The sequence below is a fragment of the Urtica dioica genome, chromosome 3 (assembly GCF_054948205.1).
Source record: "Urtica dioica subsp. dioica isolate 48M chromosome 3, U.dioica_male_clone48M_v1_H2, whole genome shotgun sequence".
Lineage (NCBI taxonomy): Eukaryota > Viridiplantae > Streptophyta > Magnoliopsida > Rosales > Urticaceae > Urtica > Urtica dioica.
In genome coordinates, this window is record NC_142758.1 from 46,371,561 (window position 1) to 46,443,309 (window position 71,749).

Genomic DNA, 71,749 nt, shown 5'->3' on the forward strand with positions numbered 1-71,749 from the left:
TGACTGATATACGCCTGAAAAGCTATATCTAAAGTCATATATGTGGAACACATAGGTGAAGTGTTGGAATCGATCTAGGGTTTAAGAAAATAATTAACGCTTCGGTAAGCGGCGGAATTTTAAAAATTTTCTTTTACAAGTAAAAACGGTTTTTACTAACCTAGACAAAGTGCAAGTACATGTAATTAAAAACTAATATGAGCTAAGAAGTTTACTAACCTTTCTTGAAGCTTGAACTTTGAAGAAGCTTGTGGAAAGTTTGCAACGCTCGTCTCCCCTCGCAGCACGTCTCTCTTTCTTTCCTCGGCACCTCGAGCAACCACGAAAGTTTCTATCACTAAATCACTCGAAAAGAAGGAATCAGTGAGTGGGCACTTTTAAACACTACGACTTAAGAACGAGTCTCGAAGTCGCAGAGCTAAACACTAGGTCGAGTGAGGACCTAGGTGCCAAGACAAGAAAAAATCGAAAATAAACTAGAGAGAGAGAGAGGATTTTCGGCCAAAGTTCTAGAGAGAGAGTCTCTCAAATCTCTTAAACTTGGATGAATGAAATGTGAGGAAATGAGGCTCCTATTTATAGGAGAGGTCTCACCTTCAACAAGGTAGTTTCCTCTTCTATAGAATATCACATATTCATGAGCAATTTCCTCTTTTTTCCCTTTGAGACACTCGGCCAACTCAAGGCTTCTAGAAGCCTTGATTTGTTTCCAATTTTGTTCAAGGCCTTGCCTTGTCTCTCACTTGGCCGATTCCCACTTTCCTCTTGGAGGAAATTTGTTTCCTCTTTTTCTTTTGGCAAGTATCTAAATACATTTATGCACAAAATAAACTCTCTTATTTCTCTATTAGGGTAGGCGCCCAAGTCTCTCTAGAAGGAGCTTCTAGAAGCTTCTTCATTTGTTCATGACAACATGAGAAAGGCCCATTAAGAATTTTCAATAAAATTCTCATGAAATGAAATTAATTCACAAGGCCCAGTTAATCATATTATGGCCGAGTGACATTAAGTCATCAAATGAACTTGTCAAAATTTATTGACATCCATTTCATCCTTATGTCTCAAAAGACAAAAATACCATTTCGACAATTTTCGTTCTTGTTTTGACTTAGCTTCCAGTTTAACTATTCCTATCGATGTAATTCGTGACAGTGACCTCATGGACCCAAATGAACAAAGCTTGAGCTAAACACTTGGACTCAAAAGTTCACAAACCTTTTCCAAGTTTAGCTTAATGCCAACTGACTCCACTAAAGAGCTGACACTGAAAATCTCTCGGTTCAAATGAATTTATTTTCTACTCAAGAATTCGACCTAATTATGATGAGCGGATCCACTGAATATTATCTATGTTTACCCTTCATGAATGTCATCAGCTAGTCGGGATTTACTAAATTACCATTTTACCCTTCTAGCTGTTATTTTCTCAACTCCTTTGTCGCTTGTGAATAAGTTAGAAACAATGTATTGACGAGGAGCTAACAAGTCACATTGTTTCATCCAAAAGAGTCAGGACTCAATTTGGACACTGGCCAGTTCATTTATTCACACTCCAAGGAACAAAGCATGAGGTGACATACATTGCATTTCAGCAATCTTGTACATGAATTCCATATCTATGAGAACTTCACAAAGTTACTCATGACAGACTCACAACTTAGTACTTCACCAATAGGCCTTGTTCGGAATCACATAGTGAGTCCGAACTTTGACTTTATCAAATGAGAATACTAAGGTGTGAAATGGCATGTCTCATTTCAGGATTAAGGTAAGCATGATGCAATTCATACATAGTGACTTCGAGACATAAGAGGTTAAATGGTTTGTTCTTATATTGTCTCTAGAAGTGCACTGGTCAATTCAGTATCTTCGGAAGATACCTAGAAGAACTATAGAGTCCCCAACTCTCAATGCCTCATAACCAGACATCATAGATTCTTCTAACAATCATACTGAGGTCAATAGTCCTTTGACCCTAAGATTGCGAATATAACGTTTTAAGCAAACTACGAAGAGTTTGTTCATGCAAATCTACATTTGTCTCTTCGTAAGTTGTTAAGTTTGTTTATGGACTAAAAGACTAAGGTTTTATCATAAAGCTTCAAACAAGGAAGATTGAATGAACGTTTCAACTTTATTAATGAATGAATAGGCAATTACAAGCAAGAGTCTTCATGAGACTTTATTACATCAAATGTTCAAAATAAAGATTACAACTCTTCTTGTGGGCACCATTGACAACATGAAGGTTGATCACTATGTGGGAGCATTCTACACTTGTGGTAAGTGTACGACTTGGACAGGCCTTGGTTGTAGATGTGTCGTTTAAGGACCGTTACGACACACTAACCGAGGCCACTATGATGGTCACAGTGAGACTTGATCTAAATCCTGAAGTGATCATGGACACTGGGTTATGTTACTGAGCTCTTTGACTCATTCGCTAAAAGGCTATTCATGCTAATCACAGCTTATGTCTTGGGAGTTTTCTCAGAGCATAATTCGAGTGGGAAATGATTTACAGATACGGAATCCAGCCTTCCTGAAAGAAGGTTAATGTTCTCTCACCTAAGGGTTGATTCCAGAACCGATAGATTGCTAGCACTTTCGAAGTAAGTAACGTTCGAAAGAATCTTTCGCTGGGGAAGCAACAATGCTTAGGGCTGATATGTATCATGAGAAGTATAACGGAAAAATTGACTTCTCTTGACACGGGTTGAACCTGGAGGATCTTGATCACGAACTGACTATAGCAGTGGACACTCGTCACGATGAGTAAATATAATTCTAGTATAAAGGAGAGTTCAGTCTTGGCTTACAAGGTGGAGTATTTGACCAAGATTAGACGGATCGATGGAAAAAAGAGAAAGGACTATTTCGTCTTTTTCATCGGATTTGTTAAGCTTCTATTACTAGGTCCATAGTCCCCGATTCGGCTCTGATAAAGGCGGATAAGAACTTTCGTATAATAATGTTTATCATTATTAATCTCACTTGCTGGAATTGTGATTGACAGCATTAATTCTGGAAAACGGGTATTTGCATAATTAAATAAATATTTATGGTAGAATTATTTATTTATTGTTTGATCAAGTAAATAAAAAATTATTAATTATTTATTTATTGTTGAACCAAGTAAATAAATAATTGGGTTTTAAGCAATTGGGTCTTGCACACATGGAAAAGTCGAATTTGGTTTTTTGGCACTAGGGTTTGCGCAAATTCCCCATGGCCGTGTGCCTAAAATTCGATTTTTATAATATTGATATTTACCAATATTTTCTCCTTAGTTTTTTAAATAAAGGAGAGAGAATAATATAAGATATTGTCATACATTCTCTCATTATTTAAAGGAAAGTATTTAGGAGAATATATGAGAATATATTTAAAGGGAAATAATATATTCTCATTTATTCTCTCACTAAATAAATTATTCTCTATTTAAATAAAGAATAATATCCCATAGATATTGATCTGATTGATGAGAGAAAAAGTAGGATTCACATGTTGAGATCCAAGGGCCTAGATTTAATCCACCAGTGTGAACACAATAAAAGGAAATAAAATTTCTGGAAGATTCCATAAATATCTCTTTTTTACTACTATAAATAGGGGTTCATGAGAAGGCAAAAATAAGCAATTTTTTGAGAAAAATTTCGTGCACCCTAGCCTACCTTGGCCGTGCACTTCTGCCTCTGCCTCCCCTCGGAAATTCGTTTCCATTCTTAGTAAAATAAGAGCGAGATCTCGAAACACCCAGTTTCGTGATCTAGTGAGATAAAGACTGTGCCCACTCATCTTTCGTATTCGTCTCGGAGATTACGTTTCGGAAGACTAAGGTGTCATCCTCGAGTCCTTCATCAAGACGACGCAAGGAGTACGCGATTGGTTTAGGAGCGTTCTGTAGCTGAACCGAAAATCAATGTAAGTATTCGTTTTTCGCTCAAATCGGTTGCTTGATAAATATGCTCTCGTGAATTAAATTAATTAAACATAACTAGATCTTGTTAATTATAACCATAATTTAAGTAGCTTATGATCAGCGTAATTAATTATTTTTCCGCATTAATATGGTTATATGGCGGAATCATCTCAAACGAGTCGCATCAGAACGATTGTTCGTGTCTGATACGCGCTTGACTTTGGTTCCTGAGACACACACGCCTCTGACTCCTCCTGCTACGACTGCTCAGCCATCACTTGAGATTGCGGATCCTCCTCTTCTGCGTCAGTCCACCCGTCCTCGTAAGTCCACTAAACTTCCCGATTTTGCCTATTCTTCATACTCTACATCTTTTGTTTCCTTTCTCGTGTCTCTTCACTCTTTGTCTAAGCCTTTGTCCTATAGAGAGGCTGTTGTTGACCCCCTTTGGCAGACTGCTATGGCTGAGGAACTTACTGCTCTACATCAAACCCACACTTGGGACTTCGTACCGTTGCCGTCAGGGAAGCGGACCATCGGTTCTCGTTGGGTCTATATGATCAAGACCAAATCAGATGGGTCCGTGGAGCGGTACAAGGCCCGTCTTGTTGCTAAAGGCTATTCTCAAGAGTATGGTATGAATTACGAAGAGACTTTTGCACCAGTCGCAAAGATGACGACGATCCGCGCTCTGATTGATGTTGCTTCCGTACATCGTTGGAAGATATCTCAGATGGATGTGAAGAATGCCTTCTTGTATGGTGATCTTCATGAGGAGGTCTACATGACACCCTCTCCTGGTGTGGCGCATCAGCCCGGTCATGTGTGCAAGTTGCGCAAAGCCCTTTATGGTCTCAAACAAGCTCCCCGAGCTTGGTTTGAGAAATTCTCCACTGTGATCACCTCCCTTGGTTTCATTCCTAGTCAGCATGACTCAGCTTTGTTCGTCAAGCCTACAAGTACAGGTCGTATCCTCTTGTCCATGTATGTTGATGACATGATTATTACAGGTGATGATTATGATGGGATTGAATCGTTGAAGTCTGACTTGGCTCGGTGTTTTGCTATGAAAGATCTGGGTTCGTTATGTTACTTTCTGGGTATAGAGGTGGCTTTTTCTCCGAAGGGCTACCTTTTTTCTCAGTCAAAGTATATATCAGATCTCTTTGAGCGCGCTCGTCTCACTGACAACAGAATCGTTGATACTCCTCTTGAAACCAATGCACGCTAGTCTCCATCTGATGGGTCTCATCTGCCCAATCCCAGTCTATACCGCACGATGGTTGGAAGCTTGGTTTATCTCACGGTTACTCATCTTGTACTGTTCATATTGTCAGTGAGTTTGTCACTGCTCCTACCACATTTCATTGGGCTGTTGTTCTGCGCATTCTCAGGTATCTTCGTGGTACTCAGCTTCAGAGTCTATTATTTCCCTCCTCATCTTCATTGGAGTTGTGCGCTTACACTGATGTTGATTGGGCTGGTGATCTTACGTATCGCAAGTCCACCACTGGATTCTGTGTTTTCCTTGGAGATTCACTCATCTCTTGGAAGAGCAAGAAGCGAGATGTTATTTCTCGCTCTTCCACTGAAGCTGAGTATCGCGCTATGGCTACGACTACATGTGAGATTGATTGGTTACGCTGGTTACTTGCTGATCTAGGTGTCACTCTTCATCATCCTACGCCGTTATACTGTGATAATCAGAGTTCCATTCAGATTGCTTGTAACTCGGTCTTTCATGAGCGAACCAAACATATTGAGATTGATTGTCATTACACCCGCCATCATCTACGCTTGGTACAATCACATTGCCATATGTTCCCTCTTCACTTCAGATTGCCGATTTATTCACGAAGGCTCACTCCACTTCGCGCTTCCGCTTCTTAGTTGACAAACTCTCAATGCTTATTGCTGTAGCATCGTGAGTTTGAGGGGAGATATTAGCGTATATATATAATATATTAGTCATTATTATTATTATTGTTGTTGTATTTAGGATTATTTCTCTTTTTCTTTGTTTCCCTTTTTTTGTTGTATTAGGGTTATATATACCCAGACTATTCTATTCTGTAATTGATCAATTCAGACTTCCTATTTTTCTCTGAATCCCTAAATCTTCAATCTTCAACCGAATCCTAACAAGTGGACCAGATACCCGTTTAAATTATATTGGGTTATGATCGCAATGTTTTATCCTAAAATTGATTAACAATAATTGGTATAAATCTTAGTAGTTTTTTATTTATTTTTTTACGTGAGATTTTCAACAGTTACCAATCAATTTTGAAATGAAATCACATAATATTTTATATAGTGTAAAAATCCAACAATTTCAAATAGACATCTAATCTAATTTTTATACAAATAATTGGCTGCGTAGCCATCTTAAACACTAGCAATTTTTTTTTTAAGCAACATTTCGTTAATTTCCTGTAAATAACCATATTGCTTACGTGGCAGCTTATTAATTAAATTAGGTTTACACTTTTGCCCTTATTTAATTCGCAGATTTTTTTAATTAGGGAGTTTTTTTTTCTTTCAAATTTCGAATCAAATAATGAAACCAAATAGGGAAGTTTTCAAATTTGAAATTTCCTGCAGATTTTGAAAGTTAATAGCCCATTTATTGTTATGTATTTTGGAGTTTTTAGCGTTGACTTTAGGTAATTAGTATCTATTTTCGTGGCAATTTATATGGATAAAATCTGTAAATATATTCTTCATTTATTGATATTATTTTTTCTTCCATATATTCATAATTTCCAGAATTTTCGTGCCCAAAATATCTCCAGAATTTTTTTCAGTTTATTTACATGAATATACTGTAAATATGCTTTGTATTTACAGTGAATATACTGTAAATATGCTTTGTATTTACAATGAATATACTGTAAATATGTTTCGTATTTACACGAATATACTGTAAATATGCTTTGTATTTACAATTAATATACTGTAAATATGCTTCGTATTTACACGAATATACTGTAAATATGTTTTCTATTTCCACGAACATACTGTAACTGTAATCCAACAACAACACTGTCACTGTAATCCAACATTTATCCCAAGCCAAGCCAACCTAAACCAAAGCTTAAATAAAAATGTGAGCAACAACCAAAAAAAAAAATTGTTCTTCGCGGAGTCCATGATTCCGATCGGGACCTTTGGACGTAGATCACGGAGAGGAGGACGAAGTGAGAGGCGCCGAAGTTTTTCCCGGCGACGAGGCTGTTCTTCGTGGTAGATCTGCCTCTCAGCGTGGACGACGGGCGGGCCCGCGCGAAGTTCCAAGCCAGCGCCCATTCTTCTCGTGGAACGTCGAGAAGAGCACAAAGAACGAGACGAGGACGAAAGCGAGGTTCCAGATCACGTCCAGGACCATGATCGGCTGCGAGTACGCGCAACTCTCTCCTCCTCCGGAGATTTGTTCTTCTCCGTCGTCTTCGTCATCGTCGTCGGCGAGGATGGCGGCGGCGAGGAGGCGGAGAGAGAAGGAGGAGGGAGTTGATGGAGTGGTGTGGTGGCTTCGGATGGGAGGGTGGGTTGTGGAGAGAGTGATCGCAGCCAATTATTTCTGCATTTTTTTTGCCTTTTGGATTGTGTTTCGTTCGGTTACTTGTGGTGGTTTTAATTTGGATTAAATGAATATCCTCGAAATCCGCGCGAGTAGTTAATGCCGAAATCTGATTTATTTTTTTAATTAAATGAATATATTTCTTGGGCGGGAAACTGCTGGACATATGCGTCATTTCGTCTGCTGTAAATAAATGACACTAATTTACAGCATATTAACGAAATGTGTGCTAAAAAAAACTGCTTATTTTTTAGAAATCATTTAACTTAATTACCCATTTTTATAATTAGATTTAAATCTATATATATATATATATATATATATATATATATATATATATATATATACAAGTCATCGTCTCGAAGAACATGATGAGAATGCGAGAAATTAACAAAAATTTATAATAAAGTCATATGAGTTAATAATCGTAATATATACAATGGTGATAATGTATGTATAGTATAGGTATGACGTATGAGCAACAAAAACAAACCACCAGTAACGGCCGGCATATTTGAGTCATAAACCATATAGCGTATACACATAAAGATAGATACTCCGTCAGAATCTTTCTTACCTTTGCAAACTTTTTTTTTTTTTTGAGGAAACGTGGTCAGTGCCACGGAATAACATAAAAGCCCTCACATATGGCGGAGGAATACCGTGGTTACAAAGATAAGAGTGAAACAGAAACCGACGGTAAGGAAAACAGAAATAAACGCAAACAAACAAGGCCCTAGGGGGCCGCGCGGGATCTCAACTCACGATCATCGGCTCTAATGGCCTCTTCCGAACAAGGCGGGACTAAACCCAGCCAGGTCGAGGACGAGTGATGGTTAACCGCGTAGCGCGCTAGATTATGCGCAGCGACATTACAAAGACGAGAAATATGCATAATGCGAAAAGCCTCGAGCTCCCTCACCTCTCTGAAGATGCGGTGCAGGATAGTCCCAAGCTCTGTCGCAGGCGTCACGCCCTCAACGATCATTATCACCACTCCCAAGCAGTCAGACTGGATCTCCGCTCTCCTGCCACCGACGCTGCGAACTAGCTCTATGCCCTGGAGGACAGCATACGCTTCCGCAAGCTGGGGGGAGAACCCCCTAGCCAGGAAAAACGTCTGCGAGGCGATCACCTCTCCGGTGTGATTTCGGATAATACAACCGACACCGAAGCCTCCACGGTCGCGAGCGAGTGCCGCGTCGACGTTAATCGAGAGGGTCCCGTCACTAGGGGGGTCCATCTGGGGGTCGTAGTCACCCTCGTGCTCTTCGGAGTCTCCCCAACCGTGGTCGCTCTGTACTCATCGAGGAAGCTCACCGTCCACTGGACTAGCTGAGGCTGGCTCCAAGCTGATCTCCCGGCCAAGACATTGTTCCTGTGGTTCCAAAGTTCCCAAATAATGGTAATGAAAAGCTCATGGAAACGAACCTCAAGGGTCTCTGTCGCTCTGAGGATAGCGTCGAAAGCATCGCCGTCTCTGAAAGGCGGAAGAATGTGGCCGAAGCCCACCTCTTTCCAGACTCTCCTGCTCCACCTGCAACCCCAAAAAGTGTGGAAAACAGTCTCCCTCGCCTCCTGACAGACAGGGCAGCTGTCGTCGGAGGTGATCCTCTTCTTGGCTAAGACTGCTCTGGCCGGGATCTGACCTAAACAGACTCGCCAACAGAAGAGTTTCACCTTAGGAGGAACTCTCAGCTGCCAGAACTTCGTCCACCACTTCTCCATCCCCGTCGGGTCTGAAGAGCTGGCGACCGGAGTGCTGGCTCTCTCCATCGCGACACGGAAGCCACTCTTGACGGAGTACTCTCCGTTCTCAGTGAAATGCCAGCGACGCGCGTCAGGAATGCCCTCACCTCCATAAGGAATGCTCAGGATCGCCACAGCATCCTCCTCCCCGAACATCGCTGTGATAAGATCAACGTCCCAGCTGCCGTCGAGTCTCATAAGCTCCGCTACCCGCATATCGGGGGGAATCCAAGGGGGGTCAATCCAGGTGGTCGGTCTGTCCCTCGGAACCCAGCTGTCGCCCATGACCAACACAGACTCCCCGTCCCCGATCCTCCATCTCGAACCGGACTGAATGATCTCGCGTCCCCAAAGAAGACTGCGCCAAATGGAAGAGCTACACGAACCAGGGAGAGCCGTCATAATATCACCGTCGGGGAAGTAGCTCTGCCTATAGACTCGTCCAACCAGACTATCCGGTCTCCTGAGAAGCCTCCAGACATTCTTAGCCAGAAGGGCCTGGTTGGACTTCTCCAGATCTCTGAAGCCCATCCCGCCCTCTGACTTGTGCCGCGTGAGGTCCTCCCACTTACACCAGTGGATCTTCTTCGTCGCCGTTCCACCCCCCCACCAGAATCTGGCGATCGCCGAGTGGATGTCTCTAATCAAACGCAGCGGGATCTTGTGGCATGAGGCCACGTAACTGGGGATCGACTGAAGGACGGATTTAATGAGGACCTCTCTGCCAGACTGCGAGAGGGAGAGGCCATTCCAACTCTTAATCTTAGCCCAAACGCGGTCTCTTACAAACCCAAAAAGCTCTGCCTTCTTCCGACCAGTGAACGCGGGAAGGCCCAGGTATCGCTTATGGCAGTCCGTCTTCCTGACACCTAGGATCTGAGCCAGAACCTCACCCTCCTCATCGCTAACCTCCGTACCAAAACAAACATCGGACCTTTGAAAGTTCACCATCTGGCCCGAGGCCTCAGAGTAAGTCTGTAAAATGTCTGTAACCCTCTCACACTCGTCAGGTGTCGCTCGGCAAAAGACCAAGCTATCATCCGCGAAGAGGAGGTGGGACACATGAAGATCCCGGAACCGGACTCCAGAAATCGCTCCAGAATCCTCGCTCGCTCGAAAGAGGCTCGAGAGACCCTCAGAGCAGAAGAGGAAAAGGAAAAGAGAGAGAGGGTCCCCCTGGCGGAGGCCTCTGAAGGGAGTCACACTGCCACGGATGGAACCGTTGATGTTGAAGGCAAATCTGACTGAGGTAACGCATCTCATGATAAGGTGCACCCACCGCGTGCTGTATCCCAGCCTCAGCATCATCGACTCCAGGTAGGCCCACTCGACCCTGTCGAAAGCCTTCGCCATGTCAAGCTTGAGGGACGCACACTTTCCATTACTGAAGCGTTTCCGCTTCATCGTGTGGAGAGCCTCGAAACCAACCATGACATTATCGAAGATCAGTCGACCACCAACGAAGGCGCTCTGGGACTCAGAAATAGCCTCGTGCATAGTAGTCTTAAGACGGTTGACCAAGCACTTGGCCACTATCTTATAGATCACATTGCACAGGCTAATCGGTCTAAAATCGCTGACCCGTCTCGGGTCCTCGACTTTGGGGATAAGGGTGACCACGGTATCATTAATGGCGGCCACCTCGTCCCCGTCGTTAAGAATCTCAAGGCAGGTCTTCAAGACCGATTCGCCTACTACGTCCCAATATCTCTGGAAAAAAATCGCGGGAAAGCCGTCACTACCCGGGGCTTTGATCGCATCCATCGAGAAAAGCACCTTTTCCACCTCCCCTGGCTCAAAAGGTCGCTCCAACTCGGCGTTCATGGCCCCTGAGATCCTTGGCTGTACGCCCGCAGAAACTAACTCGATTCTCTGAGGAGAAGGCCTCGCTGAAGAGAAAATGTCACCAAAGTAATCAGAGACGATCCTTTCAATCTCAGTGTCTCCACTGTGCCAATCCCCGTGGTCGTCCTCCAGACCTCTGATAGCGTTCCTCTTCCTCCTAGCAGAAGCCTTGCGGTGGAAAAGCTTCGTGTTCTTATCCCCGCACCGCATCCAGGACACTCGGCTCCTCTGTCTCCAGTACTGCTCCTCCTTCTGAACTAAGGCGTCAAGCTGTCTCTCCTCTCGTCTGAAGGACTCCATATAGAAGTCCGGGCCCGATAGTCCCGCAAGATCAACGATCTTCTTCTGCTTCTCAATCCTGTCTCTGATCTCTCTGTTCCTCTCTCCGCCCCAGCGGGAGAGGCTCTGTCTGCACTGACAGATCGCATCAGCTAAGCTCGGACTCTGATCACCACTCTGGCCCGTCTCCCAAGCTCTACGGATCCGCTCGTCACACTCAGGCTCACCTATCCAAGACTCCTCAAAGAAGAAACGCCTCGGCCTCCTGCTCCGCCGGCGATCTCTAGAACCCGCTGGGAGCAGAAGAAGAGGTCTATGGTCCGATCTCCAGAACCTCAAGTGACGGACTGTGGCCGAAGGGAAGAGATCGCTCCACTCGTGGTTCGCAAGGCATCTATCCAAGCGTTCCTCAATACTTCCTCTGCGCCAAGTGAAGGGGTCCCCCTCGAAACCTAAGTCATGGATGTCGCAATCTGAAATCATCTCTCTGAAAGCAGCTAACTGACCGGGACCTCTGTCTCTGCCTCCTTTAATCTCGGAGTTGGAGGCGACTTCGTTCATGTCGCCCCCAACTAACCAAGGACCCGTGAAAGAGCTCCGGAGACGTCGAACAAGCTCCCAAGTATGTCTCCTCTGGGCGCTCACAGGGTCTCCGTAGATCCCCGCAAATCTCCAACTCTCGCCTAACTCGTTAACCAGATCTCCCTCGATGTGATATCTCGAAAACGTCCCGAGTAGGAATCTCACAGGCTCTTTCCAAAGTAACATCAAGCCTCCACTCCTACCAAGACAGTCCACCGTCATACAACCTTCAAAACCCAGTAACACTCTCACCCTCTCAGCCCCCTCACGCCGTAGTCTAGTCTCCGATAGAAAGATAAAATCGGGACTATGATCCCGTACGTGGACAAGAAGGGCTGACCTCGTCCCGGGGTTGTCTAACCCCTGGACGTTCCAAATAACGCCTATCATCGCGTTCGGCGGCCCTCAATCTCGAGGGGCGCCTGCAAACTGAAAGCCATTATTGGATTATCATAATAATAATGTACACGTAAAATCTACGGATGAGAGGAGAGGAGATGGAAATGACAAATATACCCCTAGGTGGCGGTGGGACCCGCGGAGAGGGCCAAAGAATATAAAAAAGGGAACAAATGGCACATGGGAGAACGTGTCTTCCCAAAAGATTGAGAGATACCCATTGTCAGCCTATTGACGGATGGTACGGTCCCATGTGACCTTATTCAATTTTAATTCAGAGATTATTTATATTATTATTATTATTAATGATACTATTAACATTGTTATTCCAAATTAGAATGAAATAAATGTAGAAAATGGGTGTCACAGATGGCTGAAGAAAAACATGTCACAATGGTCCCACATCTCGACACATCAGTAGTGTGAAACAAAAGGGCTTTCACGTACTACATGCGTAGCTTTCGGATATACCATGTGTTCTCTACAGAGCGTTTTTTTTTTTTTTTTTTATATTTCAACTTTTTTTTTCTTGTGTCTAATTCTAATAATGATGTTCTATTTTAGCTTAATAAATAAAAAGTGTAACCTATATAGGTATTTTTGTTTGAGTATTGACTATAAAAGTATGTGATTTACGTGGAATTTACCCTAGACTCGTTTGGGGATAGAACCATTATGAACCGTAACAAATGAGAGGTTAAAATGTTGATAGTTTAGCTTTGGTTTTAGATGTATAGGGTTTTAAAGTGTTCAATTTTTTGGTAGTTTTTTCAAGAGAAATGTGTAAAACAAAAAAAAAAGGTATCAGAATGGAGTAGCCAATAATGTGTTTTTAGGGTTTGAAGAAGTGTGATAATAAAACTGAGGGTTTTAAGCCTCACATTTTTTTTCTTTGTTTTGCATGAAATTTTGTCTCACTATTTCAAGGAATTGTAATAGGTCTTTCATTAAATGGATTGAAACATGACTGGTCTACCAACTTCATTTATGAAGAAGAGTATGAGGTGAAAATTTTAATGCAAACCAGTAATACGGTCAAGAAAAACACAGAGCTTGAGTAAATGTCTCCATTAATATATAAATATATATATATATGTATATATATATATATATATATATTATTCAAAAAGAAGCTAGAATACAACAATGATTATATAGTAAAGCATGACTTAGTGAGAGTTCTTTAAATAAGTGAATGGGAAATGACACATTTTGTTTTTATTGCAAGTACTACGTATGAAATTAATTGACCCTTATAACTAACGTAAAGTATAAATATTTTTTTTTTATTTTACAAAAATTGTAGCATAAATATAAGCTACATACGCAGCGTAGGGGCTATGTATATTAACTTCCGCTGTACTAATACTGCTACGCCGACAGAAGATTTTCATTTGGAAAGTGTCGGTGTATATAGTGAAGTTTGTCTTGTATGAATATTCAAAATTTCTTTTTAACTTGTACCCATATTTTTCTTAGCGTCATGAATTGTCAATGTTATCTATAATTGGACGAAATAGCCAATTTAATCAAACTAAAATAGCTATACATGATTTATGAACTTTGTATATAATTTCCATATAGGGTAAATATTATATTTACATTATCAACAAAGGAGAAATGAAGAACAAGAAGAACTTAAAAAATATATAAATACGAAAATAAAATTGAAAGAATACAGATCAAATATAATTTTGAAAAATAATGTATATATGTCATCTCCAATGTCAATATCTTTTATACGGTTAATATTTGACCATTTTACTTGAAACCAAAAATCGTAACTACTATTCTTCTTTAAACAAATGAAACATTGACTATTTTCTTATTAATTACTTTAAAATATTATTGTTCTTAATTATCTCATTCAATCCCTCTTTAACAACAATGTAGACAATATCTTTGAGCCTTTCAATCAAGCTACAAAAGTGAGACATTAGGCCTAATAATTTATCCTCTTACAATCAAAAGTTTCATAACCCCTTAGTTGTATCCCAATATTGTCATGCATATATGCAGGAAAATTTTGGGAGTTGGCCAGACCAAATAACTTTAGAAAATCCCACGTAGATATATATGTGTGTATATATATATATATATATATATATATATATATATATATAGAGAGAGAGAGAGAGAGAGAGAGAGAGAGAGAGAGAGAAATAAATAAATAAATAACAAATAATAATAATAACTATGCTAAATAAAAAGGATTGCTTGACAGTTAAACGAACGCAACTAAATTAATGGAGGAATCATGGAACTAGTGGACCCCAAACAAAACATTACTTAATTAATCTCATGCTAATATTCACACACAAACACACACACACACATATGATCTCTTTTCATCCCCTATATAAACCTCACTCATTTTTCTTTCCTCCCATCAAAAACAGAATCTACTATCATCTCTCTCTCTCTCTCTCTCAAATATTCAAAAGAAAAGGTACAACAAGAAAAGAAAGAAAGAGCAAATAATAATGACAATGCCACTCTCTCTTTCACTCCTACTAGCCCTACTCTTCATTGTAGCTCAATCCAATCGCATTTCCTCGTCTCCAGTCCAAGATCCTGAACTCGTAGTTGAAGAAGTCCACAAGTAAGTCCATCTACTCATTTCAATAATGTTGTTTTGTGACGTTTCAAATTTAAAGAAAAACAAAACATTAGACTGAATGTATACCTCCTTAACTCACAACACTAAATGCACTTTTATATCCTTTATTTCAATGTTGTTTGCTCACCCCTTTTTCAATTACCAAAATTATTGAAAAATAAAAAATGAAGTTATTCCTATCGACCTATTTATATCCTCCCATATTCATATACAGATGCTTATTAACACTAAAAATGCAGTTCGATCTATTCTTCATTTTAGATTTTAAATTGCAAAAACACCCTCAAATTATTTATTAATCATAACGCACTACTATATATCATTCTTGTAATAATTAAAAATGAAAGAGTAAAAAATCCCGTTATAAGAAGACAAAAATATCCTCAACTTTTTTCAACTCATCCTGTAGGCAAGGACGGGCGGACTAGGACCTCCAAAAAAATATATATATTTTTTAATTTAGTTTTAATTTTTCTTTCTTTTTATTTTACTCTCAAAATTTACAAATTAACACTTCAGCTCATAATTTACGTATATGGCTCCGTCCGTCATGCTTGAAATGAAAGGTGTTTACTTTAGGAGCTAGCCAGCAATTCTTTTCAAAATTATTACTAACCCGCGGCACTTAATTTTTTTTTTCACCCGCTACAAAATACAAAAAAATTAAAAAAAATTTCACGCTCAAAGGTGGAGGCAGCTTAAATCCAAGGTGGACCAATGCAATTAAATTTTTATTGGTAAATTTTAAAAAAATTAAACTTTTTTAGCCCAAAATTATATAATTTGTTTATAATTGTGCTTCTTGAATATTTTTGTACACGTTTCTCATAAACTTACAATTCTTATCCAAAATTCTTATATTTTTAGTCCAAAATTATATAATTTTTTTCATACTCACCTCTCTTGAATACTTTTCTTTTCCATCACGCCCCTTAACAAAATTTAGAAAAAAAAAAAAAAAAAAATTAATAATTTAATCAAATTTGCCGGCTAGATTACAAACTAACCGGACTACACTAATTATTATTGATTTTTATAGGAGCATAAACGCGTCCCGTCGCAACCTGGGGTTCCTGTCGTGCGGGACGGGAAACCCGATCGACGACTGCTGGCGCTGCGACAAGAACTGGGAGAAGAACCGCCAACGCCTCGCCGACTGCGCCATCGGCTTCGGAAAGCACGCCATCGGCGGCCGCGACGGCAAAATCTACGTGGTCACCGACCCCGGCGACCACCCCGTGAACCCCAAGCCGGGCACGCTCCGCTACGGCGCCATCCAGGACGATCCCCTGTGGATCATCTTCCAGCGCGACATGACCATCAAGCTCAAGGAGGAGCTCATGGTCAACTCCTTCAAGACCATCGACGGCCGCGGCGCCAGCGTCCACGTGGCGGGCGGTCCCTGCATCACCATCCAGTACTCCTCCAACGTGATCGTGCACGGGATCAACGTCCACGATTGCAAGCAGGGAGGGAACGCTTACGTGCGGGACTCCCCTGGGCACTACGGGTGGAGGACTCTATCCGACGGCGACGGTGTCTCGATCTTCGGAGGGAGCCACGTGTGGGTCGATCATTGCTCGTTCTCCAACTGTAGGGATGGGCTTGTGGACGCGATTCATGGGTCGACGGCGATTACGATTAGTAACTGTTACTTCACGCACCATAATAAGGTCATGCTTTTGGGGCATAGTGATAGCTATAAGCAGGACAAGAATATGCAGGTCACCATTGCGTTTAATCACTTCGGTGAAGGACTTGTTCAGCGAATGCCAAGGTACGACTATATGATTATTATTTAGATTAAGATTTTGTTCCCTATTTATTTTCTATAATTTGTTACGTTCTTTCTCCTATCCTATCACATCGCTTGTCTTTTTTTTCTTTTTCTTTATGGGTGTTTTCTAGCTAGATAGTTAATTAGAATTAATTGTGTATGTAACGAGTTTGTTTTTTTTATTTTTTGATAAATTATTTATATTAATCGTCAAAAAAATTAAAGTATGCGTTAAAAAAATGAAAATGTAATTTTAGTTATGTTAAATTATTTGAGAGGGTTATTTTGTACAATTTTGTTTTGTTATTTAAATAAAGAGTATTAAATGTATAACAAATTTTTTTAAAATAAAACCTGATAGTTTTCATATATAGTACTAGTTTCGAGCGATGTTGTAGGGTGGTGATTTGTGGCAATTATACTGGGCAAGTGGGCATCTTCCTATTAATAATGTATTTGATTTTTATATTGTAGCAATTATTTAAATATATTTTTGTTGCTATTTAATGTATTGCAGATGTAGGCACGGGTATTTCCATGTGGTTAACAATGATTACACGCATTGGGAAATGTATGCCATTGGTGGGAGTGCCAATCCTACAATTAACAGCCAGGGCAATAGATTTCTTGCTCCAAATTCAGGCGAAAAGAAAGAGGTAATAATAAGAATAATTAAAATAGTACAAAATAGTCGTTCTGAATCAAATTAATTAGAAAAGTAAACAAATTTTCAAATTTAAAAGCTAAGTAGTTAAAATTTAATTTTTTAAGGAATAAATAATAACACCAAATAAATTTGTCAATTTTTTTAATTTTGGTTGAAAATTGATAAGTGTACACCAAATGATAATATTAATGTCAATATCTCTATAATCTTTACTTTGATTTACACATATTTTCAATTTTAATTATTTTATTAATTTTAGACAAACTTCAACCATCTAATAATTTTACTTAAATTATTTAAGAGCTTGAATTTATTGTTCAATTTTTTTTGTCCCAAAATAAAGGTTACAAAGCATGAAGATGCACCACAAAGCCAGTGGAAGAATTGGAATTGGAGGTCTAAAGGAGACTTGTTTCTGAACGGAGCGTTTTTCACAGCTTCTGGCGCCGGAGCTTCTTCGAGCTACGCAAAGGCCTCGAGTTTGGGAGCAAGGCCGTCTTCGATCATCGCCACAATCACCGCCAATGCCGGTTCGCTCAATTGTAGAAAAGGCTCTCGTTGCTAAGTGATGAATTTTTTTTTATAACAAGAAGAAAATCACACAAAAGAAACTTTGTTATATAGTACTTAATTAAATCATAATTATATTATTATTACTATTATAGATATATGGTAAGAGGGTTTTAAGGGAAGGCCAATAAGATGACAACAACAACAAAAAATTGTATGTATATGGCGAGATTGCATAAAGGATTAACTTTTTGTAAAAGTTGATTTTATATTTAACAACCTTGGCTAAAAATAGGTTTCTTTTCTCTAGGTGACCCCATCATTTTTGTGAAGCCTTTTTCTTTCTTTTTTTTTTTTGGCTCGATGAGGGGTTGGAAGAAACTAAAGCCAAAGCGTTGGAAATGTATTTTTCTCAATATTGAAATGGATAAGAAGAAAAAAAAAATTGTCCATGAATTGAATTTAGTGCCTCAACAATGTTATGAATGTTTTGTAGACAATGCATATTGCACAAAACCTTAGTGGTGTTGGGGGTTTCACTCACATGGGTTGGTTCATTGACTAGTGTTTGGTTGAAATTGTATTGAGCTCCAAAAGTCTACAAGAGGAATAATAAATGATATTCATTCTTTTTGAAGGGACCATCCGATTATAATGCTGACGGAAATAAAGTGATCTTATAAACAGAACACTAGAACAGTCATCAAATTATTTATAAAACTAACAAGTAAAATAAGTTGACAGATACTTATTAACTTTGTGATATAATTTATTGACAGCATTTATCTATTTTCAAAACAAAATTGATAATCAAAATAAATAGGTTAAATAATAATTTACTAATAAAATTAAGAAAAAATTCTACACTATTTGATTAATAAAATAGTCAATATTCCAAGTTTTCATTAAAATAGTAAAAGTTACGTTGTCAAAAATAAATATGGCACTGTCGTTATTTAATTAGTTTTAGATTAATTTTAACTATTTTACAAATATATTAATTTCAATTGATTATTTAACTATAACACCTTAAAATCAATTTATGGACAATGTTATTCAAAAGGACTACTTGCATTAGAAAATATTATTTCAAGAAGAAAAAAAAAAGGAAAAAGAATTTAACATATGGCTGAACGATATATGAGGGCTCTTTGGATGGTGAATTGGCTCATTCACAAAAGTCTTGAGAATTAAATTAACAGTAACAACTCGATCGGCCACCATTAAAAGCTTTCTGATCCCGACAAACAGTGGCTGTATATACGACAACCAACAGTGCTCCTAATAATGCCCAACACCTCCAACGGTCATAAATACCAAATCATTCGTCGGCAGACTTAAATGGCAAATGAATTCACGGGTTTTCTAAGAGTCGATTATAGTAATGGCTTTAGGGAAAATTGCCTGGTGGCCAATTTCCATTTTCCTAATTTTTTTCAAAAATTTATCAAATTAAGATCGGTAAAAAAATAAATCAAATGAGAGATATACAAAATTTTACTTATTATACCATCATACTAATTACCAACCTATCATTTTCCCCATTAAAATCTCTTATTTTTTCTCATTCTTTTTATTTTCCCGCTCAGCCCATCGAAAAAAAGAATTTTTTTTTTTTTTACTAGTCCTAGTTTGGTAAATTTTTGAAAAAAGTAGGAAAATGAAAATGTCCCTTCATTTAGTCCTAGTTAAGAAAATGCAGTTGATCTCTAAAATTTAAGTGAATAAAATTGGCCCAGCTGTATTTTAGACAAGGGAACATAATTCAGACGGGAAAAAAATTGCAAAAAAGGCAAATGTTATCAGTAATAATACCTTATAATACAATAAATAAATAAAATAGAACCTAGGCAATACCAAGGTTTAAAATATCGCCGATATATCACGATATATCGGCGATATATCATTTTTAAGGGTACCTCGGTAAAAATTCGTCCATATATCGTATCGTTTTATATGTATCGACGATATCTCGTGAAAATCTCGTCGATATATCGTTTTTAATAATATCGGGTTTAAAATGTTAAAATTTCGCCAAAATATCGTCAAAATACCGGTTACGAAGAGGGAAGAAAGATGAAATACCGAAAACAAAAGGAAAAAAAAAAAAAGAGATGTCGAGCTGCTTCTGCAGAAGCCTCTAGAGCTCATACACGTCCTTCCCTTGCGAAAGACATAGCTCGATTGGCTTCCGTATCCTTTTGCGCCAGCCACGGCGTGTCTGTGAAGCAATAGAATATGAGGAAAGAAAGAATAAGACAAGTGCAAAAGTGCACTGGATTTTCGGGAAGAAAAAGGGTGAGGCACTAGAATTTTTTTTCTTTCTTTTGCGTGTTTTTTTGTCGATATATCCGTTGGTAATCGATATATCATCGATATATCCGTTGGTAATCGATATATCACCGATATAATCGGTAGTCGATATTGAAATTGTTATATAATATCCGTCGATATATCCGTCAATACTCGATATATCTGTTGGTAATCGATATATCATCGATATATCACCAATATAATCGGTAGTCGGTATTGAAATTGTTATATAATATCCGTCGATACTCGATATATCCGTAAAATCAGAACCTCGATATGAATATCAGTATCGATGGTATGAATATCAGTATCGATATTTTAAACCTTGGGCAATACAAACCTCACATCACATCACATGTGAAATATTAGTTCACAGAATTCTCTGCCAGACTTTTTCAAAGATTTCGAGATCTAGATCAAATGTCGAGACAAAAACTAGCGGTAAAAATTTTTAACATATAATAGAACGAAAACTTCAGCGATCCAATCACCAATCACACACGTAGAGCTATTTTTTCTCTTAAGAAATACGAAAAACCTGACAGCGCTAAGTTTATCCTTTTGATCCGACTGTGATGGACAACGACTACATTTGGACAAAAACAAAGGTCAAAAAAATTGTATTTTAGTGCTTCAAAACCAGCACAAAGGGCCATCTTGGTTTCCAATAATTAGTGTAGGGTTTGGCAAGAGAAAGTAAAAAAAAATAATTGGAAAGCAATCCAAGAAAATCAACCAAAAATACGCTATCATCATACTGAAGTTTCAAGTTTAACTGTCTACAGGTACAATGAAAACCACGTCAAAAAGGTAATTTCATCAAGCGTAAAACAAACACCCATTTCATCTCATAGACAGCTCAAAACCGTGCCAGTCTGTTCGAAAGTTAAAAATAAAAGAGCAAGAAGAAAAGCAAAAAAAAAACTATCAGTACTCGGCAGGGGTAATAACATCGTCTATTTTCAATATCATCTTCACGACTTGTGTCGCAAGCAAGATCTGCTGCTGTTTTCCGATCAGTGTCTCGAACACGTTTTGCTTGCGCATGTCGCTCGTTCCGACGTCGTTGCAGTCGATCCCGCAGTAAGGATTGTTCTCCTAAAAAAAGCCAATAATTAAACATTGATGATTTTATCATTTCGAATAAAAACTACTATATACTAAAATGATCAACTAGAATGGATCAAACTTTCAACGGCTATTTTTCAGATTTAACGTTTCTAATTATGTAATTGATTGCGTTCAAATTTCACCTTGATTTGCTGAGATTTAACGACGGACAGAGTTTCAATTGGCTGAAGACCGCTGTTCTCGGCGAGGGCCATCGGGACTGCATCGAGAGCATCGGCAAATGCTCTTATGGCATACTGTAAAACAGAAAAATCAGCGATTGGATTTTAAAGTCAGTCACGTTGTTCAAAAAACAGAGAGAATCGAAAATTTTTATCTCCGACCTGTTCAACTCCGGGGTATTTATCAGCCGCTGCTTCTACGGCAACAGAGCAAGAGATCTCAGCCGAGCCACCACCATAAACGATAGAATTGTTGCGAATGAGATTCCTGGCAACACACAAAGCATCGTGGATGCTGCGTTTCGTCTCCTCTATCATCATCTTGTTACCTATCAAAATCATCAGAGCCCAAAATACCTTAATTTCAAGTCCCCCAGTAATAATCCTCATCATTCATCACTATGTGATAGCTTGACTGGACATTACCTCCTCGGATAAATATGGTAACGGCTTTTGAGTTAGCGCAGCGTTCGATGTACAACATTCGGTCTTTAGTTGTGCCGAATGATTTTTCTCTAACCAAACCAGCCTGAATAGGAAAAAAAAAAAAAAAAAAAACTTATCAGTGCTCAGCGTCCACACACAGAAACACAATAGGCAGTACAACTAAGGAAAATCTAGCTCATCAAATTGATCATCCTGGCTTACCTTTCCCAGTTTGTCAGTGGTCAATTCCTGGAACCTTGGCACGATTCTTCCACCTAAGAGTGCGTAAATAACGAGTCATTCGATAGATGTACAACAAAGCAAATAACAATATTCAAAATTATGAATAAAACCCATGTTATATAATACTATTTGGGACAAACCAGTGGCAATTGCAATCAGTTCTAACTCTACACCACCGACCCATCTAACAGCAGGCAAATTTCGGTGCATCAGCAAATGATTTGCTTCATCGTCAAAACCCCACTGACAGATGACCAAAGTTGCACCAACATCCTACAACTCATAAAAGAGATAGAGACTCCAATAAGTTTCCAGGACAAAAAGAAATTTTAGATACAATTCTACAACATTGGGTTTATAGAATAATGTAAGGTTCTATACCTTGCACTTTTGGACCATGTCGTCAAAGTACTTGACTTCCTGGTCGCGTAAAGTCTGGAACTTCTCAACTGTGTCGATATCAACCTTATGCTTAGTCTTTGGCTTCGGGGGCTCAAAGGGACAAGTCAAGATGGCGATGTGTGCATCTTCAATTCTCTTGGGCATCTGTGGATGGCTCATATCCTTGTCTACGACGATTCCATATATAAGCTCGGTATCTTCCAATTTGCCTCCTACTTTCCCCTCCACTTTTATCATCTCCAAATTAACGTCTTTTCTCTCTAAATCTGCAACAGCAAGAACTGCCCGCGCAGCAATCTCCGCCAGGTCACGCTTACACCGGTTCACACTGCAACATAACACAATAAAAGTAAATTCAAAACAAAATGATATTGAAAGACGAATTATAAGAATTTGCCTAATTGCAATGGTGATGATATTTGCACAGTTGATCACCTTTCATACAACAATGACAGATAGGGAAATCACATATCCACTTTCCAAAACAAACCAAAAAAAAAACAATGCAAACAGGAAAACTGATTTTCCAATACTTGATGCGAATTAAACTGCAACTAGATCTTCATGACAGTAAACCCAATGAGAAAAGCCTAGAACGAACGCCACACTTACATCTTGGAAGACAGAGTAGTCATGCAAGTCTGAACCAACGGCTCGATATTAGAGTCTTCGAACTCGAATTTCTGAGAAATTTTTTGCAGATGCTCGACAGCGATTCTAGAGGCCGTCTCGTAGCCCTCGGCGATCCGAATCGGATGAATACCGCGTTCGAGTTGCTTCTCGGCTTGCTCCAAAAGCGCACCGGCCAGAACAACGACTCCGGTGGTCCCGTCGCCGATTTCGTAATCTTGACTCCGCGAGAGCTCGACCATCAGCTTCGCGATCTGGTTGTCCACGTCCATTTGCTCCAAGATCGTCGCACCATCATTTGCTATATCAAAACAGCGAAGACTTAAACAAATTAACATACATCACGCACTTAACACAACCTCAAGACTAAAACTTCACTATATGCTGCTAGAGAAACAAAGAAGAAGAAAAAAAAATGATCGATATCACAAAGCTCACAGATGTCTTTTCTCATTCATTTTTTAGCCTGAATTTCTTAACAGTCCAAAAAGCTAGCAGTGACTTTGCTTTTTCTCATCCTATTTTTTTTTTAAACGAGAAAACACAGAACTTCAAATAATTCTTATAGAAACTCCAAACCCTAATAATATATTTTCTTTTCGCATTCCACTTTTCTTTTAAAACAAGCAATTAAATAACTTTAAATACAGATCCACATAACAAACATCTAGATCAATCAAAAACCCTAGGAATCTACTTGAACCAGAGGCCAAATCAATAAAACAATAGTGAGTGCGAGAGAGAGAGAGAGGACAGTACTGATGGTGACGTCACCGTCGGGGCTGGAGAGCATCTTGTCCATTCCTTTCGGACCGAGAGAGGTCTTGAGAATGCGAGCGACGGCTTTCCCGGCGGCGATGTTCGCCTTCTGAGCATCGATGCCTCGCAGCCGAGTCTTCTGCTCTTGCTCCCTAATGATTATGAAAGGCCTTCCATACTCGTCGAAAGCCAACGCCATTGTTGCTTTCGGAAGAAGACTGTGGAAGCTTCACAGCAGAAGAAATTAAAATGAAATGAACAATGATTTTGAAGGTTTCGTGTCCCTCGCAGATCGATTTTCAATAGCCCTAAATTTTTTGTTTTTGCGTCGTTTTGAATTTATGGGCGGCTAATGGATCTGATTCAACTCCACACCGAGCCTCTCTCTAAGGCCCAATATTAGTAAAAGGGTCGGCCCAGTTCAAATGCCTTAAGGAATTGTTTTACACCTAACGTCCTTAATTCGCGAGAGGAATTGACGAATTACTTCCACGAATTAGTATTTTACAAAGCCATCGAAGTCAGTAAAATAAATTAGGAAAAATGGTATAAAATAGTCATTTGAATCTTTATGCAATTTCAGTTAAATGGATAATTTATATTTACTTTTTAACCGGTTAAAATTAACCAAACTGTTAATTTTAACCTAGTAAATTGTAGGTTAACCTGAGTCAACCAAATAAATTCCTTAAATAATAAAATGAAAAATTATTCTGTTATAAATGTAGTATTGCCGTTGATATGTTTGAATATGCAAACTTAATATATTTATGTAGCCAGCTATTAAACTCCATAATTATAGCATATTAGCATTCATAATCGGTACACTACAAATATTAAAAATAAATGTGTGCATTAATGACCACTGATGTTGGTAACAACTAACAAGAGGAAAATACAACGTATATTACTATATTAGGCAGGAATCGTATTAAATATACAATTTTTAATTTTCGTGGATTAAAATAGAGTAGGCAAACATTCATTAATATTTTTTATTTTTTTAGAATAACGAATAGGCAAGTTCGGGGAATTAATGTATTTGAAAAAAAACAATTAATTTACGCCAACTTATTACTTTGTATTTTTTGAAAAAGCAAAAAAAAACGGTCATTAATGTACAACGGTTAATCCGGCTAATTGCAATTACATTAGTTGATTTTTTTTAGGTTAAAGGTTAACCTATGACCAAGAATTTTGGTTAACGATTAACTTCGGTTATCCAAATTTCCAGCTTTATTTGAAACTCATTGACTAGTAAAATAATCAAAGTTTCAACTTTTCAGCAAATTAGCTAAATTTACATTTTCAAATGTTTTTTACAGCCAAGATTAAAATTGTTGACGATTATTATAAACAATTTATCACTTTAAAAAAATTAATCTTAGGACAAAAAAAAATTGTAATCAAATTACTGCACATTTTTGCTATTTAACTAAATTAAGACAAACTTTAGCTATTTTGTAAGTTCATAACTTTAAATTGGTTATTTACCTACATAACTCAATACATTATAACCAACTACCCTCAATTAAACTTGAGCAAAAAACAAAAAACAAACAAACAAACAAACCACCCTCAATTCAAATCTAAATTATTCTAATAATAATAAAAAAAAAATAGTAAAATTTATGCATACGTCTTTCATAGTATAATGCATGTATCATGCTTTGGTTTAGACTTTTTTTTTAGTATATAATTCGGCTATAATTTTGAGGTAGAGAAGTTGAAAGATTAACTCTCCCCTTAAAATTAGAAATATATACTTCTTTATATATAAATATATATATATTTATATATATATATATGTGTGTGTGTCGTACCTTATATTTGTAATATATGAATTATTTAACCTATTTAATATATATTACTTTTTCTATTTATGGATAATACAATTTTTTTTAACCAATTAATTTACGTATAGAAAATAAATTTAAAAATTCTATAGAAGAAGTATCTCTTTTATATGTCATTATAGTTATATTAGATCCTAAATGTTAATTAACTGATACTCGTGATAAAGATAATGTTATAAACTTAAATGTTTTTTTTTTAAGAAATGATAATATTGTTCAATATTACATGATATATTAGCAGTGCAAATGGAAGGTGTCACTATTGACTAAGATTACATAACTTTTTGATGAATTCTATAAGGGCATGCATTTTTGCAGCTCATGGAGCTTGAACTCAAAATCTCTCAACCGAGAAATCTTGAATTCTTGAATATGAAAAGGAATGAAGAAGAAAGAGGAATATTCTCTGACTCGAGAATCAGAATTGAATGAAGAGAATGTATTGATTGATTGATCTGGTTCTAGGTTCAGTCAAACTTTTTATACAAAACTAAGAAAGTAAACGACACAAAAACTTAAAATAAGAAAACGACATAACTCTCTATAATTACAGATATTAAAACTCAAAACACCCCCTCAAGATGAACTGAATATACTCAACAAGTTCATCTTGGACAACAGCGTAAGAAGAGCTGGTGAGGTTAAAGATTTTGTAAAAATATCTGCAATATGAAGATGAGTTCTTATAGGAAGTAATTTTATTAAACCACATTAGAGACGTTCTCTGACAAAATGAAGGTCAATCTCAATGTGTTTAGTTCTCTCGTGATACGTTGGATTTGAGGCGATGTGAATGGCTGCCTGATTATCACAGTAAATCACCGGAGAGACTTCAGAGTTGATCTGGAAATCCTTTGCTAACTGTTGCAGCCATATGACATCGCTCATCACAGCAGCTAGCGCTCGATATTCCGACTCTGCAGAAATCCTAGACACAGTTGATTGCTTCTTTGACTTCCATGAAACCAAAGCATCACCAACAAAGACACAATATCCTGTAACAGACCGACGTGAGTCAGTGCACGTACCCCAGTCAGCATCAGAAAAAGCACGCAAATTTGTAGAAGAGTTAAAGGGATAGAATAATCCTAAGCCAGGATTTGACTTCAAATATCTCAGTAAATGATGAGCTGCTTGTTGGTGCTGAGAAGTTGGAGCGTGTACAAATTGACTTAAGCAATTGACTGCAAAAGTAATGTCAGGCCGTGTAATTGTGAGATACAATAGACTTCCTATGAGCCTCATGTAACCTGTTGGATCATCTAACAAAACACCATCAGTTGAATTCATAGTCAGTCTAGGATTCATGGGAGTTTTGACTGGTTTAGAGTCAAGAAACCCTGCATCTTCTAATATCTGCAGAGCATATTGCCTTTGACATAAGACAATCCCTGTATCCGACCTAGCAACTTCTAAACCCAAAAAATATTTTAGAGTCCCTAAATCTTTCAATCTAAAAACAGAGCTGAGAAAACTCTTAACATCAAAAATCACAGATTGATTAGGACCAGAAATGATAATGTCATCAACATATAATAAAATGACCACAAAAGTAGAACCATGTCCTTTTGTATAAACTGAATAATCTGACTTGGATTGGACAAACCCATTGTTTTGAACTGCCTCTGTGAACTTCAAGTTCCATTGCCTTGAAGCTTGTTTCAATCCATAAATGGATTTGTGTAATCTACAGACCAACTTTCCATTTGAATTGCTTTGCACCCCCTGCACATTATAACCCAAAGGCAACTCCATGTACACTTCCTCAAATAAATCTCCATTTAAGAAAGCATTACTAATATCTAATTGTGATAAAAAAAACCACTTTTGAGAATAAGCAATACTCAACAAAAATTTAACTGAGACAAGTTTTGCAACAGGAGAAAAGGTATGTAAAAAATCAACTCCCTCTTTTTGTGTGAACCCCTTGGCAACCAATCTTGCTTTTCTTCTAGCTAGTGTACCATCAGAGTTCAACTTATTTGTGTAAATCCAACGACATCCTATAGCTGTCTTGTCCGGTGGCAAAGTGACTATAGACCATGTATTATTCTTATGCATAGCCTCCAATTCCTCTCTCATTGCATCTCTCCATTCACTTGACTTGACTGTCAAGTGATAGAATTCAGGAGCTGAATTTGCTGTGACAGAGAGAACAAAATTTCTGAAGGACATAGATAATTTTCCATAATCAAGAACAGTATCAATAGAATGCTTGGAAGAATAACTTGAACCTGTTTTTAGGAGATTGCAGTGATAGTCTCTGAGATATGCTGGTGGAATATGAGCTCTTGATGACTTCCTTAATCCTGTCTCTGATTGAACTAGTTGATGTTCCATCACATCATTTTGCACAATTTCTGGACTAGAGGTTTGTAGAGTAAGAGACTCATTACCAATAATAGTATCATTCTCAGTATCATTGTCAACAGGGTTCTCAATAGTATTATGAGGAATACTAGAAGAATTTATGATAGGTAAAGGTATAGAATCAAAAGGATCTTTTATTTTAATCTCAGGGTTGCTTTCATGAAAAGGAAAAACTTTTTCATGAAAAACAACATCTCGTGAAATAAAAACTTCATTAGAATTGAGGTCAAGTAACTTATAACCTTTAATACCTGCAGGATATCCAATCATAACACATTTACGAGCTCTAGGTTGAAATTTAGTTCTGTGTGCTTTCAAAGTCGAAGCAAAACACAAAGAACCAAAAACCCTTAAATGCTCATATTCAACCTGTTTTTGGAACAATATTTCATAAGGAGACTTTTGAGACAAAATAACAGAAGGAGTTCTGTTAATAAGATAAGTGGCAGTGAGGACGCAATCAGCCCAAAATTGAACAGGAATCTTGGACTGGAAGTAAAGTGCTCTAGCAACATTGAGCAAATGCTGATGCTTTCTTTCAACCACGGAATTCTGTTGTGGTGTTTCCACACAGGAATACTGATGTAAATATCTACGCTCTAAATATAAAACAACATAAACATTTTTCTTCTTTGTTTTCTTGTGGATCTTGAGGCTCGAAAACGACATTAGCAATATCGATTATAATATATTTTTGATGGATTTGTAAACCCTTTTAGATTATGATTTTTTTATAGTTACTTAATCATTCTGTTTCTTAATTTTTTTTTTTTTTCTGAACGTCGCATACTCGTGTAAGTAACGGAATTTTATAAAAACTAATGCCCACCAGAATTCCAAGATTTAACGTCTAAAATAAGATCTAGGTGGTAATATTTTAGGCTTTATACCTTGTATATTTTTTTTAATTGCCAACACAATTTACATCCTCAATATCTAGAGAGTAAATCTAGCTGAGACAGAAAAAGTTACAGCATCTTTAAACTCCTAATTTTATGCATTACCTCAACAAAGAAGGATAACAACTAAATAAAATAAAATAAAAAATCCGTTCCTCAAACAAGAAGAACCAAAAATAAGAGGGGGCTTCAAACCAACAAACTGAAATTAGGAATAAGAATAACAAAATAAATAAATAACCAATGGCCTCCCTAAACTTTCTCACACATCTTCTACGTATAAAATTACCATTTTCATTCCCACACACCCAAAGAACCCCCTAAAAATTAATAAAAAAAAACCTCTGATTCAAAGTTCAAATAAGAACAATAATAAAAAAATAATAAAGTAATGGCTCGTCTTGTGGTTGTGGCCTTCGCCGTGGTCGTACTCACGGTGGCCGGACTGGCTTCCTCACACGACGCCGCGCCGTTGGACACCGCCACGTCAGCGGCCGCCGCAGCGGTTCCGTCGTTCGGTCCGGCGGCGTCGGACGATCAGATCGGCACCGCCGAGGACGACGGCTCGGCTGTCCACGTGGACGAGGTATCGGAGGCTCCGGTCGGCGGACCTGTTCCGCCGGGAGCTTTCTTGGCCGGATCTCCGGCCGATTCGCCGGCGCAAAACGGAGGTTCCGCGGTTCAGGTATCCTCCGCCGTGGCCGGAGTTGTGGCGTTCGCTGCGGCGAGTTTCTTCTTCTGAATTGTCGATTTGTAATTTGAGCGGGAAAAAAAAAAGTTTGGATTGTTGTAAATTTGCTACTTTTATGAAGTTGTGAATTATGGCGTCCAATCATAAGCTTGTTGTTTTGTTCTATAGCATTTTTTTTAACGGTAACGTTTGATATATTTTTCCCGATTTCTGTGTGGCATTTAATGTTCATACATTACTCTCCTTTGTTTGGAATTTGGATGTTAAGAAAAAAAAATATGAATGGAAGAAAATGAAAATCACTCGTAAAGTCTCTACGTCTCTCTCGTTTCATTTCATGTGGTAGAAAAAAATTGTTTCATGCAAAGTTAATCTTGGTGTTTACAACTAGTAAAATGATATATATTTGTCGTTCCATACGTTTACTTAAAAACAAAGTTTTTTTGTCGCTGATCATTTATTAAATATATATATATATATATATATATGTATATATATATGCTTAGCATAAAAGCAAAAAAAATAATAGTCACATCGTACCGGGCGAACGACAGGAATTGAACCCACACATGGTGGATTCACAATCAACTTGGCTACATCCGCCCCTATAACTAGAAAAAAATATTTTCGCCAATTCTCTATTTTCTCTTTATTTTGATGCTAGTCGACACAATTCAAATAATCTATTTAGCTTCAACATCTCCCGGACAGTGGAATTAAAAAAAAAGAATAGCTTATTCATACGTATCTCACATGGGTTTCATAACTATAGGACTTGATTCGATAAGCGATACCGGATTCAACGGGTCCATTTTATTGAAATATTATACTAGAAAGAATAATTAGATGAATTCGCTTAATATCCCGGCCTTAATAAATTATATATCTAATTTATCGTATTTATATTAAATAATATAAAACTAGTAAATACTAAAAAATCTTAATTTTTTTTATCATATTAATAGAAATTATTCTAATAAGAATATAAACATAAAAACAAAATAAGGGCTCTTTTCTTGATTGATTTATTTGACATAGATAAAACTCCAATTTTTTTTTTTAATTATATTAATTTCTTAGGAGATACTACAAAGGTGCCATTTGGGAAAAGTATAAGAAGCTTTGGAGAAATTCACTTTCTTATAAACACATACAAGATTCGTCATTACAAAAAGCAAAAAAGATAATGTTTAGCCCACCATTAACTACTTCATTTATGAATTTCATAGTAATAGAAATACATGTCTTACTAAGACAAAAATTTTAACTTGCAATCCTCTTGCCTAGCGGGCAAAGATTTACCTATGTGAAAAAGATGGTTCATTCGGATCGACATGAGTGTCCAATTACATTACATTGTTAGATTCCATGTTGTATATTTAGAAGAGGTTGACCCTCATACTTTTCACATGTTACAATCCTCTTCCCGCGGAACCTCCTTTCTCCTAGATTTATGGAGATATAGAACATGATATAAGTTATCATGCTTGCATATCCAACATTTGAGTCTCCAACAATTATTCCAATAATTACATATCCAATTTGACCTATGGTCTAATCCGCAAGCATACATCTCGTGTTTGTTTGAATCTAGGAAAAATAAAAAAGGGATCCATTTATAATCCTCTCTCAATTGGATTAACAGCTCATTCAAGTGGAAATGGTATCCGAATGCATGAGTGTTAGAAGGCTCCAGGACTTCTTGTTATATTCTCATTCCAACCCTCGACTCTCTTATCTATGTTCATTGATATTGAATCAATCGAACGCACTTCTAGTACTTGTTCTACTTTTGAAAGACCCATAAAAAAGAAGTGAGCAAGAATTCACAGTTCCATTCTTTTCCTATCTTACGTTATTTGATATATTTTTCTTTATTACTAAAAAACAAGTTAATGAAATTAAGAACGCAAACAAAATTTTGATTATATATCAAATACGGAAAGAATCTAATCAGTTCCTCTTATGAATGTTCAATATAAATCAGAAGTTTTTATGATTTAAAATTGAAAAAGAACCATTTTTTATTTCAAAAAATTAGGTAACTAGCCAACTAAAACATTTGAGATTGCTATATAGCAAACGTTTCGAAAAAGAACCATTTTTATTTCAAAAAATTAGGTAACTAGCCAACTAAAATATTTGGGATTGCTATATAACAAATGTTTCGTAAATACTAGGTAAGTAGGTAAATGGTCATTTAAATTTGACTTTTATTTCGTTTAATTTAAAATTTTAAACAGGATATTCGGTTATTAATTTATCAAATAAATCCATATTATTTTTACAACAAATTTGGAGACGTGGGATATTATTATATATCCATATTAGCGTTCCTATTTGTATCGGTCAGGTATTTTATGTACCATATTCAAATTTCAAGCGCGTTGCTGAGGTACGTTTTTTTTTAAGCACTATTGTTGGATTTCAATGTTTTTTAGTATAGCTCTAACATTTCGTTGGTGCAGGTTCACAATGACTGGGTTTTCTCTTATGGAATCGGGTGTGTTCTTTTGGTTCTTTCTTCTTCGTTTTGCCTTTATTCTATTATTTCCTGATTTTCCATTACCACAAATAGATTTTCTTGTTTCAGTATAATCGTGGCTGAGGTGGAGGGCGAGGAATGTGGGATCCGATGAAGCCGGTTGCGGTCTTCTCGGTATATGACTGAGGTGGAGGACAGCGGGATCCGTGGAGGCCGAGGACTGCGGGATCCGACGAGATGTATGAGGTACGAGAAATTGTTGTTCTTCCATTTTCTAGGTTTTACTGATTTCGGAATTGAGTTGACAATATTTGATTCAGAATTCGATTTGTGTGTGTGTGTGTGTGTGTGTGTGTGTGTGTGTGTGTGTGTGTGTGTGTGTGTGTGTGTGTGTGTGTTTGTAGGTGTTTGCTAGGTTATCTACAACAAGTTACTAACCGAAGTAGAGGATTTGACTTTGTGACGATGAACACAGTTGAGGAAGTTGATAAGGCTGTGGATTTTAGGATTTGAGTCTTTCTAGAGAGTTTTTGTTTCGTTCGAATCAGTTGTGAATATTTGTAAATTTTTTAAATAGCTGCAATAAGTTGTAAATAATTGTGTAAATATTGTTCATTTTGCAATAAAAAAAAAACCAATATTTCATAAATAGTCAATATATTCAAATATTAATTGCAAAAATATTTGTAAAATACAAGTTAATAATTGTAAATAGTCGTTAAATATGCAATAATAAAAATCATTAACTATAAATAGTAGTTAATATTCAATGTCAAATTGTCTCATAATGTTATAAAATCGTTTTTATTAATTATATGAAAAAGAAAATAACCCTAAATAAACATAATAACTGAATATTCAATTGATTCCTTAAATTATGGAAGAAAAAAATATTCTACTAATAATGTATGTGGTGGATTTTGTTGTCATGTATTTTCACAATTACTAATTAACACTCATATTAAAATTTATTTAATTTTTAATCTGCTGAATTTTGAGCGGAAATTTTTATATGGTATCTCAGTCAATTTACGCGTGTAAATTCATGAAAATGACCATTTACCTAAACTTTACGAAACGTTGGCTATATAATAACGTTGAATTGTAAATATGACTATATACCTAATAGATCTTTTTATTTTAGTCATTAGAACAAAAGAGACCGGGCCCAACTATAGTTATTTTTAAATAAAAAAAATCAAGCTTAGCCAATTCATAATCATAGCATATTTGGTCACAAAGAGTCATAGCATAGAGAGATTTGCACCAAAGTCACTTCTTATGAATAAAATTGCATCTATGTCACCACCAAAAAACGTGTTGCAAGTAAGTCACTCTCATTTATTATTAGACCAAAATACTCTTAAAGTAGAAAAGTAGAACCATAGTTAAATATTTACAAAACAAAAGTAGACTAGAAGAAGAAAGTAGAGCCACAGTTAAATATTTACAAAACAAAAGTAGACTAGAAGGCTGAATCTGTGATTCCGGCGAGAGCTCCGGCGAGGGTTACGGCGGCGGTGGCCTCGTCGAAGCGGCGATCGGCGCGGTAGTCGGAGTTTAAGCTAGAGAGATTAGGGTTTGTGAGAGAATTTGATGAAAGATTACGGTTTGGGTGTGGATATGAATTCTTATTGGATATAAAATAGAAGGGTAATTAAGACATTGTATAAGTGACAAATATGCAAAAAAAAAAGACACGAATGCAATTTAGACTCATTTGTGATACAAATGAAATAATGTACTGTTGTTGTGATTTCAATAGCAAATTTCACCATAGCACACGAGGCACTAGAAAACCAAGGTCTTTATTGTACACTTTAGGAAAACAAGGTTTTGGGCCTGAGAAATGTAAAAAAAAATACCCTTAAATTCCTTTCTTTTTTTTTTTTTGAAGTTTTGACATTAATTTTAGAGTTTTTAAACTCGTATATCGAAGTTTTGCAAAAATTGAGTGCAATTGCACTGAGTTCTACGAAAATTCAAATTATGCACTAAGTCTTGCAAAACTTGGAAATTTTACACTTGAGTTATGTAAAATTTAAATTTTTTACATTGAGCAAGTAAAATTTTGAAATTTTGAAATTTTGCACTGAGTTGTGTAGTTGTGTAATATTTTAAATTTTGGACTCAATATTTTCCTATTTTGAAATTTTACAAGAGTCCAAAATTTGGTAAAATTTCCAAATATGACCAAAACTTCAAAATAACATCGAAAACAAGACCATAACTACTCCAAATATTTCGAATTTTTTGTGGTATTTCAAAGTTTTAGTCTTGCTTTCAATGTTAAGTTTTTTATCCTATTTCAAAGTTTACTAGTTTTGGACTTTTTTTTAACATATATTGAAGTTTTGAAGTTTGACTAACAACCTTTGAAATAACTAAGCTTGCTTGGGCCAAGTGGTAACACCACTCTCCTCTCAGGGGAGGACGCGGGATCGAATCCCGGTGGGCGCAATGCCCATATTTAGTAATTTTTGGGATGTGTTTGTGTAATTCTAGAAATAAATATTTATATATGTCCACCCCCCATATTTGTAAAGAGAAATTTCATTTTATAGACCTAAAAAGTTAACAAAATATCGAGATTAGACCTCATGTTTTAAAAATATCTAAAAATGGAATTTTGACCCAATTTCGGACACAAATACCCTTTTGAACAAATAAACTCATTTCACTTTCACTATCTATCTTCTCAATCCATCATTCGGTCTTTCACTCTCTAACTCATTTCACTTTCAAATTAACGTGAAACTTTGTCATTTTAAGTCATCGTAGGTCGTTGGATTCTCTCGTATCTCGTCGAATTTAGTTATATCTCGTCGAAATCGAGCGTGAAAGACCGAATGAGGGATTGAGAATATAGATAGTGAAAGTGAATGAGTTTATTTATTCAAAATGGTATTTGTGTCCGAAATTGGGTCAAAAGTCAATTTTTAGATATTATTAAAATATGAAGTCTAATCTTGATATTTTGTCAACTTTTAGATCCATAAAATAAAATTTCTCTTTGTAAATATCTTATTTTGTATCATTGGCTACTTTAAAAGCCCTCCCTAAAAAAAACCTTTTGAAATGGGGGTCAAAACTCCGAAATCGAGTTAATAACTTGGAAATTCTAGGTAACTCTTGGATGAAGACAGTTTTTGGTTGTGTTTGATAATTAACTCAAAAAGTTTTTGTTTTCTATTTTTTAATTTTTGTAGTTGTACTGAAAAATTATTTTGCAGTTGTTTTCAAAAAGCTGTTTGGTACAGTTTTCATTTTTGTTTTTAAGAAAGTGAAAAAACTGAAAAAAGCGTTTGGTATAGTTTTCATTTTTGTTTTTGAAAGAATGAAAAGAGAAGATGAGGAGAAGGAGAAAAGAAGAGAAGAAAAAAAATTTCAAAAACACCTTTTATTTGTTTTCAGTTTTCTTTACTTTTTTATAAAAACAACTTCAAAATTTTTTGAAATTTTTTTCCGAAAAATTAAAACAAACACATTTTCACTTTTTGTTTTCAATTTTTTCAACTCAAAAAGTGAAAAACATTTTTTGGAATGAAAACCAAACACAATTATTTTATTCTTTCCCGGAAATATAATTATAATTTATTTAAAAATAACAAATTTGTAAAGTGGAGTAGAAGAGTTGTGTGTCCTGTTTTAACTTCATAGGGAATTTTGGACGTTGCAAGTGTCCTTTTCCTAAAGTGAAACAACCAAAAACAGAACGAGGCAATATAGACAGTACCATTCAAATTCTACAAAACATACCATACACCTAATCTAGTATGTTTCAAACTTAAATCATAAAGCACAAGCACAACAAAGAAACTGTAAACAAGTTCAATACAACATCTAAGACTGTAGTCTCATCAAAGCACTCTACAAATATGATCAAAACACAAGAAGAGCCATAAACTGTGAAACTAATATATCTGAAACTTAAGCCAACTTAGTGGAAAATGATTCTAGATTTCAGTTTCCCTTTGTTAACCGTATGAAATACTTGCCCAAGATCTGAAAGATACAGACCAAAATAAATCTGAAACTAATAGATCTGAAACTTCAGCCAACTTAGTGGAAAATGATTCTAGATTTCAGTTTCCCTTTGTTAACCGTATGAAATCCTTGCCCAGGATCTGAAAGATACAGACCAAAATAGCCATGGAATAGAATTCAGAATGAAAGTGAAGAAAAAAGAGAAATTATTTCTCAACAAGATCTCGCATTGATCAGAAGATGAAATGAGACAACTAGTCCAGGAAGTTCAATTTATACAAAAGCAGATTTGGCAGAAACTATTTTACAGCAAGAACCTATCAAAATACAGTCTAAAGAGAGATTTGATCTCCTCAGGTACAATACACAACATTCTTTGCAAATAGAAGCTAAATTAAATTACACGCCCACAGAGGCCACCAAACTCATTTACAGTGGTGAAAAAACCATTAAAGACTGCTGACCCTATATACCTAGCTAAACTTCGGTAATAAAAAATATACAATCAACGAAGATAAACTGAATCCTCGATTCGGGAAGCGCTCTGCCAGAGGGGAAGAGAAGAGGGCTGTAAATCTTATTACGGGTTCTTGTGATAATCACAGGTTACACTTTTTATAATCGACTACAATGACTCTGAGCCTTAGCTCCAAACAAGGAAGACATTTTTGTCACGTGGGATTGGAGGAAAATAATCAGTACAGGGAGTTTACAAACTCGTATCCAGCCCGATAAAAAAAGGGGGCTAAATGAAATGGTGAAAAAAAAACGCGGCATTACATGAAGAGCTGAATATATATATATATATATATATATATACAAAAGGTGATATAATGCAAATTCCCCCCCCAAAAAAAAAAACACTACATTCAAGACTTCAATTTTCACAACTTGGCAGACCAATGATATCACCAGAGGAAACCAGAAAAGGCTTGACTCATTCATGAAAAAGAAAGAGTTGTCCACTCTATTTCCTGGATATGACGATCAAAATGGAATTAGATAAAATATCTGGCCCAACGACTCAGACACTGACATACCTCATAAACTAGACACAATACTTATTCATGCAATAGAAAGATGCCAAACATGACGAGTCGAGTTTCAAAAACATTTTTAATCAAACAACATGCATTGCTCACAAACACAAGCGCAAACAAAAAATACAGAAGCATCAAATGCCTAGCACAATGGTATATGAGCATTGGAAAGAAAGATATCGATAAGATAGTTTCACAGCACAAATTCTGTCCTTTCGTTCAATTTTAACTACTAAGACACAAGTAAATATAAAATGGTAGAAGATGATCATCTTTCAGTAAAAAAAAAAAAAAAAAAAAAAAAAAAAAAGTCTAGACACAAGTTTAGCCAGACAGTCAAGCGCACAATCACCAAGTTGACACAACATCTACAGCGTAAAATGTAGATATCTATAAACTGCAATTATGGTTCTCAACATACAATGTACACCATAATGGCAGAACTATAAAAGGTGCGCATTGATTAGAAACTAAACCCCATAATCAGATTAACAATAAGTAAGTTTTTAGAGTATATAGATATCATAAGCCCATCAAAGCAATTGTCTATAAATGGGGAATGGGTTGGACAGTTTTAAACCAACGGGATAACCAGCTGTCGGGTATTGAGAGCCAAACCCCCCCACAAACTTTACCCCCCCCATTGTGTCCTTGAAAAAAAAAAAAAGTTCTGGTTTTTTAAAATCTCATAAAGATAACTCAAATCATTGCGTAGAAAGCAGTATATAGCAATAAGAAAATAAATTTGTCTGCTCTATCCACGCAAGTAGAACTTACTTTCCCGAGTGATGTTGACGTGCGTAGCTATCGAGAGAGAGAGATATTTTGCGCGCAGACCTCACTCGGACGGCAAGCGCCTTCTCTTCCCGTAATCGACGTCCCTCGAACGAGACCGGTGATGGTCTTCCGCCGCCGCCGCCGTCGCCCTAGACCTGCTCCGGGGCCTCGTCGACGAGGACTGCCCCCTGTCCCAATCGTCGTCGTGGTGGTCTCTCTGGCGGTGGTGGTCCCGGTACCCGTCTTTGTCTTCCCTGTACTTGCTGTGCTCTCTCTGCTCCTTCTCGGGCCTTTCGTAGTCTTGTTCCCTCCTCTCGGAGTTTCCCGACCACTCTCGCTCCCTTTCTCTGGAGACCCCGCTCGACCGTCCTCCTTTCTCGTGGCTCGTGTCTCCGTAGCCGTATTCGGAAGCGTCGTCTCCGCCGTAGCTCGATTCCCTCGTCCTTTTCCCATGCTCTTCTCCTCCTCCTCCTCCGGCTCCGGCTCCTCCTCCTCCTCCTCCTCCGCCTCCCCACCCGCCCATGCTCGGGTCATTCCACATTCCTCCGTGATGCCCGTCCATCATAGACGGCCCGCCCATCATACCCATCCCTCTCCCGAAGAAAGCGGGGTTCACGTGAGGAGCCACGGCGGCCATACCCATCTGGTTAACCCCCGGGTACGACTGCATCATCCCCGGGAAAGCGTGCCCCGAAAAACCCCCGTACCCGCCTCCTCTCCCCATGTACGCCGGGTCGAACCCCGACCCCATCATCCCCTGAGGGTTCATCATAGCTCCGGCGGGGCCGCCGAACCCCGGCCCCGGGATCGCCTGTTGGCCGTAACCGGGATTCGTCCCGACCATGTTCTTCGGACCGCCCATCACCGCTCCCCGTCCCCTCATCGGCCCGCCGGCTCCGGGCCCGCGGTTGAGCACCCCTTGCCCTCCCCGTCCCCACGCCCCTCCTCCTCCTCCTCTCCCGAAGCCCCTCCCTCCGTCTCCGCCGCCTTGAAATCCCTGATTCCCTCCTCTCCCGAACCCTTCGCTCCCTCCGCCGGGCCGTCTTCCTTGGGCCTGGGGCTGGTTCTGAGCTGGGTTCTTGTTTGCGTACGCGGCGCCCATCTGCTTCAGCGTCTGCGAGGACGCGAACGCCACGACGCAGGCCCTCCCGTTGAAAGCGTGGCCGTGAAGCCCGTCCTTGCACGCCGCGGCGGCCACCGCGTCGAAGAACTCCACCTGGCAATACCCTTTGGATTTCCCGCTCGCCCGCTCGTCGAAGAACTTGATCTCCTTGACCCTCCCGTACCGAGACAGAGCGCTCTCGAGCTCTGCGTCGGTCGTCCACCAATGAAGCTCTCCCACGAACAGCATGGCCGATGATCCGCTCTGGGCCTCGATCGCCGCCGCCGCCTGATGGCTGTTACTGTTCGCGCTCGCGCTCACGCTCACTTGTATCTGATTCCCCGGCATCTGAGCGGGGATTTTCGCCGGGGCTTCGGTCGGGACGGACACCGATCCGTGAATCCCCGGTTCCGGCTTCTTCTTATCCCCAGAAATCCCCTCTTTTTGCGACGCTGCCGAGACTCCGGGGATGCTCATCTCGGGGAAACTGATCTTCGGAGCTCGGGCCGGGGCGGCCTGTGCCTCGGCGCGGTGCATCTGGATGAACCCTTCTCCGACGTTGACGTCGTTGTAGAGATCGTCGTAATCTTCATCGTCGCCGATCGGTTCTTCGTCGTCGGCGAGAGCAGAGATTGCCCCGCCGGGTCCCGGAAATTGGTGCTTTTGAGCCCCGCCGCCGTACTCCTCGTCCTCGAAATCAAGTTGATCCTCAGCCATTTGATCCATCTTTTTACCCTAATCGATACAGCATGAATGAATGACCAAAAACTTCACCTGGATCATATATACAAACAGGAAAGAAAAAGAGGTTTAAATCTTGAAATGCTTTGAATTACAACACAAACAATATGCATATAAACACCTAAGAAAGAGAGATTAATTGTTCAAAGCCACGTTGCACTAGAAAGATCTATATATATAATTTATACACCAAAATCGCTGAATAAAACCCTGGATTTCTAATCGTCTCACGAAATCGCTGAGAAACGAAGATTTAATTGCAAGTCTCGACCGTAATTACTGATACGTAAGAAGAACAGAAAACTTTACCATAATCCACTTCGTAAAACAGCGTAATAAATCACACGACGAAAATGAAACATAAATTCTTTGATTTAGACTCGAATCGCGAAATCGAAGAGCGAGTAATTGACCAAACCAAATCTGACATCCAAATCCCAAAGTAGATTGTTAATTACCTGGTAAATTGTTCCTGTTTTCCGTCTTTAGAGAGAAAGAAGGGAAATGAATTCTTGTCTTGTTTCAACTTTCAAGCGATTGGTGTTTTACTCTAACAACAATCTCGTATGTGTTCCGCTGAGCTATTTCTACAGTGAGATGTCTAAAATGGGCTTAATAATTTCAGCACTATAGCAGAACAAGATAAAGCTTTCATAGAGCATTTCAGCTAATAAAAAACATTGACCTCGTTGTTCAGAATAGTCAACTAATTTGGTCCGAATCAGAACTAACTAAACCTCATAGCATAACATTTATTTATAAATCTTTTTTTTTTTTTTTTGTTATCTTCTAAATATTAGTTCACTCACACATTGTACTATTTCTGTCTTAACTCGCAAGTACATCTGAGTTGAGTTGAGTTGCGTTGGGTTGGGTTGAGTTGAGTTCGTTGGATCACCATTTTCATATGTTAATATTATAAATTTGTAGATTTAGAAATGCATAGTAAAAATCTAAGTTTATATTTTTTCCTATTGACATTTTGTCGACGCATTTTAATGTTCTCAAAGCTGCAACTTATAAAAACTGGAAAATAAATAAATAAATAGAGTTAAGAGCCTTAACTTTGTAGCAATACCAAGATCCACCTCAAAGGATTTCTTTATAATTTGTGTTTAAATGTCGATAGCTGCTCAATTATTCGATTGAATGACGAGTTTAACAATTATTTATTTTGTGCAAGACAAATAAAGCAAGTAATAAACAAAGTAGAATAACACTAAATACTAAATGACATATAAAATTATAGATTGATTATTGAATTCAGCGGCAAAACATCTAATGTGGATGGCTGTGTATTTCCGGTGGTGGTAGAAAATAATTCACCATAATAATTAAAGCTACAATAACTCAAACTTACATTCTATCTCTAGTTGTTTTCTCTAATTTAAGATCAACATAGCTTCCCTTAGATTAAAGATTCATCTCTCGTCAACACAACCATCTATCGAAGATCTTCTCGACAAAATAAGCACAAAACACACGTTACGATTAGGTTTGTCAATATGGTGCATACAAAGATTGACATGTAATTCTCACACTCGGTTGTTGATGAAAATCAAAACCAAAAGAGTGAGTGTTAGATAAATCGACTTGTGAGACTACCTTAATTGGCTAAAAAGTGACAAAAATAACTTGGTTATTTTGAAGAAGTAGTTGCTCAAAATCTCGAACAAGTTATACCAATATAATAAGGGCAAAGTAGCAACGTATCCATTTTGAAACGTGATTTTTAAGATCTAGCTCACGTTTGGTAAATTTTGTAATCTAACCAATTACAGAAATTTACAACCATGAAATATCGAATATACATTTGTGTGGTTTAAATTAGTGAATATAAAACAGTAGCCAACGTTAGAGTCCTACTAATAAGAAAGTCAACAACGTCATCAAGCTTGATACACGTTTGAATTCAAATTTGAATATTCAAAAGGAAAATCATTAATAAATATAATATAATAAACAAATTAAATATTGATTGAAATAAGTAACTTGTGAATCGCCAGTAAATTTTCGTTAATTTTTATTTATAAATTATGTATATTTCAAATTTTAGGACTGTAACAATTATAATTTTTATGCCTATTATAAATATTTTTCATACGTTCAAAATAAAAAAAAAAAATATAAAAACATAAGTACTTCCTAATTAAATAGATATGTTCGTGTGCATTGAAAGAGAAAGTCAATGATAATCAAATTTATCAAATCAGAGCAACTAATTGACCTACAAAATAGGAAATAAAAATATGCTGGAATAAATTCATATAGCGTGTAATAAATAAACGAAAATAAACCAAAATAAATAGGCGATTTTGGCGGCGGTTAAAAAACGTTGGCTACATATGATATTCAGCCGACTTTTAAATAAAAGATAAATATGTAATTTTCTAAATGACTAATAAAAGCAACGTCATCAATTATGGCTATGTTTGAAACTTAGCTGAAACGTTGGCTAGATTGCAATTTTCACGTTTCAAGTGGCTTAGTTCGTGTAATTTTTCATATAATAAAAAACATCTCACAAAAATCCAACACAATGTAATTAATTATACATCATATATATGAATTGTATATGAGATATAAGAATAAAATATTAAGAAAGAATCGATACAAAGAGAAGGAAAATATTTATTGACAATTTAATGAAAGTTATTTTCCCCTTCTTCTCTATACATGCAGTGGCGGAACTAGAAATTCCATTCAGGTGTGCAAATTTAAAAAACAATATCAAGAGGGACAAAGTTAAAAAATATATATATTTATAAATATGTGCTAAAAATATAAAAATTGATGAAACACAAACTTAGGGTAAAAATTAATTTCAGGATTGCCCTGCTCGTCCTCTAGTGGCTCCTCCCTTGCATACATGTGCAATGTTGTTTAGGCAGCAAGTAAATATCCAGATTAGCAAGCATTTGGTAATTGCAACTCATTTGTGGGATTTAATGAAGCCTAAATAGTACTTAAACAAGTTTTTCATAGAGGCTACGATAATGTAATTTCAAAAACACATTGTTAGTCGTTTTAAAAAAATGTATATTTTGTAAGATAATGGAGCTCATCTAGAATTGCCCATCATTTGGCTACCATCACCAAGCTGATAAGAGGCCGCTAATTGGGGAAGATGCTCATGACGTGGCCTTTCTCATCTCGTACCATTCCGCTAGCTTTCGATTTCACGCCTTCGAAGAGCTTCTCCGCGATTGAGACCACAACGATTAGAAGAGGCCATTGAAATTGATGTTTGTGATTTTTAAGGTAAGCATCCTCGACTAAACACGAGAGAGAGAGAGAGAGAGAGAGAGAGAGAGAGAGAGAGAGAGAGAGAGAGAGAGTTTGTTGGTACTTTGTAGCAATCTTATGTGTAGATATATGCAAGGAAGGGGAGAATTTCTTTAAAAAGAGAGAGAGAGAGAGAGAGAGAGAGAGAGAGAGAGAGAGAGAGAGAGAGAGAGAGTAATTAATAGTAAAGGATAAATTTTTTATTTTCCAATAATTAGGGTCATTGGAGTAGTCTCTCGATCGATAATAAGAGAGTCTCGTATATTTTAGTTGGGTCTAACCCGGACACACAATGGTTATAAAAATGATTAACTACATTTTTGCCTTTGAACCATGACATCTTTAACGGGTGACTCCCGAAACTTTTAAAACTGTATTATTGCCCCTTTATGTGAGATCACATTTCATTTTTAATCCTTCTGTCAAATTTGTCATGAAAATACACGAAAAATGGCCACGTGTCGACAAAAGAAGGGTATTAAGGTAAACTTGATTTAAAAATGTTAAAAAAATCAAATAAAAAAGCCATCTTCTCTTTCCTTCTTCTTCGACAAACCTGGGTACCCAAAAAAAAAAAATGAAAGCTTATGGAAATAATCGGATATTTTTATTAAAGCTGAGAGTTTCTCTTAAATAGAGAAATTACATTGATAACAAACAATACATAAATCTCGGTATTTATTCCTAAATATATGCATAAATAGAAACTAATTAACTACTAGATAATATCAAATAATATCTAATCTAACCGAGTAAATAACATAATAAAATCTAATCTTAACCGATTTCTTCACTCCCCCTCAAGTTGGCAAGTATATATCATACATGCCTAACTTGGAAATCATCTTCTCAAAAACTGGTCGAAACAATCCTTTTGTGAGAACGTCTGCAGTTTGCTCGGTTGTTCCCACAAATGGAATGCAAATAATGCCGGCATCCAGATTCTCCTTTATAAAATGCCGATCCACTTCAATATGCTTTGTCCGATCATGTTGAACGGGATTATGTGCAATACTTATTGCAGCTTTATTGTCACAGAATAACTTCATCGGCAAGTCAATCCTCAGCTTTAATTCTTCAAGAACTCTTCTTATCCACAGTAGCTCACACACACCATTAGCCATTGATCGGTATTCAGCCTCAGCACTGCTTCTTGCCACCACGCTCTGTTTTTTACTTCTCCACGTCACTAAGTTGCCCCAGACGTACGTGCAATATCCGGACGTAGATCTTCTATCCATATCAGACCCTGCGTAGTCAGCATCGGTGAAGGCCTCTACTCCTCTATCTTCTCCTCTTCTAAATAGTAGACCTTTTCCGGGGCAGCTCTTCAGGTAGCGCAGTATTCTATTGGCTGCTTCGAGATGCTCCTCAAAAGGACAGTGCATAAACTGACTTATCATGCTTACAGCGAAGGCAATGTCCGGCCTCGTGTGTGACAAGTAGATCAACCTGCCTACCAGGCGTTGGTATTGCTGTGTATTGACCGGAACTCCTTCCTTGATGTTTCCCAGCTTCAAGTTCGGATCTATTGGAGTATCTGCAGGCTTACATGCACTCATTCCGGTATCTTGAAGTAGGTCAAGGATGTACTTACGCTGTGAAACTGAGATTCCCTTCTTTGACCGAGCAATTTCCATTCCTAGAAAATATCGCATTTCTCCCAAGTCTTTTACTTCGAACACAGTGGCAAGTTTCATCTTCAACGTCTCCATCTCTTTCAAATCATTCCCTGTGAGGATTATATCATCCACATAAACAATCAAAATTGACATTTTACCGTCATTCGAGTGCTTTATGAAGAGGGTATGATCTGATTGAGATTGTTTGTAATCTTGTCGCTTCACGAACTGGGTGAATCTGTCAAACCAAGCTCTCGGGGATTGCTTCAGCCCGTATAAGGCTTTCTCCAATCTGCACACTTTGGAACCGAATTTATCTTCAAACCCAGGTGGTGGACTCATATAGACTTCTTCTTCTAGCTTCCCGTTGAGAAAAGCATTCTTAACGTCAAGTTGTCTGAGAGACCAGTCCAGATTCGCAGCAATGGAGAGCAATATTCTTACTGTATTCAATTTTGCAACCGGAGCAAATGTCTCCATGTAGTCGATGCCGTAGGTTTGTGTGTAGCCTTTTGCAACCAGCCTCGCTTTGTAGCGTTCTAGACTCCCATCAGCGTTGAACTTCGGTGTGAACACCCATCGACAGCCTACTATCGGTTTTCCTTGAGGCAGCCCTTCAATCTTCCACGTTTGATTTTTCACAAGTGCATTCATCTCCTCCATAACAGCCACCTTCCATTCTGGTTCAGATAGGGCTTCCTGTATGGTTTTTGGTATGACAATAGAGGACACATTTGTGGTAAAGGCATTGAAAGACATGGATAGACGGGTGTTAGAGACATAGTTGGACATTGGATACATAGGATGCATAGTACATGACCTTTTTTCTTTTCTCAAGGCTATAGGGAGTTCGGGTTCTAGAATTTCCTTACCTTTTTCAGCAACTTCTTCTGGTTCGGGTTCATGGTCGGCCAAAGGAGTAGTGATTGTCTCTATTTCTTGATTCTGGATCCTCTTTGTATAAAATTTGTCATACGGACTTAAAAGTTTCTTTTTTTGTTCACCGAGACTGTGAGGTGGTTTGTCTTGACTAATATTGTTATCTATAGACATACTCTCTTCAAACCTATCACTTGACATCTGATCATCTATACTTAGGTTAGGTGTAGTTTCAGATTGAATAATACCAACATCATTATCATCAATTTCATTAATTTTCAAAAAATCCAATCCTAAACAGTTTGTAGTAGTGTCTTCATCTTGGTTCTCCCCCTGAAGATGACTACCAAAAAAGGGTTCATTTTCAAAAAAGGCAACGTCCATGGTGATAAACATTTTTTGAGTTGTAGGATCAAAGCACTTATATCCTTTTTGTGTAGGTGGAACACCTAAGAAAACATATTTTTTACCTCTTGGATCAAGTTTACTTGCTGTCCGGTCGGGATTTTTTATGAAAACCGTGCATCCAAAAATTTTTAATGGCAAGGAGTTTATGGTACGAGAGTTAGGAAAGTATTTTGAGAAAATGTCAATTGGGGTTTTAAAATCTAAAACTTTTGAAGGCATGCGGTTAATAAGATATGTTGCATGAAGAAGAGCATCTCCCCAAAGATATTTTGGTATTTTTGTTGAAAACATAAGAGCTCTCGTTACTTCGAGAAGATGTCTATTTTTTCTTTCCGCTATGCCATTTTGAGCTGGGGTGTCAATACAAGAACTTTGATGAATGACACTTTTTTCAGCAAAAAAATTTTGTAAAGTTTTTGAAAAATACTCTCGACCATTATCACTTCTTAACATTTTAATCTGTGCACTATATTGAGTTTGTACCATGTTAAAAAAAGTTCTAAAAATGGCTTCAACCTCATTTTTTTCTTTCAGCAAGTAAACCCAACTTATTCTTGTATGATCTGTTGTCAATGGTGCCCACAAGAAGAGTTGTAGTCTTTATTTTGAACATTTGATGTAATAAAGTCTCATGAAGACTCTTGCTTGTAATTGCCTATTCATTCATTAATAAAGTTGAAACGTTCATTCAATCTTCCTTGTCTGAAGCTTTATGATAAAACCATAGTCTTTTAGTCCATAAACAAACTAAACAACTTACGAAGAGACAAATGTAGATTTGCATGAACAAACTCTTCGTAGTTTGCTTAAAACGATATATTCGCAATCTTAGGGTCAAAGGACTATTGACCTCAGTATGATTGTTAGAAGAATCTATGATGTCTGGTTATGAGGCATTGAGAGTTAGGAACTCTATAGTTCTTCTAGGTATCTTCCGAAGGTACTGAATTGACCAGTGCACTTCTAGAGACAAGATAAGAACAAACCATTTAACCTCTTATGTCTCGAAGTCACTATGTATGAATTGCATCATGCTTACCTTAATCCTGAAATGAGACATGCCATTTCACACCTTAGTATTATCATTTGAGAAAGTCAAAGTTCGGACTCACTATGTGATTCCGAACAAGGCCTATTGGTGAAGTACTAAGTTGTGAGTCTGTCATGAGTAACTTTGTGAAGTTCTCATAGATATGGAATTCATGTACAAGATTGCTGAAATGCAATGTATGTCACCTCGTGCTTTGTTCCTTGGAGTGTGAATAAATGAACTGGCCAGTGTCCAAATTGAGTCTTGACTCTTTTGGATGAAACAATGTGACTTGTTAGCTCCTCGTCAATACATTGTTTCTAACTTATTCACAAGCGACAAAGGAGTTGAGGAAATAACAGCTAGAAGGGTAAAATGGAAATTTAGTAAATCCCGACTAGCTGATGACATTCATGAAGGGTAAACATAGATAATATTCAGTGGATCCGCTCATCATAATTAGGTCGAATTCTTGAGTAGAAAATAAATTCATTTGAACCGAGAGATTTTCAATGTCAGCTCTTTAGTGGAGTCAGTTGGCATTAAGCTAAACTTGGAAAAGGTTTGTGAACTTTTGAGTCCAAGTGTTTAGCTAAAGCTTTGTTCATTTGGGTCCATGAGGTCACTGTCACGAATCACATCGATAGGAATAGTTAAACTGGAAGCTAAGCCAAAACAAGAACGAAAATAGTCAAAAGGGTATTTTTGTCTTTTGAGACAAAGGATGAAATGAATGTCAATAAATTTTTTTGACAAGGTCATTTTATGACATGTTTCACTCGGCCATGACTTGATCATTGGGCCTTGTGAATTAATTTCATTTCATAAGAATTTTATTGAAAATTCTAAATGGGCCTTTTCTTATGTTGTCTTGAACAAGTGAAGAAAATTCTAGAAGCCTTTTTCTAGACATGTTGGGCGCCCATAATACCCAAGAAAGAGAAATTATTTTGTGCATAAATGTATTTAGACACTTGCCAAAAGAAAAAGAGGAAACAAATTTGCATATTAGATGCACAAGGGAATCGGCCAAGAGACTAATAGGCAAGCCAAGGAACAAAAAAGGAAACAAATCCTAGCCTTCTAGAAGGCTGCCTTGGGCGCCTAAGAGGAATGGGAAATAAGGGTTATTTTGCTCATGAATATGTGATATTCTATAGAAGAGGAAACTACCTTATTGAAGGTAAAGTCTCTCCTATAAATAGGAGCCTCATTTCCTCACAATTCATTCATCCAAGTTTAAGAGATTTGAGAGACTCTCTCTCTAGAACTTGGCCGAAGTCCTCTTCTCTCTCTCTCTAGTTTATTTTCGGTTTTCTCTTGTCTTGGTACCTAGGTCCTCACTCGACCTAGTCTTTAGCTCTGCGACTTTGAGACTCGTTCTTAAGTCGTAGTGTTTAAAAGTGCCCACTCACTGATTCCTTCTTTTCGAGTGATTTAGTGATAGAAACTTTCGTGGTTGCTCGAGTTGCCGAGGAAAGAAAGAGAGACGTGCTGCGAGGGGAGACGAGCGTTGCAACTTTCCAAAAGCTTCTACAAGGTTCAAGCTTCAAGAAAGGTTAGTAACTTTAATAGCTCATATTAGTTTTTATTTACATGCACATGCTCTTGTCTAGGTTAGTAAAAACTAGTTTTACTTAAAAAGAAAATTTTAAAATTCCGCCGCTTAACGAAGCGTTAAACTTTTTCTTAAACCCTAGATCGATTCCAACATGATCATCAATGATAGTCATAAACCACCTATTTCCATTTAATGTAGATACTCGAGATGGTCCCCAGATATCACTATGAATTAGAGTAAATGGAGAGGTAGGAGTATAAGTCCGTGTAGGATAATGATTTTTGTGGTGTTTAGCCAAAGCACAAATTTCACAGTGAAAAAAAGAAGGATCTTTATTTATGAAAAGAGTAGGGTACAACTTTTTTAAATAAGAAAAACTAGGGTGTCCTAGTCTAAAGTGCAGTAAGTACACTTCTTTATTATTCATTGGAAAAGAAAAAATCTGAAAACAAGAAGTCTTTTGACATATTTTATTCATGTCCGATCCATCTTCAAGATAATAGAGACCATCACGTTCCTCAGCACTGCCAATCATCCTCCCCGTTGTTAGTTCCTGAAAGGTGCAATAATCAGGTAAGAAAATGGCACGACAATTAAGCTCTTTGGTAATTTTCCTTATTGACACTAGGTTACAGGCTAAATTTGGAACATGAAGGACTTTTGATAAGGGAATATTAGATATCTTGACATTTCCTATTCCTGCAATTGGTGAAAGAGTACCATTTGCAATTTTGACTTTCCTATTTCCTGCACAAGGTTTATATGATGAGAAAAGGTGAGAGTTTCCGGTCATGTGATCTGTAGCACCTGAGTCAATGACCCAAATACTATTTTCTTTTGAGCATAAATAGGTAGACAAAGAACCTGCGAAGGAACACGAAGGAATATCCGGGTTAGGGGCTTTTTGTGAGAGTTGGAGCATCTTTAGGAGTTGATCTATCTGAGCCTTGGTGAATGGTGGTTGCTCGGAGTTGGTTGACTGCTCTTGCGAAGTATCAGCCATGTTTGCTTGGAGGGCTCTCTCTTTTTTGGTCTTGTACCCGGCTGGTTTGCCGTGTATCTTCCAGCAAGTTTCTTTAGTATGCCAAAACTTCTTGCAGTGATCACACCAAGGCTTCTTCCTTTCCTCGTTCCCTCTTGTAAACAAGGTTGATGTCTCTGGCACTCGATCGGCGGTCTCTTCACTGCCACGCATAATCTTTCGCCGGTTCTCTTCAATTCTGACTTCTGAGAAGACTTCTCGGATTGAGGGCAGCGGTCGTCTCCCGAGAATCCTTCCCTTTACTTCATCAAGGTCACGATTTACACCTGCTAAAAACACATAAACACGGTCATTTTCCTCGCGTTTCTTTTGTCGGGTACAGTCGGCTGTACTCTCCCAGGTGTCGTCATTGTACTGGTCCAATTCCTGCCACAGCGCAACCATCTCGTTGTAGTAGGTCGTCACATCTCGGCCAACCTGCCTGGATTGCCACAGCTTTGTCTTTAGCTCGAAGACCTGCGAAGCATTCTCACGATCAGAGTACGTCTCTCTGATTGAGTCCCAGACTTCTTTGGCCGTCTTCAAGAACATGTGTGGCTTGGCAATTGAGGCTTCCATCGAGTTGAGCAGCCATGCATGACCTGCGAGTTTTCAGACCTCCAGGTGGCGTATCCATCGTCTCCTACCTTCGCTTGCTTGATTTCGCCCGTCAAGAAGCCAAGCTTTCCTCTTCCATCAATCGCAAGCTTCACGGACTGAGCCCATTCTAGGAAATTTTGTCCTGTTAGTCTGTGCCCAGTTATGAGCGTAGACGAGTGAACTATTGGTGAATGGGATGTTTCCATACTATTGATTTGAGTAATAGAGGAAGAGGTATTTGGTGTTTTAGGGTTTGTCGATTTTTCCATAAGAGTATCGCTCTGATACCATGAAAGCTTATGGAAATAATCGGATATTTTTATTAAAGCTGAGAGTTTCTCTTAAATAGAGAAATTACATTGATAACAAACAATACATAAATCTCGGTATTTATTCCTAAATATATGCATAAATAGAAACTAATTAACTACTAGATAATATCAAATAATATCTAATCTAACCGAGTAAATAACAGAATAAAATCTAATCTTAACCAATTTCTTCAAAAAAGTTAAGCCAAACAATAGCTCCGACGACATTGTTGGGCCTCAATTCCTCACAAGCATCTCGAACACGGCGTGGCAAAGCCTCCTTCCCATATCGAACTCTGAGAACACTTGAGATCAACTTGGATTTTAAAATATTTAAATAAACAAAAAAAATTTAAAAAAAACTCTATCTCTCTTGCAATTTATTGCAGGGGGGAAAGGACACCTAGAATCGCAGAGAGTGTTTACGATTTTGTGTCAAGGCACGACGTGAATCGGAGATATGCTCTGGACTCGTTTGTCAAATGTGGCTTTGTGGCCAAGGCGAGGAAGATTTTCAAGGTCTTCACACCGTGACAAGATCAGAGAGATCATCTATATGAGTTTGGGCATCCGCTAATAACCTGGTTTATGGTGATTTTGCAAAATGGCTTGATCTCTGCAATGGAAGTCCAAAGCTTTGGCGAGAAGAAATCTAGTGGTTCAAAACACAAGCACCAAATCGTAGCATTCAATTAAAAATTGTTCTATCCGGCATTCCAACAAACACCTTCTCTGCGTCCATGAAGAGAAGTTATACTATATTTGTTTTAAGTTTTTAAGCTAACAATTTAATGAAGAATTAACTTATTATTAATTTGATGGTATATTTGGAATTGACACTTTCATCAAAGTCAAATGAATAAAATTTGTTTGCATTAATTAAAAATACTAAATATAACGATTTAATGAAATACACAAAATTCTAAATTGATGAGAAATTGCCTCATTTGCCACTAATTTCATAATATTTTTTCACTTTTCACCAAAAGATTAATTTGGTCCAAAATGCCACCATCTATGTCAACAATGTTGACATCTATTTTTGCCCTTCACTATTTTTTTTTTTAATAACACGGATTTTCCATTAATATTGGGTAAAAAACCCATCAATACAGGAGAATAACACCTTAGTACATGGATTACCAAGACCTAAGTCGAGATGAATCTAACACTAACTTCCGGTAAAAGTACGATATGTGCAAACTTCCGACAACGGGAAGAATTACAAGCACCAATAGAGCACACAAGAGGCTCGTTAAAAAACCCAAAGAATGGCGATGGAAAAATCCAACCAAACTTGGTCCGATAACCACGAATAGGGTGGCTCTTCAACCTGCATAGATAAAAACCTAACAGGAAATCCACTACGGGAAAGGGAACTACGGCTAATCCGAGTCCAACACAAAACAAAGCATAACAATAAAAGGATAGGTCCATTCCAACACCAGGAAAACAAACTAAAAAACTAAAACCAAAACAAACTAAAAAAAGGCAGACACCCGCACCCAAGATCTGCAGCGAGCACGGCCGCGTCGCGAACGTCGACGAGCCACAACTGTCACTCGGCATCAAGCTTCGATGGCTCGAACCTGTGGCACAAAGCACCTCCAGCGATTCCATCCGAGAAGGACCATAAGGATCGGGGTCGACGGGACCACGTCGGAGCTTCGAATCTACACACGAGAGGGAGGGACTCGCTGTGCACCTCCGAAACACGCTAGTCCACACCGTCGGGGCTGAACCGACACTAGTACAAAAAAGACCTTTGGGTGCGACTATTTTCGCACCCAAAAGTCAATTTTCGCACCCAAATATATCTTTAGGTGCGACTTTTCCGCACCCGAAAGTTCGCACCTAAAAGTCTTAGGTGCGAAAAGTCGCACCCAAAAGTCTTAACTTTTGGGTGCGACATTTAGGTGCGACTTTCCGCACCTAAAGTCGCACCTAAAAAGTCACCAAAATCCATGGAAAAGGCGGGTAAAAGAGCATTGGGTGCGACAAAGTCGCACCCGATAGTCATTTGTGGATTAAAAAAAAGTGCTTAAGATGTCGCTCTATTATAAAGTGACTTGAAATCTTGTTAGCAGTGCTTTAGTTGTCACCTGATTTAAAAGTGACTTCGATTCTTAATTTATTTATAAAAATAAAAAGCAACTAAATACGTTCAGCCTCAAATTTTGAAACACATATTCAACATACGTATGCACAAATCACGGTACCGATAAGAAATACACAAATCACGGTACTGATACACGAATGTATATAGATCAAGACTACAACAAACACTCAACTAAGGACTGTAAATCAGCAAACATTTTTTTTTTTTTTGTGTACTAACCTAGTTCCGAGTGATAGTATACCAGACTTTCTAATAATGCCACCGTCCAAAGACAAGGCTCCATCGGTTATGCACGGGAGAGCCTGAAGCATATCCATTCTTGTCTTGTAGATTTGCAAGCGAGAGAAGAGGCTGTAAAACAGCGTCTCTCTGAGACCTTCTCCACCGGATGTGACACAAGACAAGTTCTTGCTTTCCAGATTGATCAAGTTCACCGCGTAGTCAACGAAGCCAACGTATCATCTGAAGTTTCGGAAGTTTCGGCTTCGGAAGAGCAAGCTTTCTCTGTGGATCGCCCGCCACAAGCTCACCCGCGTATCGTCTGAAGCCCAACAGAAATACAAAAGAAAATAAAATGAAAACACAAATTGGAAAAGGAAACAAAAAAAAAAACGAGGACTGTTTAATTGCCTCAAATCTTCAAGGCACATGACGAGAAAGCGTCCACTTATTTTCTTCCCCGAAGCCAGTCCGACACCATGCAGAGAAGAAGCGTCGTTTTTTATATTCCCTTGCTCGTCGTACTTCTCGAGAGCCTTAACACCTTCGTAGCTTCTGCAAACTATGCCCAGCAGGGCCTGCATTCCCAAGTACTCCGACAAAAGCCTGTGCTCAAAATTTCTCACAGCCCGTTATTTCAAGAACCAATCTTTAAAACTAATACCGATAAGAAATAGAAACCTGCTGAGATTCTCGTCTTCGACTCTGCCAAGGGCAGCGACGAATTAAAACATTTTAATTTCAATCACTTGACATTATTATTCTATAAATTTAAAAAAAAAAAAAAAAAAAAAAAAAAACAGTAACTTTATGACAGTTAATTGTTTGCTTGCAATAATAATTTGCCCACTTGCAAACCATCAAATAAAGGCTAGCTGCTGTAAAACTAAAATATTAACGAACACACTATCTTATTTAGCATTACTAGCTAGTTTCCCGCGTAAGGCAGAACATTAACGACCTTAATGCTAATTATAAATACTCCATAAACAATATTAACACACACACACATATATATATATATATACACACACACAATACAATATTTGTCACATCATAAGTTGTTATCGATTCAAAAGCAAATAACTAACACTACTAAGTAAATAAAATGACTAATTGCACCTTAAGAATCTAACACAATAATAATCACCTGAGGATTCAACAACTTGACCTTTTCTCCACCGTTTTAGAGTACTATTTCAAATACAATAAAGAGATTACAGGTTTGTGAATTCCAATCAAACGAAACACCAAAAAAAAAAAAATCAAAAACAGATTCGTCCATTTATACAAATGAGGCAATGCCATTCTCTAGTCTTAAAAAAGTGAGAACAAGACAGACTATCAGTATGCTTGCAATGACTCCAACAAAAAACCTCACAAGCATAAGATACTATTGTTATCATTATATTTACTAATAAAAAAAAATCTAAGCCTACAACAAGTTTTCCTTCATCTACCAAAGCTCGTAACAACTTGAAGCCAAGATTCTCATGCCCAAATCAAATCTTTAACACAATGCATCACTGCAGCGTATCATCGGAATATATCACTATGATACAAAACACTACTGTTTCTTCTTCCCAATCCACTCCCCTTTCAGTCCTCCAAATGTCAAATTTGAATAAAAAAAACCTCAACCAAAACAAGGTCATAAAAAATATTTCATAAACGCCGGGAATCAAACAGAAAACTCACCAATCAACAGACGAGGACACAATGTCGCCGCCGTCCACAGCAACGCCGGTGACCTGAAGCTGGTGCCCGAAACCAATTCCTCAACATAAACAAGCACCAAAAACACTCCAAAACATATGAAAATCATCAATCTCGTTTCAAACCGAAAACCCCCAAATTCAAGTTCCAAAAACCCTAGAATCGAATCTCAAAATCGGGGAAGAAACATCTCACCTTGTTTGTGAGATCACGTCTTCTCGGCGTTCTCTCCCTCCTTCCTCAACGCCTCTCCCCTCGGTCCGGCGTCCTCGGCGGAGCGCGGTGGCTCATCTCTTCTCGGTCAATGGCTCTCGGTGGCTTGCTGTCGGCCGACCTCTTCCTCCGCGAGCTCGAATCCATCTCACTCTCTCGCTCTCTTCCTCTCTCTCGCTCTCTCTTCCTCTCTCTCCTTCTCTCGGCTCTCTCTCTCTCTCCTTCTCTCTTCTTTCTTTTCTTTTCTTTTGTTTTCTTTTGTTTTCTAATTTTTTAGAAGTGAAATAAGAGGGAACAAAATCCCGCTAATTTTTTAGACGAAATGTTTTGGATTTTTGGGTGCGACTTTGTCGCACCCAAAGGTATGATGAACTTTTGGGTGCGAAAAAGTGCGATTTTTCGCACCCAAATTTAAAAAAAAATTAGCGAAATTTTTTTGTTACTTCAGTGACTTTTGGGTGCAAAAAGTCGCACCCGGAAGTAATTTTGGTGCGACTTTTAGGTGCGAAAAGTCGCACCTAAAAGTCATCCGCACCGAAAAACTGTATTTGTAGTAGTGCGGTGTCGGGGACGTCACGGGGGTCGGAGTGGGGAGGGTCCGGGACGAGGCCTCTCTTGGGCATTTCGTTGAACACCTTGTAGGCGACGCTGAGATCGCCGTTCAAACCCAGGCCTCGTATCGCTATGTTGTGGGACTCCGTGTCCGGGTCGACGCCGTGCTTGTGCGCCGTTCTGAAGAGGTCTAGGCTGGCGCGGACGTGGCTCCGGCGAGAAAAGAGGATATTGAGGACGGAGTTCAGGTGCTGGGTCGAGGGCTGGGCTCCCCCCAGGACCGACGCCGTGGCTGAGAGCACGCCGGCGAGCAGCATCCTGAGGGGCGGCGGCGGCTGCCACAGGGAGAAGAAGAGGTTTAGAGAGAAAAAACCCTAGTTTCTAGAGAGAGAAAGTATTGTCAGTTAACCCTAGTTTCTTGCCCTTCACTATTAGATGTCAACATTATTGACATAGATGGTGACATTTTGTGCCAAATTAGTCTTTTGGTGAAAAATGAAAAAATATTATGAAATTTGTGACAAATGAGACAATTTCTCTAAAAAAAAATTGTGCAACGTAGTAACACCAATAAAAGCACTTTCTCATACATGTTGATTATTATTATTATTATTATATGTAGAGATTTGTAACTAATTAGGCCACTTTAAACATGTGATTTTGGATCTAGCCTATGTTTGACAATTTTTAGGGATATATCCAAATGACTTATGTGGCAATAATTAAGGTCTTATTTACCCTTATTTATTAATAAATTCGTCACTTTCTCTCTCCTATTTTTTTTAGATTTGTAACTAACTAGGCCACTTTAAATATGTGATTTTGGATCTAGCATATGTTTGACAATTTTTAGGGATATAGCCAAATGGCTTATGTGACAATAATTAAGGTCTGATTTGCCCTTATTTATTCATAAATTCGTCACTTTCTCTCTCTTATTTTTTTCAAATAATTTTTTTTGCATCAAAACTTCAAAAATTCGTATCTTTCTGATACGAACTCGAAATTGAGTGATTTCAAATCCTACAAATTCGTGGCGTCTAGATCTTCAAAAATAGACCCAATGTGTTTGATGAAAAATTATGTTTAATGCATCATATTTACATTTCCATTTGTTTTTGATAATTTCAAATAATTTCCGTTATTTCCATATTTAAGGTAGATTTTTCTACATCTATGGTATTAAATATTATTTTTCATCAAACACAATGGATCTATTTTTGAAGATCTCGGCGTCACGAATCCGTACGATTTGGAATCACTCAATTTCGAGTTCATATGAGATAGATATGGTTTTTTGAAGTTTTTATGTAAAAAAAAAGTGTAGGAAAAAAATAGGAGAGAGAAAATGACGAATTTATTAATAAATAAAGGTAAATAAGACCTTAATTATTGCCACATAATTATGTTGGCTATTTCTCTAAAAGTTGTGAAACATAGGCTAAGGGCAACCCCAACCCAATTTCTATATTTGGTGTTAATTCAACACAACTTTTGTGTTGATTTAGCACCAAATTTTTTTCCAACTCCAACCACAACACCAAATTTCACACTAAAAATACTATTCACCATTATTATATTATTAAAATAAAACAATCTCTTTATTAAAAAATATTTCAATAAATAATTATAATGGTGATATTTTTTAATTAAGTGATTAAAATTAGTACTTACCAATATTTAACAAAAATTAAGATAAATAAAAAAAAGATAAATAAAAATAACATTACTAATTAAAATATTACATTTAAATGATTCAACATAAAAACATACATTTGAAATATAGATTACATCGTACTAATTATCAGAATTAGTATATTCATTCCACAAGTGCTCAATTAATGCATTTTGAAGTTCAATATGAGCGTCTCTGTTCTTGATTTGTCGGTGTCGAGCTAAGAATTGTTGAAATCGAGCATCTTCATCGGCTGCCATCTCAACTTCAACATTTGGAACTTCGGCTTGTTCTTCAATGGTTGGATTAACATCGCGTTCATCTTCTATTATCATATTATGTAAAATAATACAAGATGTCATGATATCATGTAACACTTTCTTACTCCAAAAGCGGGATGGTCCGGCCACAATTGCAAATCTTGACTTCAACACTCCAAATGCACGCTCCACATCCTTTCTACATGCTTCTTGCTTCATTGCAAATAACTTTTTTTTTTACCACGTGGATCGTGAATAGTTTGAACAAGGGTCGACCATTTTGGGTATATGCCATCAGCTAGATAATAACCCATATTATATTCTTTTCCATTAATGACATAATTGGCCGGTGGAGCAGTACCCTCAGCAAGATTAGCAAAAAGATGAGATGCCTCTAGCACATTAATATCATTATTAGATCCTGGTAGACCGAAGTATGCATGCTATATCCAAAGATCATAATCAGCTACAGCTTCTAGAATAATCGTAGGAGATCCACTACGTCCAGCATATTGACCTCCCCAAGCTGTTGGGCAGTTTTTCCACTTCCAATGCATACAATCTAAACTACCCAACATACCTGGAAATCCTCGACGCTCGTTAATGTGGAGAAGTCTTGCAACGTCATTAGCATTAGGTGCTCGAAGATAATGGCCTCCAAACACCTCGACAATAGCACGGCAAAATCTCTTCAAGCATTCCAAAGTTGTGGACTCGCCTATTTTGATATACTCATCGGTGGAGTCTGCCGGTGATCCATATGCCAACATTCGAAAAGCGACTGTTAGTTTTTGCAAACTAGATAACCCGAGTTTACCGAGTCCATCTCTTCGTTGGACAAAGTAATTGTCATGCCTTTGCACAGCATCATGAATTTGAAGAAATAAAGCTCGACTCATTCGATATCTTCGTCGGAACATTGTCTCTGGGAATCGAGGATTCTCTGCAAAATAGTCGTTGAAGAGATTGCGAGCGGCTTGTTCCCGATCACGGTTGATAACGATATGACCAGGAGTAGATCCACGATGAGAGCCTTCGGTATTTAGCATACGATTTAGCATGAAATTGTTGTTTTCAGTAATTTGAGATATGACTTTGTTTTCTAGATCTTCATAATATTCATTATCTGAAGAAGAAGAGGAAGACGAAGAAGAGGAAGAAGATGGTATGTAAGATGAACTACCATATTGAAAATTCATCGTTTTTTATGAGGAGAAGTATACGGTAAAGAAGGAGGTGATATTTTTCCAAGTATGAAACTCATCATTTATAGAAAGAAATAAATAGATCCGGAAACAAACAAATAGATCCCGACCGTTGAATTTTAGATCTAAAATCTAGCCGTTCAATATCTGTCACATCTTGTCTCTGAGCATTATCAGAAACAAACAAATAGATCCGGACCGTTGAATTTTATATCTAAAATCTAGCCGTTCAATATATGTCACATCTTGTCTCTGAGCATTATCAGAAACAAACAAATAGATCCGGACCGTTGAATTTTAGATCTAAAATGTAGCCGTTCAATATCTGTCACATCTTGTCTCTGAGCATTATCAAAAACAAACAAATAGATCCGGACCGTTGAATTTTAGATCTAAAATCTAGCCATTCAATATCTGTCACATCTTGTCTCTGAGCATTATCAGAAACAAACAAATAGATCCGGACCGTTGAATTTTAGATCTAAAATCTAGCCGTTAAATCTAGCCGTTCAATTTCTATAAATAAGACTTACTCCTCAACCCATTTCCTCACGAATTCATTCTTCACCTCATTTCTTCAAACATGACTTCAAGTCGCAGTTCTTCATACTCTGTTCAAGAAGATATACTCTTGTGTCAAACCTATATTGATATTTCTCAAAACCCAATCATAGGGATTTCCCAAAAAAAAGATCAATTTCGGGCAAGAATTGAAACAGAGTATCACTCAAATGGAATCCAAAAAGTTAGACCAAGAAGATCTTTAGAAACTAGAATGGCAACCATTCTTTCTGCTGTTTCGAAACTAAGGGGATATATTAACCAGATTGAAAATAAGAATCCCAGCGGTGCTTCGGAACAAGACATTGTAAGTATTTATTTTGTCGATAAATGTATACATTATATTTATTTTTTATTTGTACTAACTAACTTTTTATCATCATTCTTTTATCAATATGTAATAGTTAACTCAAGCGAAGATGTTATTGGTAGAGGGGCTTCAAATTCGACCATGTGTGGCCTATTCTTAAGGGAATTGAGAAATTTGCTGGTAACAGCTCAAATACCGAGTCCCCGGGTCTTAACCATCCGTCATCGTCATCATTTTCTACCGAGTCACCTGTAACCCCCGGTATGAATTCATTTGATCTTAACATGAACGATCAAGAAGGCACTTGCAATTTATCTGGAAGACCAATGGATGTAAAAAAAGCAAAGAAACAACAAAAAGATGCTGAAGAATTTAAAAAAATGATGGACAAAAATGAGAGTCTTGTCCGAACTATTAAAGATTCTAATATTGATAGAATTGAAGTTCAGAGACAAAAAAATGAACTTCGAAAAAAAAAATTGAGCTAGCTCAAATGAAAGAAGAGAATAAAATTTTATTCATGAATTTGGATACTATATCCGACCCAAATATGCGTGAATTTCTAGTAAAAGAAAAAGAAAAAATTATGCAAAAAAGAGCACAGACGAACCAATATGAAGAACAAGGAGAAGGTTCTGAATATTATGGATCTCAATATCGAGCATCTAATTATCAACAAAATCGAGCTCAGGAAGATCAAGTTCAGGGAGATCAAACTCAGGGAGATCAAACTCAAGGAGATCAAAATCAAGATTACACTCAGTATTATAATTATCTTGACGGAACTGGAAATAATTTTCCCCGTTTTTAAATTGTGTTTTAAGTTTTTACTATGTCTTTTAAAATTATGTTATTGTTTTTAGTTTTTATTTTATTTTGTGTGTTTAATTTAAACTTTGTAATCTATGTTTAAATTTTTTATGTTTTACTTGAAGTTTATTTTAATGTATTTTTTGTTGTCAATTTATGAGTTTTGGTGTTTTATAAATAATTATAGGGTTAATATATACATATATATATATATATAATTAATGTTTAATGTGTTATTAAAAGGATTTTTAAAAAAAAAAAAAAAAAACTTATACCGTGTATACAGTGGCACGGCATATATACCGTGCCACTGTACAAAACACTAAATTTGGTGTTACTTTTGACGTATGGTTGGAGCACAATCCACGGTATATATGGTGTTATACCGTGTGATTGGAGGTGCTCTAAAAACAAATTTCATAGTTTCATTTTGGCTATTTCGCTACAATGCCCATTTTTTTTTCAAATAATTTTTTTTGCATCAAAACTTAAAAAATTTGTATCTTTCTCATACGAACTCGAAATTGAGTGATTTCAAATCCTACAAATTCGTGGCGTTGAGATCTTCAAAAATAGACCCATTGTGTTTGATAAAAAATATTTTTAATGCATCATATTTATATTTGCATTTATTGTTTTTTATAATTTCAAAAAATTTCAGTTATTTCCATATTTAAGGTAGATTTTTCTACATATATGGTATTAAGCATTATTTTTCATCAAACACAATGGATCTATTTTTGAAGATCTCGGCGTCACGAATCCGTAGGATTTGGAATCACTCAATTTCGAGTTCATATGAGATAGATATGGTTTTTTGAAGTTTTTATGTAAAAAAAGTGTAGAAAAAAATAAGAGAGAGAAAATGACGAATTTATTAATAAATAAGGGTAAATAAGACCTTAATTATTGCCACATAATCATGTTGGCTATTTCCCTAAAAGTTGTGAAACATAAGCTAAAAACAAATTTTATAATTTCATTTTGGCTATTTCGCTACAATGTCCTTATATGTATTATGGTTTAAAAAAATCAAAACAAAGTTACTCAGCACCATAAGCGTATACTCATTCTAATAATAATAATAATAATAAATTGGTAATATGGTACTGTAACCGACATTGATATATTTAGGAAAGGAAATAACTAATTATATTTTATATTACGTTACTTAAAAAAAAAAAAAAAAAAAAAAAAAAAAAAAAAAAAAAAAAAAATTTGGTACGAATTAGCCAATTAAAACTAAGTGAATAATAAAATAGCCAAGATTTCAAAAGTTAATACATTATAGCCTTATAATGTAAAAATATTAATATACTTTTAATGTTTCGGTGAACCCGTTTTTTCAGAATTTCAAAATAATTAATCTAGATGTCCAAAATTTTAATCCACTATTTTTTAATGCTCTTTTTATATATCAAATAGTTTTAAAACTAATTCCATCGTCAAAATTGGGCAATAGATTTTCAAAAAATTTAATCATGTCTTCAATATTGTTAATCCAATTTTAAAACACACAAGCAAGTTAATGATTTTCAGCAAAAGGTATATAATTTAAAAAATTTAATTGTGCCTTCAAAATATTTAATCCCCCATCTAACCAGACAACAAATGTTTGAAGTCTAATCATCTGCAACGAGAAATCAATGAAGTGTCAAAAAATTTAATCATTCTTTCAAACTTTTTAATGTGCTCTTCTATGAACCCGAAGAAGAAGAAGAAGAAGACAATGATGGTGGTGGTGATGACGATCGATGACGAAACCATTTTCCGATCATCAACCTGAGCCTTTCAAGCCGCTTAACTCGTTCTTAGATTCCATGACCTCACTTTGATTTCCGTCTCCTCCACCGCCGCTGTCAAAGCAACTGTCAAATTTGTTGCGCGGTCGGATTCCGCGTCGTCCTTCGTCTTCTCAGCGATGCCATTCTGAAAATCGCGTCCTTCATCTTCGTCGCGGCGACTTTCAAATCACCGAGAAGCTTCTCCATGACGACGGCGATACCGTCACCTTCCTTCTCCGCTCCGATGCGGAGGCTCTTCCTCCTCCTCGTCGATTCCCTATGTTCATCGCGATCAGAGAGGATTCCAGTGATGGAGACGAAGAACGATGCAAATGGCTACAGTGATAGAGACGAAGAACGAACGAGATTGAGAATGACGAAGTTGGCTACGGTGATGGAGACGGAGAATTACGCAGATGGCGACGACGACCATATAATTTTTTTTTGGGCTCGAAACAGGTTTTTGGTGTTTTAGGTTAAATTTAAAATAATGGGTCGGTAGGTATAGGGCTTAGTAGAGAGGTATTTTTGTGATTTTCCGAATTTAGACTAGTTTGTCTCAATTTTGCAAAGTTCGACTATTTTGATAAACACAAATTTTTAAATGACTAGATAGTCTAATCACCCATATTTGATTAGTTTTCTATTTGTTTGAAAAAAAAAATTATGTTTAATTGAAAAGGGCTATATTGTAGATAGCTTTGATTCTTGAGAAATTGCCTCATTTGCCACCAATTTTATAATTTTTTCCCACTTTCCACCAAAAGACTAATTTTTCCCAAAATACCACCATCTATGTCAACAATGTTGACATCTATTTTTGCGCTTCACTATGAGATGTCAACATTGTTGACATAGATGTCAACAATGTTGATATCTCGGTGGCATTTTGGGAAAAATTAGTCTTTTGGTGGAAAGTGGGAAAAAATTATAAAATTTGTGGCAAATAGGGCAATTTCTCTTGATTCTTTAGTGGCATATTAGCAAACAGAAATATAACCTTATAGAGCATGAGGGTATATAAGAAGAAGAAAAAATAAGAAAAAGAAAACTTGCATTTTGTCGAGATTCGACTGACCTCAACACCGTTCCAAGGTGACTGTTCTAAACTTCTCTTCTTTTCTTGCTCGAAAATCCAAAAGGCGACTTTAGGGTTTTGCTTGATTGAGTCTAGTTTAGGTTTGAATTAGCTTTTAGGTTAGTTGATTGTTGTTGTGGTTTTGATCGAGTATATTTTTTTCTCTTCATTTCATATTTTCGGGTCTAAATTTGAAGCTGATGCTTTTGGAATGTTGATAAAAAAAATTGTGAGTTTTGACTTGGGGTTCGAACTGTCGTTGAGCTTCATTCTAGGTCCGGGAATTATTGTGAAAATTGATGCGTTGTTGTGAAGTTAGGATATCGTAATTGTTTTCCTGTTGCGCCATTAAGTTGTGAGAAAAACCCTAGACTCAGATCTGCTTTTCGATTTATCGCTTATGGCTTAGCTTTTATAGTTATCGCCATTGCAATGCTAATCCGATGAAATCTGTGCAGGTTATCCTAAGGTTTTCATCTCTCAATCAAGCGAAAATGTTTCTTACAAGGTAAAATTCCCAGTCGTCCTCACAGTTCACACTGATGTGTTACTTTGCGTTTAGGTTTGAGATTTCTTAACCTTACTTTTTGTGCCTGGGCTTTAATTGTTGTTGTGAAGGACCGAGTATGACAGAGGAGTGAACACTTTTTCTCCTGAAGGTCGGTTGTTTCAGGTTGAATACGCCATTGAAGCGATTAAGGTGTGTGTGATCTCGGTTCCATTTCGGTTCTCCTAATACAATATTCATGGAGAAATTCCATTGATGTGGAAGTAAATTTTTTCGGGTTCTTGTAACTTGAGACACTAAGTCATGAATCAGTACTCATACGAGTCTTAAAAATCCACGCCCTCAGTTGAATTTTTTTTTTTTGGATTTTTTTTTTCCTTTTCTGAAATTGCAGCTTGGTTCAACGGCGATCGGGCTGAGGACGAAGGAAGGAGTGGTCCTCGCTGTTGAGAAACGCATCACTTCGCCTCTGCTGGTCAGCCTCTTATCCATCTCGCATTTTCAATTTTCTCGTTTTTATTTTTATTTTTCATGTACAATGTCTTCCTTCATTAATTTTTTAAGGGGTTACAGAGGTATAGGAAGGGAGATCAAAATCTGTCTTTTACATTTTGTTTTGTTCTCGTTTTTGTACTTCAAACCGTGAGCCCGAATCGGTTAACTTTGCTAGCTTAGTTGGCCTCAAATTTATTTGGTGGTATATGACAGGGAATGTGAATTTTAGTGTTTGGTATTTGTCTTCTGTTTTAAATAATCACAAGAATGGGATTCATATATCCAATGATTGTGATTCTTACCAGGATATTGTTTCATATTCTTTCAGGAACCCAGCAGCGTGGAGAAAATTATGGAAATTGACGAGCATATAGGATGTGCTATGAGTGGACTGATTGCTGATGCGCGTACCCTCGTTGAACACGCACGAGTGGAAACTCAGGTAAACTTTTTTTTTAATTTTTTTTAATTTTTTTTATCTCTGTCTTTGGCTTGAACTAGCAACGCACAAGGGAATTTGTACGCAGCTATAATCGTGAACTCTTTTGTTGACTTGTGGATTCTAATTTGACTGCAGAATCATAGGTTCTCCTACGGTGAGCCGATGACTGTAGAGTCCACAACACAGGCTCTTTGTGATCTGGCACTACGATTCGGCGAGGGAGATGAAGAATCCATGGTAATAATGGTGCTTCAAATAATCTATGAATTTCATTCACTGAACTTGCATAGCTTATCAATTTCTTAACCATATTGTAAATAAACTATGTCAATTGTTTGTAATAAACAATTTTATTACTGGGATTCCACTGGCAAAATAATTTACCTGGTATACATACTTAAGCTTCTTCCTGCTCTTGTGTAGTGCTAGACAATCGTTTGTAGAAGTGTACAAAAGACTTCTAATAATTGCCACTTTAAATCTTCAGTAGCTATTGGTTGGCAGACCACTTTCCATGATATCGTCTTCTTAATATCATAATTGAGAAGAAAAAAAAAAAAATACCCATTGTATACGTATCATTCTACAAGTGCTATATGAATTTTTCTCTCCGTGCCATGTTCACACGGTCTTATGCAGATAATTTAGTTTATTCTCTCGTGGTTTGAAATAGGTCTTTGGTCTCTGACCTTTCACATCTCTAAACTATTAGTGTACATTGTTTTTTTTCTTCTTTTTAATGTATTGCATTCTTACATGCAGTCTCGGCCATTCGGAGTATCTCTTCTGATTGCTGGTCATGACGAAAATGGCCCTAGCTTGTAAGTATTGCTTCATGATAGTTTCGAAACTGCCCAAGTGAAGGTTTTATTTGCTTCAAGGAATGTGTTGTCTGTATTGCTTTGTGTATCCAAAGTAAATTTTAACTGTGACTTTTTATAGGTACTACACCGATCCTTCTGGAACGTTCTGGCAGTGCAATGCGAAAGCCATTGGGTCAGGTTCTGAAGGAGCAGACAGCTCGCTGCAAGAGCAATACAACAAGGTATCTTTGTTTCTGTTGATCCTTAAAGTAAAAGTCTCAACGACCCATTTAATGTGGCTTGAATTGTGATTTGAATCAAATTTTGTAAATCACTGAATCATTGCCCAACTGAGAATCCTTTGATTTTTGCAGGACCTGACACTCAAAGAAGCTGAGACCATTGCTCTGTCGATTCTGAAGCAAGTCATGGAAGAGAAGGTAAACTGCATTTAATTTTCCTTATCATTCATTTATTATATTTAAAAATAAAATTTTGGTTTAAATTTTTTGTTCTTACAGGTGACTCCAAACAATGTCGATATTGCGAAGGTATCTCCGACTTATCACTTATATACTCCAGAGGAGGTTGAAGCGGTCATTAGTCGCCTATAACTCGAGATTAATCACACTTCTCCTACCAAAGCCGAGTATGAAATGACAATGGATAATGGCTTCTTTTCTCTTCTAATTTGATGCTACTATTGAACCATTCCCATTCAACTTGAGAAGAGGATAAAGAAAAATATGTGATCTTTTCCATGATGGATTATGGAATTTTTTTATGTCCGAGTCCTTATATTTAGCTATAGACAAATCGTGCCCTTGGTGAAAAAGTTTACTCGTGAACAAAGTGTTTCTTTGAGAATATGTCTTGTTTGGCTCTTGGATTTTTAAGCAGATTGAACAAGGAAATTAGCGGGCTTTTTGTTTCTTTGTTTGCGAGTAAATATGCAAATTCTCCAAACTTTTACTAGAAAATTCGGTTTAGGCACCTGCTATAATTAGTTAGTTTGTTTTGGGTTACCTTTTTTTTAAACATTTTTTTGGGTTACTTCGGCAATTCCTTTACACTGTTTTTTCTTTTTATATATAAACAAACTACCACGTAAATTACTATTTATTCATTTATATTCTATTTGGTTAATATTACAAACAATCAATGGGGGTTTTTATAACGATATATACTGGAAGAGATAAAAATATACCACGCGCGTAGGTATTTTAGCGCGTTAAAGAGAAATAAAAATCATGATTTGCATGGTGCCTTTTTTTTATTACCAGGTAAATTAGTAGGATTTAAGATATTTATTTCGTGGAGGTAATTTTTATCTAATCAAACAAGTTTTTATTTCGTTATTCTGCTCTCTAAATTGTTATATTATTTTTCATCGACTTATATATATATATATATATATATATATATATATCTCTCTCTCTCTCTCTCTCTCTCTCTCTCTCTCTGCAATCATTTTCTTTCCTTTTAAGGTAAATTATTGTAATGGCTCAATATAGCCACAAATAATGAGATAGTTGAGCTAATGATGCTCTTCTCTCTCATTGTAATTGCTCAGATATTTGTAGTTAAGTGAACACGAGTTAACTCAAACCTCGTCGGGCGTCCCAAACTTTGACCAAATATATTACTGCAGCGGGTTCGGCCACGACCCCAACGCCGACGACTATAAGTTCGTGAGGTTGTTGATTGAATGCATTTGTCTATTTGTAAAATCGGTACTGTATAAGAAACAGTGTACCGGGAAAATTTTCATCAAAACCCGAGACTGGAAACAATCACATGTCAAAGAAACAGATTTTCCTACATTATTTATTTAGAGCACATGCTTAAAAAAAAGAGAAACAAGGAAAATCAGAAACTTTTGGGCCAAGAAATCTTTCGTAGCCAATACCACACGAGTTGTTCTTTTGCAGCATTAACAACAAACTACGTAATAAAATGAGATGACAAATGGTCACACTCCAAACTATATCTGTAAAAAAAAAAAAAAAAAAAATCTAAACCAAAACCGGATCCGGTGCACGAGTAAAAATCCTCCATGGAAGGCTTGATGTCTGATTGTTTAGATGCGCCGTCTTCGATCATAAAATGTACAATCCTCGAAGGTACAATTGATGAAGTTTATCATCCGTGGAATATTATTTTGTCGTGCACTTGCTGAACTACCAACCAGCTGTGACTCTTCGTCGTCAATCGTATCATCCAGAGTTTGCTCGTCTTTCTTCCTTTGTTCGGTCTCCGCTACTAATGATCTCATCTCAACTTTTACTTGTGGAGGCACGCTCGGACACTTTTTGACATTCTTCTCTGGATCGTTTCCACTTAAGTGGAATTTCATCCACGTGCCTCTCGTTACATGCCCACAAAAATTACATCTCAAATGATAAGGATTTGATGCATCGACCGTACAATACTTGTAAACTCCCTCGTCGCTCATCGTATGTATGTTAGCTATGAATTATGCTACCTATGAAGAAAAAAAAAAGTAAAAAATTATATCAATTGGGACAGAATTTCAACTGTTTTATGAGTAATCCGACACTACAATCTAATTCAATTCGACATCAATGTAACAAATATTTTCAATTCACGTTTAAATCAAACAATAATATATTCAACATTGAACACATTCATATTTTTCAAAGAAGCTCAAAATTCAAGGACAAACGTAGTTACAAACAGAATCAGAGATGCTTATGTTCTGTTTTTAATGATTGCCGGAAAGCTCTGAATTCGCCGGACTCGCCGGAAAATATGACAGTTGACTAAAAGCACAAAAAATTCTGAAAAAATTGTAAAATGTAGAACATCTCATTCTCAGATATATTAATGAAGGACATTCTATAAATAAAAAAAATAAATAAATAAATAAAAAAAAATCAAAATACTCGCATAAATTTAAAAAAGAAAACATACCTCGCCGAAATTCGCCGGAATCTGGTTGCTTTTACACTCAGCGGAGCCGAAACGACAACGAAGATTCTCGTCGGCGTAAGAGAGGACCTCACAGGACTGTCGAATGTGGGTTTTCTCTTTTCACGTAATTTGCGAATAAATAGCGAAGTCACGTAGGTTTAATAGGCAGACTTGAGCGACATTCACTGATTGTCGTTCTGTAAAAACGACACGCCGTCTATATATATATATAAAGCAACTTAATATATAGGCTGATAAAAAAAACCAAAACAAAGAGGAAACTTGCTATTTTTCTTTTCAGTATTTTGTTTTAGCAGTAGGTGTACAGCGAAACAACTAATGGGGATATCTTGTAAGTTTTTCTTAGGAAGGGGCCGATTCTAAAACAGATTATTATATGTAAACAAATTATGGGAATACAATTGAAAATTTCAGCAAAACTGTAGTCATCTTCAATAATATAACAAAAACTAAGCTCTTCTGTATATTAAGTATTAACTAGTCTAATGTGTTTGATGTTTTTTTGGACGATAAAAAGTCTTTTACTTAGTAAGTCTTGTCTAGTTTTTTTTTTTTTTTTTTTAATATATATATATATATATATATATATATAACTTGATGATATATATAATATTTTGGATTATGGATAGACTTTGTTGTATGCAAGCCGGAGACGGCCCAATCAGAGGTTGCTCGTTTGTGCAAGGTGGAGGAGGCGCGTTCGTGCGAAATAGTGACATTGTCATAATTTAGTAACAATTGCAACAAATTAACTAGCTTGCAAATGGGCTAGAAAAACTAAAACTAACCTTGAAATTTGGAGAGACGCAGAGCGGTGACAATTCGATAAGTGTTGCAGCGAGACTGATGAGAGACTAAGGTTAGATTTAGGGGGGCATTAGTAAAAATAGGTTAGAGTCGGAAATTATCACTTACGAAAATTTGTGTTATTTATTGGGTGGATTTTTATGTTCCGACCTTATCCATTCCATTCCAGTTTGGTCGGAACGAAATTCTCTTATTACCAAGGTTTCAATTTGAACTAATAAAATTTCCCAAAAAAAAGTTCATGGGACCCACTAGTTCAGAGGAGTGCCCGCGAGACACCCACTCGGAGGGTCAAAGACGCGAGCAAGGGAAAGCACTGTACGAGGAACCCATCAACGAAGGCGATTGAGACGACACGCTCAACCCAAGCATCTGATACATCGGCAATCACCACCAAGCGCCACAGCACTCGGGAGCGAACCAAAATGATGCACCAAGGCAATGACTTCCTCAAACCACATGCTCCGCGCCGGGAGCAAAAAACGAGCCATCGCGGCGATCCGCCTTCGAACGATTGGGATCGGAGGAGAAAGTGGCTGATAGTGGGAACGCGAGATAGTTCTCACTGCCAAAGCGGATAGTGGCGAATTTTATCATAAATCATCGTAAATTAGAGAGAGAATGAGAGAAAGAGGGTAAAATGAATTGAAAATGCATTGTTGTCCGATATTTTTTTTAATCAAAAGTCTAATTGAAGATATTTTGTCATTAAAGAATCTAATTTTGATATTTCAGTACTTTTAAAGTCTGAAATTTCTCTAAAGAAAAATGTGAATAAACATAGGGTCAGTTTAATTTTTCAATATTTACTTTCTATTCCAAATCTGTTTAATAGCATATAAAAGGGGTGGTTCCTTCCAATTTTTGTAACACCCCTCTTTTCTGTTCCTTGACTGAAATCTTGGTTTAGAGTTCCCCTGTTTCTTTATTGACTGCATTTGGCGTAACTTTGCTTTTAAAAAAATGATTTTAAAATAGCTGTACGAAAAAACAAATGAGTGTTTGGTAAACTATTGTAAAATAGCAGTAACTGTTAGCAAAAATTGATTTAGTGTTTTATAAAATATATATTAATATTTATAAGTAATAAATATTTATATAACATATAATTAATAATAATAAGATATTTTTTGGTATATAAAAAATATATCAAAGTGGATGTCTATAGATTGTAAAAAAAAAAAATTACAAATTATGGTGACTTCAAAAAAATTATTTGATAAAAACATATAAAGATAATTAGAATTAAGAGGTAGTGTAAGAGAAAAAAAAAGTAAGTGAGAGAAACTACAAATAATAAAGCTACGTACAAAAACTTCAAAGTGTAGCTTTTAGTTTTTTAGTTAAAATATTCAAAATCACTTTTTAGCTTTAAAAAAAAACAATTTTACCAAACACTTAAATATGATTTAGTTTTTATAAAAAGCCAAACATAGCCATTGACATGACATTTTGAGAGAAATAAAAAAAATTAATTATTTCAACTTGATTATAAACCGTAAACAAACGCAGAGATGAAGAGAAGGAGATTGTGCGGGTATGATGTTCCGAGAGAATTGGAGGAACAAATACTGGCCCCGTTTGGCATAGCTTTGTTTTTAAAAAAAGTGCTTTTAGATTCAGTTTTTGTTCAAAAACTGTTTTTTCAAAAACTGACAAAGTTTTTGGTAAATTGTTTATAAAACAACAGTTGCTGGTAACAAAAACTGATTTAACGTTTGGTAAAATAAATATATTATAATAAAAAGACTAAAATAGACATGTTCTTAATAATTAAATAATAATTATTAATATGCTCATTTATATACATATATATATATATGAATAATATTTTGTACGAGGATATTACAGTAATTTATATACCAAACTTAAAAACACTTTTTCTAAAAGCTAAGAATCCTAACTTTTCCATCTGATGTACAAAATCTAAAATTGCTTTTGAAGTTTTTTGTAAAAACAGTTTTGCCAAACAACAGATAAGCAGTTTAGATTTTTTCTAAAAGCAAAAACAAAAAACAGGACTTTTTAATCTGAACCAAAATGCCTTTTAAAGCTTCCGGTGAAGTCTCTGCTCCGATTCAGAAGTGTTTGCAAGGATTGGAACGCTCTCATATCCGGCCACAAGTTTGTCAACGACCACCTTCATCTTCAAGCAACCAAGCCATCGTCTTCTCTGCTCTTAGGGTGGACCCACCGAGATCCATTCGCGGTGTTGGACAAAAACGGTGACGATATCGATATCGACAGACTTTCTCTCCTCACCGTCGGCGATTCCATAACAAGTACCGCTGTGAAAGAAGAAATCCATCTCCCAATCCGCCCGAAACTGATCGGAGAAGAAAAAGGCTTTTTAGTCCCCCTAGACGGCTCTCACTGCAACAGAATCATTTGCTTGGTCGACACGTCTTCGTTTCACGCGGAGCGAATATTGTTCTACAACCCGGCACTCAGAGAGCACGAGCTCATCCAAACCCCGCCGGGCAGTCTCGTCACCTGGGCTTTCGACCACGACCCGAAAACTAAAATTCGTGAGGCTTTTAGCTCACAGGCCAGCGTCGGCGTTTTCCAAGGCCGAGG

General features: G+C 37.1%; 6 protein-coding genes and 1 pseudogene across 7 annotated transcripts in view; 5 read left to right on the plus strand and 2 right to left on the minus strand.

Annotated features, from left to right (window-relative positions):
• The first annotated feature begins 14,735 nt into the window (after nt 1-14,735).
• Nucleotides 14,736-18,567, plus strand: LOC149403167 (putative pectate lyase 5). The gene is made up of 4 exons (XM_089610229.1): nt 14,736-14,958; nt 16,016-16,753; nt 17,271-17,409; nt 17,764-18,567. The coding sequence occupies exons 1-4, from the start codon at nt 14,840-14,842 to the stop codon at nt 17,983-17,985; spliced, it is 1,218 nt and encodes a 405-aa protein (XP_089466355.1). The 5' UTR covers nt 14,736-14,839; the 3' UTR covers nt 17,986-18,567.
• Nucleotides 18,568-20,974: 2,407 nt separating this feature from the next.
• On the minus strand, nt 20,975-24,299 carry LOC149403168 (T-complex protein 1 subunit epsilon). The gene is made up of 9 exons (XM_089609211.1): nt 23,996-24,299; nt 23,219-23,537; nt 22,586-22,934; nt 22,345-22,477; nt 22,184-22,236; nt 21,962-22,064; nt 21,698-21,864; nt 21,497-21,610; nt 20,975-21,341 (listed from the first exon to the last, which is right to left on the minus strand). The coding sequence occupies exons 1-9, from the start codon at nt 24,192-24,194 to the stop codon at nt 21,171-21,173; spliced, it is 1,608 nt and encodes a 535-aa protein (XP_089465337.1). The 5' UTR covers nt 24,195-24,299; the 3' UTR covers nt 20,975-21,170.
• Nucleotides 24,300-29,451: 5,152 nt separating this feature from the next.
• LOC149403169 (uncharacterized) lies at nt 29,452-29,914 on the plus strand. Its single transcript, XM_089608721.1, has one exon. The coding sequence runs from the start codon at nt 29,512-29,514 to the stop codon at nt 29,860-29,862; it is 351 nt and encodes a 116-aa protein (XP_089464847.1). The 5' UTR covers nt 29,452-29,511; the 3' UTR covers nt 29,863-29,914.
• A 6,568-nt stretch (nt 29,915-36,482) lies between these two features.
• LOC149403170 (RNA-binding (RRM/RBD/RNP motifs) family protein) lies at nt 36,483-40,650 on the minus strand. Of its 2 annotated transcripts, XR_016296086.1 has the most exons (3): nt 40,402-40,650; nt 38,101-39,976; nt 36,483-37,257 (listed from the first exon to the last, which is right to left on the minus strand). XR_016296086.1 is itself a non-coding variant. In XM_089609286.1 (2 exons), the coding sequence occupies exon 2, from the start codon at nt 39,926-39,928 to the stop codon at nt 38,162-38,164; it is 1,767 nt and encodes a 588-aa protein (XP_089465412.1). In that variant the 5' UTR covers nt 39,929-39,976; nt 40,402-40,650; the 3' UTR covers nt 37,630-38,161. The 2 variants fall into 2 exon arrangements, 1 of the variants encoding a protein (XP_089465412.1); XM_089609286.1 differs by lacking the exon at nt 36,483-37,257 and having other exon boundaries at nt 37,630-39,976.
• Nucleotides 40,651-59,202: 18,552 nt separating this feature from the next.
• On the plus strand, nt 59,203-60,468 carry LOC149403171 (uncharacterized; annotated as a pseudogene).
• A 2,641-nt stretch (nt 60,469-63,109) lies between these two features.
• On the plus strand, nt 63,110-66,399 carry LOC149403172 (proteasome subunit alpha type-5). The gene is made up of 10 exons (XM_089609718.1): nt 63,110-63,179; nt 63,621-63,670; nt 63,781-63,862; nt 64,065-64,145; nt 64,494-64,607; nt 64,743-64,844; nt 65,370-65,428; nt 65,550-65,652; nt 65,785-65,850; nt 65,932-66,399. The coding sequence occupies exons 2-10, from the start codon at nt 63,657-63,659 to the stop codon at nt 66,022-66,024; spliced, it is 714 nt and encodes a 237-aa protein (XP_089465844.1). The 5' UTR covers nt 63,110-63,179; nt 63,621-63,656; the 3' UTR covers nt 66,025-66,399.
• Nucleotides 66,400-70,686: 4,287 nt separating this feature from the next.
• The window catches only part of LOC149403173 (uncharacterized), a 1,394-nt gene continuing 331 nt past the window's right edge, over nt 70,687-71,749 (plus strand). The window contains exons 1-3 of the mRNA XM_089608651.1: nt 70,687-70,756; nt 70,834-70,868; nt 71,226-71,749. The exon at nt 71,226-71,749 is cut by the window's right edge and continues 331 nt beyond it. Of these exons, the coding sequence (XP_089464777.1) occupies nt 70,687-70,756; nt 70,834-70,868; nt 71,226-71,749 (629 nt within the window). The remainder of the gene's footprint in view (nt 70,757-70,833; nt 70,869-71,225) is intronic.

Coding starts and splice junctions, on each gene's coding strand:
- LOC149403167 (XM_089610229.1), top strand. CDS start 14,840: ATGACAATGCCACTCTCTCTTTCACTCCTACTAGCCCTACTCTTCATT. Junction 14,959..16,015: donor GTAGTTGAAGAAGTCCACAA/GTAAGTCCATCT, acceptor TGATTTTTATAG/GAGCATAAACGCGTCCCGTC. Junction 17,410..17,763: donor ATTCAGGCGAAAAGAAAGAG/GTAATAATAAGA, acceptor CCCAAAATAAAG/GTTACAAAGCATGAAGATGC.
- LOC149403170 (XM_089609286.1), bottom strand. CDS start 39,928: ATGGATCAAATGGCTGAGGATCAACTTGATTTCGAGGACGAGGAGTAC.
- LOC149403172 (XM_089609718.1), top strand. Junction 64,845..65,369: donor AGGGAGATGAAGAATCCATG/GTAATAATGGTG, acceptor TCTTACATGCAG/TCTCGGCCATTCGGAGTATC. Junction 65,653..65,784: donor TGCAAGAGCAATACAACAAG/GTATCTTTGTTT, acceptor TGATTTTTGCAG/GACCTGACACTCAAAGAAGC.
- LOC149403168 (XM_089609211.1), bottom strand. CDS start 24,194: ATGGCGTTGGCTTTCGACGAGTATGGAAGGCCTTTCATAATCATTAGG. Junction 23,538..23,995: donor CGACGGTGACGTCACCATCA/GTACTGTCCTCT, acceptor GTTTTGATATAG/CAAATGATGGTGCGACGATC. Junction 22,935..23,218: donor ACTACTCTGTCTTCCAAGAT/GTAAGTGTGGCG, acceptor GTTATGTTGCAG/TGTGAACCGGTGTAAGCGTG.
- LOC149403169 (XM_089608721.1), top strand. CDS start 29,512: ATGGCTCGTCTTGTGGTTGTGGCCTTCGCCGTGGTCGTACTCACGGTG.